A 67,651-nucleotide genomic window follows, 5' to 3' on the forward strand; every position below is an offset into this window, starting at 1 on the left:
GGTGGGCTTAAAAGTGAGTGACAGGCTGCAAGTTGATGGCATCTAGTCAACCTTAGGAGTGGGTGGGGTGGGGGCGGGGGTTAACACTGACACACACTTGTCATGCAACCTTCTGTCAAGGGCATTCTTTTCATTTGCATTGCATGACTGTCGTCTCTGCAGGGAAGTACGTCTTTACGTCTTTTATCGACAGAAAGTACGCTATGAGTTTAGAAGAGTGGATTAAATCCCAAACTGTACGACCAGGCCTCCCAACGCTTCTTCTGGGGAAAGAACACACTTTTCCTGATCCAAATAAAGATGCTAGCAAAGCTTGATTATGCAGCCGGGCCTTTCTATTACACGGTAACCCAAGCCGTAGGCACGGCACATGGGCAGGACTTTCTCAGCAGATTATTTTGGGCTCACTACTGTGTCATTAGACGGGCTGCCTCTGTGTTTAGGCCCGCTGATTGCAGGGCGAGGACGGGGCCGGGTTGAGGTGTGCCACGCTGATTCAATGGGTCGAGGGCTTTGGCGTTGGTGCGGTTGGTTAATGCGCTCCATATAGTGAAGGTGTGCCATTTGGGCAGTAACCCCCCCCCATCCTTCCTCTTTTCTTTCAATCATTCCCCTGACTCTATGCAAACTGCCCTGGGAGATGTTGACGTTATAGGACAATGTGTTTTAGGAGGTCTTATCAGTGGGGGCGTGGAGGGGTTCCTATCTGCGCTGTGATCATGAGAGAGGGATGCGTCTCTATATGTGAGAGGGGAGGTGCACTGTCTCCCCCCGCCCCCTCTTCCCCTTTCTCTCTCTTTCTCTCCTCCCTAAATTGAGCGATGGCGTGGAGGGGGCGGGGCTAAGACGCAGCGACTGTAACGCGATAGCTGCTCGGCTCAAAGCGGGATGAGTCGCTCGACCACATGCACACACACGCCAGTTACGCACCCAGGACGCACGCTGGCGGCACGGCAGAGACCGGACGGAGCTGAAAACAGAAAGACGCACGCGTTATTTTCCACGCGCCGCTTTCAAGTGTGACACTGTGGGCTTGTCTGTTTTCAAGAGCGGAGATCCCCAGTGTGCGCACTTTTACGCGGGGACCAGAGAGGCGCACCAAGACATTGGACTCCACACTCCGCTTAGACTCTTGACTCCCACACGCCGGGAGTCTGCTCGCTTTTTTTGGATGGTTTTAACCTTTGTTTTGCGCAACAGGCTGCACCAAAAAGTCATTTGTATTGGTGTTGTGACATGTGGTTGTCACGTATAGCCTTATCTATGGTGACTGAACACGCGCCGTGGGATTATTGAACTCGTTTACATTGAATCTTAAAGCGCCGAGGAGGACATTTTTTGGCCTCTCTAAAAAGTAAAAAGTCTACAGTTCTCATACGAGATGGATGTTGTGAGCTGGCTACTTGGATTGCTAGTGGCAGTGTGTCATGTCGGGCTTCGGGTCAGGGGAGAAGAAGGTGAGTTCTACTGGTTTTACACTCTTGAAGTTGTCTATAAGTGTGTGTGTGTGGGGAGGGGGGGTCGCTGGTCAAGGAAAATACACATCAAAACTTTAATTTGGAGAACAGAAGGGCTGCCACTAGTTTTTCAAAACAACACAAAGCACTTCATGCTGTCCAAAAGCGTGCGTAACAGCTCATGTAGCAGTAGTCACTTATAGGCTTGCACTCAATGGAACACCAATACAGTATTTATAGTGTATTATTTTCATTTTTTTGCAGCATTAGTTATCACTGCTTTTTTCTGTGGCGCCCCAAATCAACACCATCACAAAGCAATGGATCATGGGCACACCGTGCCCTCTTGTTCAGCCATTCTTGTCAAACTTTTATTCAAGTTGCCTTTTCCTGAGTGTGTGTGTGTTTCTAAATTCACTGAAACCATTCAAATTGAGGCTCCTTGTAAGGAATGCAGCTGTTAGTCACCAGAAGAAGTGGGAAGTACATGATCTCATTGACTTCGACTGTTGCGTCTTTATGGCACCACTTCTTCCTCTTTTTTGGCTACCTGTTCCATCAACAGTCCCTTTGGGTGCTTGATGTGTATGTGTGTGTGATTACTGGCTGCCTGCGCACCCGTTGATGGTAGACAGATGTGGACCTCTTGGCAGTAATGGGCCAAAGAAGCTCCATCTCCTCCTCCGTGTGTCTCCGTGCCAAGAGACTGCCTCCAAAGCCACATTACACGTAGACGCCACAGGAAGGAGAGGCGGGAAGGGGTCAGCCTGGAGACCGAGTGGAGTGGAGAGATATTTGTGCGTGTGGAGATTGGATGCGCAGTGTCCACCACACCATAACATGAAGGACTGAGACGTGACGGAGAAGCTCGGGGCTGTTCATGCCAGAGGGCAACATCAAAGCATGCTGGGTCGCCGCGTTAAAACGGACAGAGACAGAGCAGATCAGGGTTCAGGAATTCACAGACAGACTGCCCCCTTGTGAATTCATGCACATCAGAGTCTCTTGAAAGGCCGATTTCAGCAGGAGGCCTGCCGTAAAATGTGGAAAGTGTCTGATGCCCTCTCAAGCTTGAACTGTCATTGGGAAGCTTCTTGCCAGTGTGGAAACGACTGTACTGATAAACCTTCTCAGATAGAAACATGGCTGGACACTTCCTCCCCGAGATTGTGCTGTAATCACAATAGTTTGACTCGCTGACATGTACATTAATTGCCAGAACCACCAGGATTAATATTCACACCATTAAGCAGCTCATTTGCATGTTTATTGAGTGGGCGGGTGTGCGGCGCCTCCACCTATGGTATCGTTTTCTCCCAGCGTTGGCTCTCTGCTCATTTAATCATTTGTTTTTTTAAATGCTAGCTTCAGGGTGATTTTTTTTTGCTCTGTTTGTTGTTTACCTCACGTCTTCCCCCCAGCCGCACTTTGAATCTTTAAAATCCACCTCAGCCTCAGAGGTATCAGCTGTGAAAACAAGGTCAGGTCTCAGCATTACGTGGTGTGTTCAATACCAGGCGGCTATGCAATGCATGCATGCATGCATGCAAACAGCCTGCCACATTCGGGCTGAAATGAAAAAGATCTCCATAAATAAACCAGAGTTAGCTCCTTCACACGGGTTTATTTGAATGGCCTCTCAGGGAGCGTCTGAGATGAGAGCACAGAGGTTTTGGATTGATTGTAATTCAAAAGTGGGGTTAAAGAGTTAGCCTTGTGAGGAAATAAAAGCTGGAAGCTCCTCAAGAACAAGAGTGGAAACAAATCACCAGAGTCACGCAGCAAAATTGTCATTCTTCACGCTTGTCCCTCGCCGCTGTCGACTCGGGGAAGTCTGTCTTCTGAAAAGCGCTTCGGTGTTGCCGCTCGGACGCTGCCACGCTGAGAAAAGAGGACACGGGGGAAAGAAGGAGATATGACACCGCAGTCAGGTAGTGTTTAGGATTAGTCCACACCCTGCAGGCACCCCAACCATCTGTTTACCCGATTGATCCATTGAACCATCGATCACAATGGGCAGCACTGTGCATTTAGCTGATTAGCATGAGGTCCTTATCCTCTTAGGGAGGGAAGACGAGAAAGGAAGAAGAATGGACACCGAGGCCGGGGGTTGAGGATTTTCTTTTTTTAAAGACATGATCTCTTCTTAATGTGGCTTTTGTTAGTCACTAAAGGGAGCAAAATCCCCTCAAACATTTCAAATGACTGAACAAGCTGCAATACTATTTGCTGTGTGGAAAAGGGAAATAAAGCTTCCGTGGAGATGTGGACTTCCCTTCATCAGCCTCCTCATCCTCACCCTCAATCCAGACTGGTACAGGATGGCTGAGATTAAACTCAACTCTGGACTGAATGGATGAGCGCTGCTCACTCGCCCTTCTCATTCCGTCACTCCGGGTGATAGCACTTTTTAATTAAGGTGGGGTGTGGGAGGGTGGTTACATTGGGAATGATGGAGGGATTTATCAGCCTTCCCCTCACCACTCGCCGCTTATCCCAGCGCCTTACACCACCCTTCCCAGATAAGGCGGCTAATAGAAACGCACACACAACCACCAGAGCTGCTCGTCATATATGCAGATATATGCACACTTCTGCAGATAATGAAGATAAAGGTGGAGGCTACTCTACAGAGATGTCTGGCTTTTATCGGATATGCACACACACACACTTCACTGGTTCCCAAAAAATTTTTTGCTTTGCACATAACAGACTGTATCTTTCCATGAAATCACATGCCCAAATAAAGCCCTGCTAAATAACCCACCACGGGGCCACAGAAAGATGTGAATGACAACATTGACATTGTCCATTCATATTCAAGGGGAAAATTGTCGCAGAAAATGACTTACATGTCCTAAATGCGTAGTTAGCCGACAAAAGAAACTACAGAATAAAAAATGGACATGTATAAAAATGTTGAACGCATAAATATACATCGAACCAGCAACCACCAGGTTGACCAAACCAGCATCCGAGTAAGCGGAATGTCCACCACCGGAGGGAACCATGCTTCTCAGCAGTCACACAATGACACTTCTATGAGTATGAATTCATGCAACAAGTTAAATACACAATCCCTCTTATGCCGCGTAAACAGAAACGTCAGTTAATGGAGGACAGATTGTGCAACTGGTCACATGGCTCAGTCTTTGCCAAAGAGTGTTCTTAATTATGGTTCATCTTCAGGAAATAACTGTGAGTCAATCTAATGAGTCCACAACAGACATAACTAAACGTGGAAGTCATTTTTAACACACACACACACACAGAGACAATACTTCTGAGACTGAAGCAGATTTAAACTAGCGGGTTTCCCGAGGGGCACAGTGTGTACAGGAGCTGCTGGTTAGCAACACGTCGTAATGAGCAGCACTCACTCTCCTATCGTTTGTGTTCTTTCTCTCACTGTCCTGCATCACCCCCCCCCCCCACCATCACCACCCCCGATCAATCTACCCCCCTCGCTTTCTGCCTCAATCCATCTTTTATCCGTAGTGCACTGCCTCCTCATCTTCCCCCGGTGAGGGGAAAGTGTCGAGGCTGCAGGACGCTCCCAGCATGGTTTAATCTGCACACGGTTTCGTACATTTATAGTCCTCTGCTTCCCAACAATGCGTATGTGTGTGGAGACTGATTGACGTAGGTACACTCGTCTGTATGTGTTTTTCTTTACATTACCCACCATCTTTTGGAATCTTTCAACTTCCCCGATCCCTTTGGACTGAGGTCCTCAGCGGTTTTCCGAGTATGCATGGTTGTAGCGAAGTGCACCGTGCCTAGCGTTTACCCCAAACACTGGTCGACAAATGTTTGGACTCGATCTGCGGCTAAATCTGATAACTCTGCTAGTTAGCTAATGTATTCAAGATATTTCATTAATTTACATCAAAATTGAATCTGATTAAGCAATAGATTTAGGGATTTTTGCTTAAAAATACCTATATTTTGAAAATATTTAAGTCACAAAATAAACAAAAATTATCATCAAGGCATCAGGTGAGTGAATATCTTATGAATAACAAGCTAAGCTATCCCAGGATTTAGTATCTTAGTCTCTTCTACTCAGCAGCAGGCTCATGCCTGACCACATTCCAACAGTAGTCAGCAAGCATAGATGGATTCCACGTTCCCTGATATCTTTTCTCCATAGCTGCAATGTCCTGCTGGAATCCTTCCCTGTGCTCATCACTTACTTCTCCACAGTTCAATAGAAAGTAATCTAGAGAAAAAGTGTATCTTCAGTGACATATTGCAGCCAAGGGCTTTGTCGGACTTTAGGCTGGTTTTCCACCAGCTGCTTATAATTATCTGCTCTGCCGTTTTTCCAAGAAAATCTCATGCAAAAGTTCATTTTTGTGACCGTTCATGAAATTTCCCTACAAGATGCATTTGTCTACTTCCAAGAGAGAGATTTCTGCAAATAAAAACAAAATATTTTATGTCCAAACTGCTTAAAACACACTGTACGTTCTGATAAACTACAGTTTTTGCATTATTTTGCATACATTTCCTTTTTTATCCAATACTGTATCTTGGAAACTATAGCCAATCTGCACTTCTGACATAAACCAAGAAAAATGTCACTACTTTTGTTCTGGAAGTATTTTTGTGCCAGGCAGGCATGTACATTCGTACATGTGGGCTTCGCTCCTCAAAGAAAGCCATCTCGGCTCTTTCAAATGTCAAAGAATCTTAAGTGTGGCTTTTAAGCACAATAGGCGGCGGAAATGTCAACGCTTGAAGGGTCTATTACACTTCAAGCCTGTGGTGCTCCTTTTTTTCCCCACTTCCTTTATTGTTGTTTTCATAAACTTTTTTTTTATGAGACAGGCAAGAATATCAACCCATTTATGTCAAGAAGCGATCTAGCTGAGTGGTTGGACCAGCTATTTGGCTATTTGTATCGTTTATGGAGCTGTTTCTCTTCTTTAGCCAATAAACATCATTCACGGTATCACTTTACATTCAAGACCATACATTTCATTACTATAGAACCTCGGCAGCGACACCCCCCCCCCCGACCCCCATCGTTGTCATGGAGAATGCCTATCGGCCGGGAGCCTGTAAAAAACTAATAATGTCTGCAAATCCATTGAAATGCATCAATAATAAAAGCGCTATTGTCCACGAAGATGCACACGGGACGGCTATATACATGTTCCTCTTTGTATGTGCACGTGTGTTTGCCGTGTTTCTGGGTGATAACGCCAAGCGCAAGAGCAGAGAAAGGCGACTTTGTTGTTGCGTTAGTTTCTCATTACAGACTCGGGGTGACCCCCAGAGCCCTGGTAGACAGGCCGTCTGTGTGTCACTTCCTGTCTCAGCCTGCCGAGCGATGCCATTGGCAGGCTATTGTTCCTGGGAGAGCGCGATAGGATCGGAGAATGTGTTCTAATGTTTGCAGATTGGCTTGCTGGAGCGACAATTACACTTGGAGAATGCTCCCCACGGGGGTGTGTGAAGATAAGAGCCTGGGTGTGGAAGGGGCTGAGTTAGGCTCTGTGTGTGTGTGTGTGTGTGTTTGCGAACACCGAATGTGGCTGTGATGATATTGTATTGTTTTATTAGCTGCTTGCATTGAGAATCCACAATGGACAAGTTTTTCCAATTTCCTCCAAATTGGCGGCCCAAATTGCTTTCTTTGTTTTACAGTTCAGTTGTTGCTTCACATCTTTATGGAGAAGAAACAAGATAATGAGTGTAGCGTTTATAAAGGCACACAGGGAATGGCTTCATTTAATCATACCTTACTAATAACAAGTCACTCATTTGTTGTGTTGTTGTCCCCCCCCCCCTTTCCATGGCAGCCTCCGAGTGCAGGGGTATCTTCGATGCCAGCGAAGCGGGATACATCACCTCCCCGGGATACCCTCTAGAGTACCCGCCTCACCAGAACTGCCAGTGGGTCATCACAGCGCCAGAGCCCTCACAGCGCATCGTCCTCAACTTCAACCCCCACTTTGAGATCGAGAGGCTGGACTGCAAGTAAGACGGCGAATGTGGGGGGGCTGTTAACTATACACACATTTTTACAGACTATTGTCATTCACGGTCTTGTAAGTACAACTTTCATTGTACTGACAAGTTTTATGCAGGCTGTTAAGTGGACTGTGGTTTTTGTTATGGAGGGAATGGTTCACAACAAACAGCATCACACACATATAAAGCGGCGGACGCAACCACAAACATCTCGGCCCCTTCTGCACTTCTCCGGGGGCAATTACCAGCTAGAGTTCCCGGCTCGGGGGCATGTCAGCTGCTCGAGCCGCCTTAGTTCAGCAGTTGAAACACACAAGGAATGCGTGTCACAATAGGAAAAGGCTGAATGGAAAGAATTATTCCAAATGGAGACGGAGCTGATGGAGGAAAAGATTAAGGTTAGCTGAGGGGTGTCAATGAGACAATAAGGTCCAGCTGTTGGACGTTGGATGTTCCTGGTGTTCACTTTGCTTTCCCATCGATGTGAGTAATACAAGTCATCTGGTTAGTCCTCTGACAGACGAGGAAAGACTTTGGGTTGGATTGTATAAACACATACAAAGTTTATCAGATGATGAACTTGGAACTACTACCAGCACACGCATGACTACGATGAGGAATAATAACATCCCTTAATAGTCACAAGATCTCGTGTCACAAGGTTCCGTGGGATTCAAATGCGGCACGATTTCTCATTCGGAAAAAGGTCATTTTGACTGATGAAGGCAAGTGGAATAGTTTGTTCTTTGCCTATTACCAAAATATCAACCAGTTCTCAACCCAAAGAAGGGAGAAAAGGCTTTTTGTGAAGACACATTTCAATCATAAAATCTACTTAATTTTCCTAGTCAAAACCAATCCTCCGAAAATCCCATATTTACTGTAATGTCATATTTTCTGTGACAGTTTTCCCATTGAAAATGAATGGGCAGTTTATTTGGTGCCCCCCACTGGTGGAAAATCATTTTCCATTATTGCATCATTTTTACACACTGACACGGGTCAGGAGGTAAAAAGGTTGTTTCCCAACTTGGTGGTTGCTGAGCTTCCTATTTATACGTTTCATTTTTACACTCGTCACTCTTAGATTGCAAAATGTATTTCATCATTTTTCTTCATTGTACTTTTCTAAAAAGTAATGTTAAAATCCTCTCGTCTCGTTCTCTGAGACACATTCTCGTCTATAATGTCGTCTTGTGAACTGAGCGTCAGGTAGTAGAAAGGTTGTTTCCCAACCTGGTGGTTGCTGGTTCTATCCTTGAGCCCCCTATTTATATGTTTCAGCATTTTTACTGATTGTCAGGTAGTAGAAAGGTTGTTTCCCATCCCGGTGGTTGCTGGTTCTATCCTTGAGCCCGCTATTTATATGTTTCAGCATTTTTATACTCCCAACGTTTCAAATTTAGTAACTTCATTTCTCAACTGCATCATCTATCAGGAGATTTATATGAATTCCCACGGTTCCATAATTGGATTTTCCAAAGAGTCCCATTAATAATGAATGAACAACTTCAGTGTCACTCCCTACTGGTGGAAATTATTTTTACATTTAACATTACATGTAACGTTCTATGCACCGTATTATGGGTCCCCGGAACTGAGGGTTGCTGGTTCAATCCTCAATAGGTGTATTGAGTTCAACACATTTCTAGGATATTTCATATTTTGCTTTCGCACTGAAATAATTGCGAAACAGCGTGAGAGTTAATGATCTGATAAAGTTCTGACTTACACTAAAAGTTGACTTGCATCGTAGTTTCGGAATGGAACTTGTTTGTAACCCGATGACCACCTGCAAACTCAAATAGAAGTTTTGGTGTTACTACCAACCAGAGGCTATGTTTTGTAATTATTACCATCCATCCATTTTTATGATGTCGGAGCTTCCTGTGTTGCGAGTGCAGCACTCTAGCGTGGCAACTTAGCAACTCCATTGTTGATGAACTCGGTGTCAGGATGTTTCTTCCCGCCCAAGGCGTGAAGGCAGAGAGCGAAATGGAGGAACATGAAATGCCCTCACTTCTTCACTTTCCGCTGAGAATTTTATGAGCATTTGGAGGGGAGGGAAGTTTTTTTCTGTTATACTCGCCTGGGGGGTGTAGGGCTCGGTCTGCCCTCTACTCTCGCCCCCGCTCAGCCTCCCTTCTCTCTGGATGTGTCTGCATGTGAGCGTGGGTGGCAAAGGGTATGAGTAACTGTGAAGGCATGAGTTTTAGCAGGAGTAGCTCCCTCCATCCATCCCATTAGAGATACCGCATCACGCCAGCATCTATTTTTATGGAAAATGTGCTGCTCTTCTTTGACACCCGTTGCTCTCTCCCCTCAGGTGCATGTACGCCCCCGTTAGCGCCGTCATGGGTAGCGTCCTCTTTCTGCGATTTACGATTAGACACAGCAGCGCATGTGAGCAGGGGAGTAGATTTGTGCATGTTTTCATGCTTCTCCTTGAGGTTAAGGGTGGGGGGCTGAAGGCTCCCCGTCTCACTGGGGCCCAAGAAAGAGAAACCCGCGTGACAGCTGGGATTACAGAGAGAAGCGCAACTGTAATTTACCTGAAATTCACACAGCTACGCTGTCGACACGTGTTTGCAGCGGATGTACTCGGGAATACACGCACGCACACACCGAAGCCTCCGACCTCCAACACCCCTAGAAGTGCTTGGTCAGCCCCGGTAAGAGTTCTGTGCTCAGGCTAATATCCAGCTGGCAAGATTCCCTCAGCGGGTTCAAAGTGTCGGCGCTGGCCCGCCCCGTGCCGCCAAAGCGTTGCACTGCTGCAGCAATCAAATCTCTAAAGTCGTATGGAGGCGTTCCATGTCTGAGGTGGCACTTTAATTCAGGATTTCATTTCAGGGGGAGTCCTGCTGCGTGCCAAAAAGCTCCCGCTCCTCACTCCTCCTCCTCCCTTTCCTCTCAGCTTGAGGAAGCCCTGTTTTATTTTTACTCACCTGAATTAAACATCGGAGCTTCCGGAATCACAATCCTCACCCAGCGATAGTCATTCCCTTTGTCCCACCTTGGGAAGAATGGAATTGGCTCTTTTGGTCCCACATTTGGCCTGAGGGATGAACAATTAAAGATGTATTCCAATCAACGTGTGTTTGTGTACGCATGATAACAGCTTCCCAAGGGAGGGGGGGGTGGCGAATCAATGTCTGTATTTGGCTTGTAATGGCCGATCGATAGATGATGGAGGGAGAAACGGCATGCAAAGACGAGGAGAACGGTCACAGGAGAGAGAGAAGAGCCACCAAAGGTCACATGTTCAGGTTGGGCTCCGTCAATATATGACAGGAGACTGACATTAGGGACAAGATCATGGTCATTGTTGTCTTATTGTGTTGATTCCCGTCTGAGACATTGAAGAGTGGAATCAATGAATTGAAGCGAAGATGCCATCAAACGTACACTACGCTTATGGAGTAGGTTCCTACTTTATATGGTCTAAAATCCATATTCCCATACACAGTTTGGTCTCACTTTATGGCAAGGTACACAAAAAGTTACTGAGACACTAATGAGGAACTAATGACTAAGAAACACTCATTTAGAGTAGTTATTGAGGAACTAATGAGGAACTAATGAGAAGTGGCTAAGGTTAGGTCGGTTCGTTCCTCATTAACTAATGTAATCTCGTGTTTCTTATGTGAAAGTGTTACCTTCAGGAGTACATGCACCACGACACTACGCTATAACATATCTTATCACATACTACAGTATTAATTGGCCCTGTACCCTAGAAACCGCCCATGAATGATACGGGAAAAGGCCCAAATGATACTGTGTCAAAGCCCAGGGCAGTGATACTGATAAAATATAGAGTTTAACCATGTCCAGTATCAGCCCCCGTAGCTGTCCACTCAGAGCGCGCTGCTCTGGTATCGTGTCCGTGAAACAACCAATCAGAGAACAGCGCACAAGTGTGAACACACAGTGTTTGTCTGGAAACAAAATGGTCTTTTGATTAAATAGTATGTGATAATAAGCTCATGATTAAATAAATAAGATCATCACATGGTCTGTCTGGTATCAGGCCCAGTATCATGCCCCCGCGTGCCAGTATCAGCCCTCGACACAAACCATGTGATAACCTATAAAGCACAAACCGCCAGCAGTAGATATCCATGATGGACGGCGGAATCTGGATCAGAGCGCGAAGAGATGAGTAGGAAGTGAGCTATTTGTTTTTGGGCTAGATTGAGGATGGCAGGCCCTCCGGTTCTGCTGGGATTTCTCTCCCAGCATCTTGTTAATATTTCAGAGGCACTTATGGTTTATTAGAGGGGCGGAGGGAAAGTGTGAGTGTGTGTGTGTTTCTACTTTACACCCCCACCCCCCACCGCACCCCTGACTTAATTTTTGCTTCTGTACGTCACCGGAAGGCGAAAAGACGACAGTTCCCAAATTGTTGGCAGATTGTGTTGCTGTTTGTTTGAGAGCAAGATGACTCGGGAAAGCATACAATGGAGCAGAGGCGATACTCAACTAACTCCAAAAGTTATATTTCCTGCAGCTGGAGCTCTTCTAGCAGGCTGAATAAACAACAGAAACCACAGCAAATGATGTCTTAGAAGGAATGTGATTAAATCAATCTGGACTGCTTGTGTTTTTCAACTGTTGCCTTGGAGAAAATGACAAGTAGCTGCTCATTGTGCCCATAAAGCCACAGCTTATGACACCAGAATATGCTCACACTACACATAAGGTCACACACACACACACACACACACACACACAGTGGGAGAGTGCTGCATCCTGCAGAAAAATTCCCTGGGCCCCAACAAACAACCAAAGGTGTGAAAGGCAATTAGTTGTTATGGCGGCATGGTGGAGTGATATATGAGAGGAAGAGCAGACAAGTCAGGACTAGTGGGCCTCTACTGGCCCTCAGTGGACATGATAGTTTCTCTCCACACAGATTGTGCCCTACGGTGGCTTCCTGAACGCCGAGCAGACTCACACATATTCTGCATGGCAGACAGAAAGCTGCGGACGGGGAGTTGATGGAGTGAGACAGAGGCGGCGCTTGGAAACCCTGAGTGAGTCTCGGTGTACGGGCGGAGGATTAATGTACCGCCATGGGTCCTGGAATGTGGTCAAGTGTGTGCTGTAGACGCGTCAGACGCTCATGCATGTATTCATCAGAGGCTGAGCGCACACAGGTCAATAATCACATCTGAGGAACACTCACTCTCTCACGCTAATCCACGACAGGAGAGCGTGAGACGAAGGGGGAGGGGGGTAACATAGAGACCCACTTCAAAATCAATTAAAACCTAATTAGGCTCCCAGCTTCCTCACAGGCCTTTTATCCTCAGTGTTAGCAAAATGCTGCTGAGAACGTGCACGCGTCTTTGTCTCAGTGTGACTGTGCCTTTTCCCCAAGTGTGTGTTTTGCACCCACATACGACTGCAGACGTTCGGTATCAGTGCTCACAGATGGTATTTACCTTTTCATCTCGGTGTAGGGCCGAAAACTGACCTTTGCCCCGAGCATTGGTGTCATCAGTCACACACGGTTGAATTTTCAGGTCAAGCACGACGTTGACACTGCAGCTGCAATATTCTGCAAGCAATGGGAATTAACATTAACATTATTATTTGACTCCTCCTTGTCTTCTTCTGCCATTCACTCACTTCTTAGTACATTCATGAGCGTAATAAAGTCAAGAGTCAGGCTACCGGTGGTGTGATCCATCAGCGGGGGAAACCAGGGCGGTAGATCCAATTCACCCTGGCCCGTAACGCTCATTGAAGGAAGTGTCCACCACCATGCTAGTAGTTTGGGTCAATCGCGTAGTGCTAACCGGATGTAGTACAGGAGCTAATAGCTCATTTGACGGACATACATACATACATTCATTCATTTTCTACCACTTTTGAGTGGGTGCTGGAGCCTATCCCAGCTGTCTTTGGGCGAGAGGCGGGGTACACCCTGGACTGGTCGCCAGCCAATCACAGGGCACATATAGACAAACAACCATTCACACTCACATTCATACCTATGGACAATTTGGAGTCGCCAATTAACCTAGCATGTTTTTGGAATGTGGGAGGAAACCGGAGTACCCGGAGAAAATCCACGCATGCACGGGGAGAGATGGCCACACAGAGATGGCCAAGGGTGGAATTGAACCCTGGTCTCCTAGCTGTGAGGTCTGCGCGCTAACCACTAGACCGCCGTGCCGCCATACATACACACATATATATATTATATATATATTATTAAATATTATCAGGTTCTCAACTGTATTTCAAATTGGGGAGGGGTATGAAAAAAAATGTGATCCAAGTGGGGCCATGACGGGAACTGATTGAAAACCACTTTGATGACTTCCTTGTATACTTTTTTTGGGCGTGGCCCAAAAAGAGACCTGGTTCCTAGAGGTAAATGGCATGCAAGTGTAAATCAAGATCATAATGTTTTTTATGTGCAGCCTTAATTGACACCGTTTCCAGATAGGAGTCGGCGACCCATTAAAAGTAGGGCAAGACTAGGAAGACCAGAAGCCATTCTAGTGAGAAGTGGAAGAACAGCGGCCCTGTTGTTTTGGTCAATGTCCTCACATGGGCCCGTTTAGTGACGTGGTTTTGTGTAAAAGCTTACAAGGTTATTACTCACAGTTGCACAGCTTCAATTATAGCAGCATGTGTTTAGCGTGGCGATGGAGAGAATTTCCCTTTTTGTGTGCTTGTTGTTCAGCTCGGCTTACGCAGCAGCATCCATTGAGCAATCAAGGTAGAGTGACTGTGTGGTCTTGACGTCGTTTCAGTGCAACAACCAAATGAATGTGCAAAGCTGACTCATCAACATGGTGAAACGTGAACTCATGTGACCGCGTCTGGTTGTCCAAAAGGGGTAACATCACCCCCAGTGTGTGTGTGTGTCTAATTATGTTAGTGCAATGACATACACGGGCCAACAAGAGCAAGCTAATTTGGGATCGGCCAGGTGGATTTAGTCTTTAGTCTCCCACACACTCAAGTTGACCTGATGGTTAAGAATTAGCTTTTATTGTTCAGGGTCAGTTGGCGGGTCAGAGGTCAGAATGAGCTGTGAGCTCAAGCATGTGAAGTGTCTTTACATTTATTTATACTAATTTTCCCTTTACTTAATCCTCCTGTGCTAATAATGACCTTGCCTCCGCCCACCAAACCGCCAGCCACCCTTTTTATGAGTCAGCCAACATGAATTGCTCTCCTCAGGCAATGTCCATGCATAAAGTAGTATTTTTAAACATCCCGGGCAATAAAAATATATAGGTCTACAGAAAAAACACATTTGTCGACTGTCATGCCAAAGCAAAAGGTAGCGATATAAACCAAAAACAAGCCTGAAGGGAAAAATGTACTACAAATAAAAATAGCGTATGTAGGCGCAGGAGAAAACGTGCCAAAACGGGAACAAAATACACGATTACATATACAGTACTCCCAGAAATTAGCGCCTAGCACTCAAAATTACGCCTCAAAGTGCGAGGAAAACGGCAATGGCTACCAGGGAATATTTGTTCAGGTTTGAGGGAAAGGCAAACATCGGGCAGAAGTGGTTGGAGTTGAAGAATCCCGACCAGCAAGAGGAAAATATGCTTTGTGAAAATGGGAAAAGCTGGACTAGCAGCCAAATTGTTGCTGTGTCCGATGCCTTTCCAACGTTACTTTGACTTTTCCGCATGCGTCCCTCACTGGAATTTTTGATGACTCTTTTGTTTGCCTCTGCAGTCCATCATGTGGTTTGGTCCAACGTGTCGATTTAATGAAGGCAGCTGACTTGTTGATCAAGAGCCAAGTTCGTGGCTAAAATATTAATTTGTAACTTGGCATAGATGTTGTTTTCCTAAATGCTTTGTCTCTGCATTGCAAACTGTGTCCGAGGGCTGAACCCAGGATGGGGAATGAGTCCACACCTGTCTGGTTTTTATTAGCACCGCTCATCTCATAACCGCCTGAACGTCTTTGTTTGTTCTCCTTCACATCCTTAATGCCTTCCTGCTGTGTCCCTGATGTCAGGAATACCTTTTAACCTCATCGCCTTTTCTTTTCTTCAAATAAGGTACGACTTCATTGAGATCCGAGATGGCACTTCGGAAAATGCAGATGTATTGGGTCGTCACTGCAGCAACATCGCTCCAGCGCCAATCATCTCATCAGGTCCCTCCCTCCAGATCCGATTTGTGTCGGACTACGCCCACCAAGGAGCCGGCTTCTCTCTGCGCTACGAAATCTTTAAAACAGGTGAGGAGTCAGCTGGAACGAGTATGCATGTGATGGATGCCGTCCGAAATCCATTTTATGTGGCGCTGGGACTGGCTACCGTGAGTGGTCCTTTTTGAATTAGACTGACTGAGTCTTCCTGTTAAAGAAATATGTGTTCATGTTTCACATAAGGATTGGGAATGATGGGCAAAATTCCCCAAAAAGTGCAGTCGCCCCTTTAATTTTTCAGGTCATCTGAAGCTCTACAAACACATACAAATACACTATATATAATTCTGTCATATGTGTCTTTTAATTAAATACAGTAAGAAATTGGCATATTTCAGACATAGTTGAAAGTAGTGATTAACCATGATTAATTAATTAGAAAACTGGTTAATCTGATTAAAAATGTTAATCATTTGACAGCTCTGGTTTTTATTTACTGGCTGTAATCTGGCTCAAGCTATGAAAGGAATGCTTGCTTAATTGGAGTCAAATGCATTTACTCTCGATTGATGAGAGGGGTAGGGCAGGGTGGGGGCGGGGGGAGGTTTGGTCGACGGTCAGACCTCGGGTCAAAGGTTTATGGGTAAAGGCCGAGGCAAGGAGATTGATGGGGATGAGCGTGAGCCCGATTGGAATTTTCCGGAGGCTGCTGAAGTGCACAAGGTGAAGTGCAATTTAAAGGCGGGGTTGTTTTGTGTGTGTGTGTGTGTGTGTGTGTTTATGCGCTAGGGGAAGTGAAATGGTCACACGGCCTTGAGGCAGCTGAAGGATTTACGCTCATGTGGGTTGAATGTGTTTCCATAGAAGAAACTTCAATAGAGCAAATTTGGAGCGTCTGAGAAGACCGGTATCTATTTCCTGTGGCCACCTAAAGGTCTTTACGGACGGATGCATGGCAGGCTGCTACACAGTTCATACAGTCTCCATGGTTGAAATAAGATTGTGGCATAAATTTGCAGGGTTTTGGAGATGAGTGTCACTCGCCAGCACACGTAGGCGTACGCGTGCTGCTTGTGTGGGTGGTTCCACTCAGCGTGATACATTTCAGTCTACCTCGATGTGCACGTGTGGGCGGGGTGATAAATGCACGTGTGTTTATTCACGGGACCGGCAGAGGTGGTGGGAAAATAATTAAGGTGACAGGAGACAAACTAACAATAGGATGGCTGGCGATGAAGGTTATGATGATGGTGATGATGATGATCGAGGGCGTGTGTTAATTGGGACCACTGCGGCGCTGGCTCATCATTATAGGTGTTTGTCTTCCAGCAGCAGGATGAGGCAGCAAACACACACACACACACACACACACACAGATCCCAAATGGCGTGTTTATTCCAGAGAGTGAAAGTAGCGTTTCAATTATTCGGTTATTACAGTTGTTTTTGTGTCGCTTTAAGGCGACGGTTTCCATCTTTTGGTCACCCCATGTTATGCAAAGTGTGCCAGTTTCATCATTTAGGGGCTGTCCTCAGGTCAAAGGACAAAGTATTTTATTGTTTCAGCCTTTCATCCACACGGAAATGGCGTTCCGGGTTGCCTGCATGACATCATTTTCACCCAGTGATCCATTCCCACAAGCAACGATTTACTAATCTGCCACACAAATCCCAGGAAGGTTTTGTGTGGACAAGGCTTTAGCGTTGACTTTTACATGAAGGGGTCCTAGTGTGACAACAAAGGATATTGGATCTTATTGGGGGGGCACTATAGTAAAGCTGCTTTCTTCTGCTTTTCTTCTCCTCCCAAAAGTCTTGGATTCAGAAGACATCTCCGCGACGATACCTGCCTGCTCCGTTAGAATTGGTCACCTCAACAATAGCCACGTATACATGGACCCAAATATTCTAATTGCATTTGGTTTATTTGCTCAAACAGAAAGAATGTAACCTTTGTACACACCTCCTTCCCGAAAGAAATGTGCCAATCCGAATGAATATATAATCGGATTCACAGGAGTGGAATATTCCTTTCCCCAATCCGATTGAGGTATCTTGTACCCGCTCAAATGGAAAGTTGTCAGGGTGCGTTCTTCTTCGTCGGGTTTTTCTTCTTCTGTTGTTTATTGGCGGTTGGCAAGCAGTTTTTGTGTGCATTACCACCATCTGTGGAACCCTTCTATACGCCATTCACAAGTCCAGTTTTATTAAAAAAGAAAATATATATCTATATAAAACATGTCCTGAGTTTAATTATAAAATATTAGCAAGATTGAATTTGATCTTTTCCTGTTTAAATTCATCCCGGGTGCGTTCTTTCAGCACATGCTCAGATATGACGTAACACGCAACTGGAGACGTTCTTCAGTTTTAACAATGGAGGCGAGCAATCGGCACTGGACTGCTGCAGAAAGTTTGGTTTTGATTCAAACTAAATTTCAAGACCGGACGAACGAAAAACTGGCAATACGGAGTTATTCCAACATGTGAAAGAAAAACTCGGGGAAGTCCGTAACACGACCTTGATGTTTACGTTTTACTGCGCATGCTCCATTGACGATTCTCGTTGATTATAGCAGCGCATGTAGACAAGAGATTGACAAGAGATTATTCCTTTCCATGTATACCATTGTTTTCGGAAAGGTTCCATTCGTAAAAAGAAAAACTCCTCATGTAAACGTGGCTACTGATTGGATATTGGATATAATTGGATGAATACAAAAGGATGCATTGCCAGACCACAGTTTGTTTGCGAAAAAGCTTTTTAAATCACTCCCGTTGAGATAAACAATCCTTACATCTGAAAAAAATAACTTTCTAAACTTTCTATTTTGAAGACAAAGCAAGGGAACCGGAGATTTCTAACCCAGTTCTTCCCATTCTCTTGTCTGTGTGGCCAACATGGTAAACACTAGACCACCATGCGGCCCCTACAGGGAACTAATAATGGGAAAAAAAGTCTTTTGATAGTTAGAAACATGTTTTCTACGCTTTAACTACCAAAATATTCCATTTATTAAAGGGGGACACACACCAAAACATGTAATGATCACATTTCCACCACCAATGTTTTGCCAAGATTGTCTGCAGTTAGTAAATGCAGCGTCCTCACATTCGGCTTCTGAGCTCCAAGGCACCAGAGGTGCCTCTGACAAAGTGTGTCCGACAATGAGTGCTGCTCCTTGGGCAAGCGAGGTTGGAGGAACTGCGGAGGTGTCGACTCTTCGGGTTCATACTCTGTAAGTCATTGGTCTCCAGCCAGTAGTCACGAGCTAAATTACGGAGAAAGTGTTGTTCGCAGGAAGACTCTTTGATGTGTGTACGTGTAATTGTGTGTTGTTAAAGGGCGTGTGTTGGGAAAGATGAAGATCTGGTGAGGTGTGTGCGTTTGTGTGTGTTGACATCCCTTTCCACCCTAAACAGACAGCACAGTTCAGAGCTCCGTCCGACTCCCGGCACATTCCCTCAAAGGCGTCCGACACTGCGAATGTTTATGTGTTTAGGGGGTCCTGTGTGGGTGTGTGCCAAAAAGGCATATCTTGGCCTGCTTTAGTTTCAGTGGAGTGACCACTTCCTTGTTTTTGTTGGGTTCTCCTTGTTACATAAGCGATGAGTGCCATGACTCCAGGGAGCGTTGGATTGTTTGTGTCAACACGCACACTTACGTGTGCGTCTGTGTGTGTGCAGCTCCCCCACAACTCCTGAAAATTTGCCCCAAAAAACACACACATGCATTTTTAGATGTATGCCTTCATGCTTCTATGATGAAAGTGCACGAACTCCCTCCCCTCCCCCATATTGTTGTGGCCTACTTTTATTCCCACTCATGCGTGCTTAACCCTTTATTCATCCCGGACTACCCCACGCCCCCCTTCCATTTGTCATACATCCTCACACAGTCACGTGCCACTGATGCTGTTACCACGGCTACAGGGGGAAGACTTACCACTAAAGCCCCCTTTTCCTGGTTCTCCCCCCAAGCCAATCTACGAGAGTGGCGGGGGCCACGTCGCAGCCAATCCTGAGTTGATGCAAGGCGGGGAGCACTTAAGGGCACTGGGTCTCCTCTGTGACCATCGGTGACCGCTGCTGTGGCATGCGTAGGGTCTCGGCGGTAGCGCAGCCTGAGGCCCCCTACCCCCCCATTCCCCGTCTGGGCACCAGTCACAACATTGGCCCTGTCTGTAGTTGTAATGCCATCACGTTGATTGGACGCTGACCCCCTCTACATCAGCGCTGTGCTTTACTGTACGCCTGAATGGCTCACCTTGTTGTGCCTTCATCACATCCAGTTATCCTCATGCTGACAAGAACAATTCAAGTCATAAATAAACAAGTGTGGTGTGATCAGCATTCGTATGAGGAGCTGCTGATTGTGAAAAAAAAATTGATGATGGCGTTCAATTCCACGGCCCACATCAGAGGCATGACTGAGATGTCTGACTTTGACATGTTGGACCGTGGCATGGCAAGAATGTTTTGTTTCTTTGTTGTGGTTCCTCTTCTAGTTTGCGATGCTTTTGCTGTGTGTGGTTTGTTGTTATTGTGGGTTTTACACTCATTCACAAACCCACCATTCAGAACGCCCCTTGTGTACACATTCTGACACAAATGCCTTGGGAGAGGGTTTTTTTTCAATGGAATGGTGTAGCTCAGGCTGGGTTACATGAGGGATGCGTGTGCCTGAGAGGTTGATGCGTGTCAGACAGGCAGGTTTGATGCACAGGAGGTGAACCCTCCCAATTGCATGTGAGGAGCAGAGACGCCAGACAGCAGCAGGCGAGACGGAGTGAGAGAGTGCAGACTCTGCACATCGCAGGGGAGAAAAGACAAGATGGGACGGGAGGTGGATGCATGGAGGGCATGGAGGCGGGAGCGACAAACCGCAAGCACTCATGAAAGAGCCGGGTGTTTTCTACCCAGCAACTCACCCTCTCGCCTCCTGCTTCATGCCGACACTGACCCCTCCCTTTTTGTCAGTCTCCAGCTTCCGTATTGGTCAGACACGTGTGTGCGAGGTGACTTGTTTTTGGCGTGCTCACACACCGTGAACTAATGAGCGCTAACGAAAGTAGAAGGCACTCATGCATATGCAACTTCTGCAAAAGACGTACACGCACCCCGTGGCGTGTGCACGGCGACCAGTTGGTGCTCACCGTCTGTGCAATGCGAACGCAGCGGTGTGTTTGGAGGCGATGGAGTCAAGCTGTGCTCATACTGAACTTTTCCAATGTGCGACTCCAGACTGCTGATTTGTGACCCAGTAAGAAAGAAGGCCAGTGTGTTAGGAGGTCTGACACACATGGAGATGCTGTCACACGCACCTCACATGCTACATGCAGAGAGACAAAAACGCCTGCAGCAAAAATCATAATGTGAGGATATTAATAAAAGAGAAAAACACTCACATGACATAGGTCATTTTAGTGCCATCACATGCATTTACTATGAGAGTGTTGTGTGCACAAATACACGCAGTTACACACACTGAGCAAAGAGGTGTGGCTGAGGGATTCAGATATCGTGAAAATGACCATCATATCTCAACATGCTCAGCTGTAGCTGTGTGTAGGGGTGGGCTGGGAGGGGGGCAGCCTGGACCGGCATGAAGCTAGATGACCTACGGGGTGTTTAGATACCGCGGCGTGTGACTCACAAGGTCAGGGACTGCTTGGAACAAGCGGAGGAGAAAATAGCACATTTGTGTTTACATCTTTAGGCCACCCATTGCTCATGGATGGAAACAGCACATTAGGTATAGAGTGCATTTTTCAGCAAGTGGAAAGAGTCAGGAGTGGAAGACTTTATGAGAGTCTTTGGCTCCTGAAGTTGTACCCTTGTGCTCTGAGCTGTCTGGGGTCTGTTTTCTAGCATTATCAAGTGCAGACGGGAGCAGGGGGGAATAGCCAACCCACCCCTTTGCTTTTATAGGGCTGACTGATAATAAAGACTGGTGCCTTGGAGGAATGCTGTAGACGGAATGTGCTATTAACATGTCTGTGCTCCTGACGCTGCTTTTATACATTAAGACTCGCTTCAGGTTTAAAACCACAAGAAATTCATGCCAATTGTCCTAACTCCCCCCCACCCTTATACAGCATCGTTGGTCAATAGCACTCATCATCGGTGTTGGGCACGTTACTTTAAAAAAGGCATTATAGTTACTAGTTACTTCTCAAACAAAGTAACTAGTTACCAGTAACTATTGCGCCCCCCCCCCCCCCACACACACACACAGCAAAGACGGGTACCATTACAGAGGTTTGCATTTATTGCAGTCGACGGGTGTTTCTGTGGGTTTGAGTTGTTCACACAAGACGTGGACAAAGTTTTTTTTCAGGAACATAATGTACATTAAAGTAAAAGTAGTGTCTGTACTTTCATTTGGCAAACGCTGTCTTCTCACTAGAGTCATCCTCACTCGCCATCTCCCGCTATTCTGTATCGCACTTTGGACGTGCTCTAACCACCCGCACACCCAAGTTCTCTGATTGGCTGAAAACGCAATCTTGCTAAACCTTAGCCAATCCTCGTTGCTTATGTGCTCTAAACACCCGCCCACCCAAGTTCTCTGATTGCCCGAAGATGCAATTTTACTAAACCTTAGCCAATCCTCAATGCTTATGTGGTTTTCTCACCCCCTCCCTTGTCACTCTGCAACACTCTCACTGCGTTGCGGATTAGTTATGAAGTCAGTGATATATTTTTAGGCAGCTTCAGTAACGTGCAGTAACGGGGTGTCGAAAATGGTAACGGAATTATGCTGACAGTAAAAGTAATTAGTTAGATTACCCGTTATTGAAAAAAGTCCCATCACTGCTCATCATTAATCTGTGATCAGTATTGGTATGTGGCAATTTCACTCATGGTAGTAGCGTGTTTGACTGCATGAAAAAAGGGAGAGTCACCTAGAGAGGAGAGGGAGCATTTTATAACATTTAATTTGAACATGTGCAAAAATAGAGCTTCTTTTAAGCCTGGCTTAAAAGTATGCAAAATGATGTGTTCAGTTACCTCATGTCAAACACATGCACGTGGATGCTTTGAAAGCCAGGAATGAGTAACAGATCTTTACTATCTCTGTCTCTTTACTATGTTTTAGTATACACATGTTTCTGAATCAGCACAGTGCGATGGCAACATGCTGCTGTTGTTTGGATGCTGAGGGGGGGAGGGGGCAGAACAGCCTCCTCCTGTCATGTAGTGTAGCATTGAACACGGTCAAATGACAGATCGCCTGTTCCTCTCATCCTCCTGTCCTCTTAGGGTCAGAATTCTGCTTCCGCAATTTCACCAGCAGCTCCGGGATGATTGAGTCGCCGGGCTTCCCTGATAAATACCCCCACAACCTGGAATGCTCCTACATGATCATCGCTCCGGCCCACATGGACATCGCCCTCACATTTTTGACGTTTGACCTGGAGAACGACCCCCTGCTGGTGGGAGAGGGTGACTGCAAATACGACTGGTTGGACGTGTGGGACGGCCTTCCGCAAGGTGAGCGCACATACAGATGCACACACACGACTTGAAGAGTCGGTTTTGGAGATAACACAAAAAGGTAAAGGTATCCGCGTTTTAAGCGTATGCAGACTCACGCAATTCCCAAATGGATGTTCCATCAGTTTCCAGAGGAAGGGCTCGCTTTGATGTGCGGAGCCTTGCCTTCCATTCCTCTGCATTACATACAGGAAACATTATTTCACACTGGGAGCTGAAGGCTCTTGGACACCCCAAAGGAGCAGCCCTTTCCCATGATCCTCTTCCCCCTCCATAATAACACCCTTCACCACCTTTTTGCTATCCCTCCTGTGCCCTCCCCTTCTCATCTTGTGTTTCCTTCCTCCCAAAAAGGTTGTTTTTGTGTAACACCAAGCAGCAGACCTCTTAAGAAGACAAAGCACTAGCAATTAGCATTAGCTACCAGTTGAACTAAATAAGCGGAAACTCAAATGAGCACCAGGTGTACGAAAGACAGAAAAGTGAAGGCAGCAGAAAGGAGGAGCAGGATGTCCAAGGAGAACTAACGCAAGAGCAGAGAGTGACAAATCCCTTGTTTATTGCGGTTAATTGGTTCTAGACCCGACAGTAATAAGTGAATTTCTGCAATTCCTTATTTTTTAATACAATATTTTCAAAGTTATACCATCATTTTTAACATTATTAGAACCCCCTCGACATGAAATAACACCGCTATGCATGCTTTACACAACATTACACTCTTATAAGCCAATATAGTAGACATGACACAAGAAAATAAGCCATTTGGACATAAATAAGGCTTGTAACGATGAGTTTAGAGATGGGTTTTTGTTTGGTGTTGGTTCTGGTAGCCCCTGTGAGGGATTTTTGTGCCGGTTTTGAGATAACTCAACCTGCAATAAAAGCCAATTGTTTCTGGAATCAAGTCTGGTGCTTGTGTGTCTCACCGAACACAAAGTAACATTATTGACCAGTGTAGAATACTTATCATCACAACGTCTTTGAATGCATCTTCTGAATAGCTTCTACAGTATTTGCATCTTAGTTCATTTAGCATTTTTATTCCTAGAAATGCTTAGAGAAAAATATGCAAAATTGGCTTAAATATGCAAATTTATGACTAATAATAGAGTGTATTCAACCAGGAAACAGCATTCATTAACTTAGTTTTTAAAAACTGTGTTATAGTGAAGATGCAGTAATCACATTACTTTTTCCAAAACCTTCAACCTTTACCTTTCCAACCTTTACATGAGTGGCATTGAAGAATTGAGTGGAATTCGTGGGAATAAATGGCAATTTTGCACCTCACCCTCCTTTGCAGTTCTCTTCTTTCCCCTTTATTTAGAGTAAAACTATGAGGTTAAGGACTGATGATTTGCTCTAATTATTCCCTTTTCACTTGCTAAAAAGGGATCCATGTGGATTTCAAATGCCAATTATAGCCTCAAATTTGGGGGCTCCGGTGGCCGCAGACATTCAAAGTCGAGAATTAGGAGGAAATTAAAGTGTAGCCCAGTTTGAGTGAGTCTAGTCCTAAGGCGTGAAAGAGTCTTGGCAGACAAGAGGAAAGGGTGGAAAGGGAGCACCTCTCGAGACTACTGTAATCCTCACTGGTGGATGTGTGTGTGTGTGTGTGTGTGTGTGTGCATGTAGATGATCTCAGTGCAGCTTGCATTAAGGCGGGGATTCCAGTTCCCCTGCTGGGGTCTGGCTAAGACACACAGAGCAGATGGATGGAGGGATGGACAGGGGAGAGGGGAATTATGGGACGAAGAAAGATGGTGGGTGTTGGGATAGAGGGCATGTGGTGACTCACTGCCACCACTTATCAGCGTTGTTAGCAGACTAAATGTTGCTTTATTCTATGGTACATCCACAATCAATTGTGTTTTTAGAAAATCTATCCAGCTCTGACTGACTAAGTGTATTTATGTCTGCAGTGTCACCTCTGATTGGGCGGTACTGCGGTACCAAGATCCCTCCAGAGATCCAGTCATCCTCCGGCCTGCTGTCCCTTTCCTTCCACACGGACATGGCGGTGGCCAAAGACGGCTTCTCTGCTCGATACAACATGACACGCAAAGAAGTCAGCGACTGTGAGTGCGAGATAACTCCACATCACCCCAATTTCTGTGTGTGTGTGTGTGTGTGTGTGTGTGTTTGTGCTTCACAGGTTTGTTTACCCTCTCTTATTACATATCTACGCCTGCCCCAGAATCTTTCCAACATCTACAGACACTCATGTTTCTTTCTTCATCAAACCTTCTGTGTTCAATCCCGATGTTCACCTCTTTGAGAAGCCAGACCGCTCTATTATTCTTCAAATTTAAATTAAGTTCACCTCAATTTACCTTTTCTGCCCTTTTGTCTCTGTGGATTTACACTCACGTCTTCCAGCTTTATAACCTGCCATGTTTTTGCCCCTGTCATCCAATATATGCAACCTTCGCTTACAGCTCAATTCCCGTCTCCTTACCTTCAACAGCATTTCACTGCAGCATGGCGCTGGGCATGGAATCAGGGAGGATCAGCGACGACCAGATCACAGCCTCCACAACCTTCTACGACAACCGCTGGTTGCCGCGACAGGCTCGCCTCAACAACCATGACAATGCCTGGACGCCCTCCGAAGATAGCAACAAGGAGTACATCCAGGTCTGGGCATTCTTTTCTGAATGTTATTGTCTAGAACAGTGGTTCCCAAACTTTTTACAGTCACATACCCAGTCATTTGTACCTCCTAGTCCTGCACACTTAAAAACGTAAACCTTATTATGTTAATTCACGTGAAATATCCAAGATGATTTATTGGTTCATTCGTTTTGTAGTAATTCCGGGTGAAAAATGTGTATTTTGCATGCTGATATTTTATGTGTGTGTTTGCTTGGGTCCCAGGAGTTATGTGATGCACCTGAATGCACCATTTTTGAAAAAGCTTGACAACAGTTTGCTAGTTTTGATCCTGTTTGTTGTATGAAGTGTCCATTATCTGGTGTCAAAACTCTGTCGACGTGATGCACACAGAGTAAGGAACAACTTCTCTGCCATCAGGCGCCCGTAATTTTGAGTGTTTGGTGCTAATTGTACCCCCTAAGGCAGGGGTCGGCTACCCAAAATGTTGAAAGAGCCACATTGGACCAAAAAAAAAAACAAATGTGTCTGGAGCCGCAAAAATTCAAAGCCTTATATAAGCCTTATAACAAAGGCAACACATGCTGTATCTATCTATATTAGCTATATTAGCTATATTAGCTATATTACCTATATTACCTATATTACCTATATTACCTATATTAGCTATATTAGCTGTAGCCCCAACCAACTTTATTTTAACATTCCAGCCCAGAGGCATTTCACACCGGACGAACGTCCTGGTTCAAAGGTCAGGCAAGTCCACCCTACATAGCTGTCCAAGGCAAATGCCTGTAATACTCGGGCCCGAGCAACAAAACACAATAATATCCCTAAGTGTCATTCCAAATATATACTGACGAAAATCAGAAATGACAGCCACTTTGTTACTAAATATGTGTCTATGACAGGATTATGTTCTTACCCGTTTAATGTGACTTCTGTTTTCGGACATGACTGGTCAGCTTCTCAACATCGGGCATGTAAGATGAATGCAATGCATGCAAATGATTCGGTCCAAGAAACGTTTAATTCTCTGTTCTCCGCAGTTATTTTTCATTTTTCCCTTGGGATCCATGGCCCATCACACAGCCCCGGTTTGTTTACAACAGCCAGGGGGCATCCCACCCTGCTGATAGAAACGTGTGTCGCAGGCTATGACGCAAATCTTCGTTAACAGAAATGTTGAAATTTAATATTTACGCTACACATTTTTACAGCATTGGAAAACGTTAAGAATGTTTGTGTCATGTTTGTCCTCCTACAGAAATAAAAAAATATATTTCTCTCAAACATTTTTCAAAAAGCTCCAGGGAGCCACTAGGGCGGCGCTAAACAGCCGCGGGTTGCCAACCCCCGCCCTAAGGTAATTGACATACTTTGGGAACCACTGGTCTAGAATAATAGATTTTACAGTCCTTGAGACTTCCACCAAGGCCAAAGATTACTTTGTAAACCTTCATGGACACCCACTACTGCATTAGCAATAAGAATCATAAGGCGAAAAGGGGAGGGGGGCATCATACACATATAGACACACATAGGAACATAAATATAGAAACCTTATTGATAAGAATAAACGGGCAGAGGTAATGGCAAAGAAACACTCACTCGAGGAACTGCAAACGGATGATAAGGAAATGCTCCCCACTCTCACACACTCGTATATATTTCTGTTTATATGCATTCATACATGCAGCGGTGCAGGCAGGAGCGCTATGATGGATGAAGGTGCTTCTTAGGAACACATCCAGATTCTGTGTCATTGATCTTTGCATCTAACGTTCTTCTTCATTTGCGCGTGACAATGCTCAGACACATGCGCCACCTCGTCTTCCTGTGCAGGAAGCCACCCCCCATCCTGGGATGTCTGCGTGACAAATAGACGCAGCGGCTTCTTGTCTTGGTTGTCTACGTCAAACCTGCGCATCATAAATTCCCGAAGGGCGCCGTGCATTGCAGTTGCTTCTCTCCCATCTATCATTCTCTATCAGAAAACATGTTTCATATTTAATTTCCCATTTGCTTTATCCTCAAGGTTGACCTCCAGTTTCTGAAGGTCTTGACGGGCATCGCCACCCAGGGGGCCATTTCCAAAGAGACGCAGAAATCTTACTATGTTACCACATTCAAACTGGAGGTCAGCACCAACGGGGAGGACTGGATGATCTATCGGCATGGCAAGAACCACAAGGTACATTTACACTTTCACAGAGCTGGCCTGGGTTCAATTCCCAATCAGGGGGCTCAAACCCGTATTTTGTGGGCTACTTGACAACCAAGTCACAGTGCTAACACAAAAATGATGTAAAGCCTGGAAAGCCAGAAGCACTTGTGTCCGTACCTTCATATCTCCCGTTTTGGTTGATACGTCAACAGATTAAAACGGTAAAAGTATACTTCTCTGAACTGAACTGGTGGAAACGCTCCTGGGCCTTCTACACCCAGGTCGTGACCTTGATCATGAGGCAGAGGAGGAAAAGATGGGACAGAGAGAGGAGGGGAAGCTGACATGCAAGAACAATGCAGTCCTCTGTTTGCCCTTTTTTGGCCGCAGTATCTGTTATCTTTCTCACACACACAGAAAATGCAAGTTTATTTATGAATATACAATATATGCAGTGCGAGGTTGTTGTCATGGCGTGTCTCCCTCGTATCTGGCCGGACGTCGCCATGGATTTTAAGAGGGAAATTCACTGTTGAGGGAGGATGGGAGCTCTGGGGAAGGGTTAATCCACACACACATTTAACCATGTGGACCCCTTCTGCGCTGGCCGCTGATTGGTTTGGGTGGGGCCAGTAGGGGGTATCGGATGTGGAGATTACCGAATGAAACGTGGATCTGACTTAAAATGAAGCAACAACATCTGTGCAGTGTGTTAGAACCCGCCAGCACACGCGCTTTGCCTTGAAATAACCTCTGGCTGATGGCTGCGTCTGGAGATGCGTGCGTGCAAGTAGATATGTTGTCTGTCTGGTCGACATGCAATCAGACTCTGCTCATCTGCCTCAGCTTTGAAAAATATGATGTCAGTATTTTACCGCATGTGACTTTTTGCCAACCACATTACGATGAACTCACTTATGACGTTGACTACATTTAACTTGGAGTTAAGCATCCATCTGTTTTTGATGACCATAAAGGCAAGGTGACAGCATATACTGTATGCGTGACGGAACTCTCAAATCATGCATGCTCTCTCATTTATGTTGTTTCTTTGTGTCGGAGCCAGTCGGAGACAGTCGCACGCAGCAAAGGATGCAGTGCAGGCAGTTTTGACTTGACTGAAGCTCCACTTTTCGCTCCCTTTGCCAGCCAGGTTCCTCCGCGGTCCCCGCGGGCCTCAGTGGAATCTTCTGTGACTGCTAATCCACCGGCCACGCAATGCAAACTCCCGGTTAGCCGTTCTAAGCCCCCCAAAGAGCCCTTAAGTGGTTGAAGCTCATTTCTCGTCAGGGGGTCCTGTAATGACAAGGATTTTGCTCCTGTAATTGTCATTTAACACGGCACTCAAAACCATAGTGTGGCTTTGGAGGCTTCCACGTGGGTTTGTTTGGCTTTTGTAGTGTGTGTGCGTGTCGATGAAGACCTCATAGATGAAGTTTTGATTGCAGAAGTTGCACTTATTGTTGAACAGCCTGTAATTAGCCATCTTCGATATTGGCTTTCTTACCGATATCCGATGTTGTCCAGCACATCATTGCTGATACCGATATCCATCGTCCTTTAGATGATTTAGAAGGTCATAAGCAGGTTTTCTATGCTCTAACTACATTTTGAATCCTACTCCAATCCTACATTTAGCAGTTCTGGAACCAATTACCCCCCCCCCCCCCCCAGACTGCTTTATTTACAGTTAAAAGGCAAAAATTAATAATACAAAATAATATTTTCTGACCTGGGCTGCACGGCGGTCTAGTGGTTAGCACGCAGACCTCACAGCTAGGAGACCTGAGTTCAATTCCACCCTCGGCCATCTCTGTGTGGAGTTTGCATGTTCTCCCTGTGCATGCATGGGTTTTCTCCGGGTACTCCGGTTTCCTCCCACATTCCAAAAACATGCTAGGTTAATTGGTGACTCCAAATTGTCCATAGGTAGGAATGTGAGTGTGAATGGTTGTTTGTCTATATGTGCCCTGTGATTGGCTGGCGACCAGTCCAGGGTGTACCCCGCCTCTCGCCCGAAGACAGCTGGGATAGGCTCCAGCACCCCCTGCGACCCTCGTGAGGGTAAGCGGTAGAAAATGAATGAATGAATGAATTTCAGACCTCAGACATACTGAACCTGATTTTGATGAGGTCCCATCAATCGTGCACATAAAACCATACCTATGTGGTCCGATATCTCATTTTTATGGCGTTATTGGCCAATAGCGTAGCAGAGCTACACTCAAGCTCTGCTTTGTGTCATCGCTGAGGTAGTGTGTTCGTGTATGCCTGTCAGTGTGTGGTTTTATGACTCTCTTTGTGCCAACATATTGTCCAACTGGCACCCATGTGACGTGTGCATTTAAAATCACACCATTCACAAACGTACCTCATTATTTGATGAGATGTTACATGTAGCTTTCGCTCTCACACACACACACACACACACACACACGCATCGTGCTTCTCAGGGCCCGTCACAGCGAGCGGCCAGCTGGAACCAGTTCCTGCTGTCAACATCTTCATAGCGGGAAGGAAGAGGAGAGGAGGTCACGGCTGGAGAAGCCGAGGGGGGGGTTGTGCGGAGTGGAATTGGCAGAGAAAAATGGAGGGAACAACACAAATGAAAGAAAAATCAGCCCAATAATAACTTGAGCAGACCTCTCCACATCCCCCAGCGGTGTAGTCAGCTCCGAGGAGAACACCGCAGAGGCTGCATGGACCAGACACCCTCACAAGTGAGCGTCAGGCTGCAATGGTAAATGAATTAAGCTGTGATGCATGGAAACTGGATTTTCCAGAAGAACAGTGGTTTGGAACCATCGCTGCTGTGTGATGACTTGATTGTTTGCGTTGCTGTTTGCCGTCCAGCTCCAAAGTGGCATACACACACCTTTCACTGTGACCTCAATTCCCCAAAAAGGTCATCAATAGTTAAATACCCACGGTGCCCTGTCCGTCACATGCTGCCTGTGTGTGTGTATAAGACTTCGTTATATTTTCATGACTCTCCACGCCAGGAGACACAACATGGCTGCTTTAATTATTCAGCGTACCTCGCCTGCTTGTGACGCGAGGGGCGGAGCCGCGGCCATCACACTACACGTACACAAGCAGGAACAGCACCACAGTCGTCGGGCAGATTAGAGAGTGCGCTGCAACGCTTTTTAAATGAAGCGACTTCATTCAAAAGTGACTTGGTCAATGAGCGACCATCTGCTTCCTGAAGCCGGTGACCTGTAACCCCTGAAGCAGCGGTGTCAGGTACCGAGACAATAGACAGGCGGAAATGGAGGAACTGACCTCACATTGTCTTTGTGTCTCCTCTGACTCTTCCTCCCAACTGATGCGATGGAGTCTACTTTGCTCCTCCTTGCTTTTAGATAGACTTTCCATTTCCGAAGTATATAACTTCCTCATTATCTCCCTGAATGCGGAAATGATAATGAATTTGCTACTTAATGCGATAAATGCTCAGATGGTTTATTTCTCATCCGAGTGACAAATCTACTCATTGTGCATTGCTTCCCAGTTTCAGCGCCTCCTCCTCCGCACCCCTCATCAAATTAGGGCCGCTGCCCTCCATTCAACCTCCTCTTGCTCTTCATGTGCCTTTAAGTATTTTTCGGAGGAGTTTCATCCCCGCTGTCGTTCCCGTCTTTCCGCCCTGCGGCCCTTTGTTCCAAATATCTAGGAGCAGCAAAGACGCTGCCTTTGTGTGAGCGTGTGTGGGTGTTTGCATAACCCCCATAAGAGCTCACATCCACTGTTTGGCCTCTTAGGTAAACATGACGGCTGCCGGCCGTCCATCCAGCAGCAGATACAGCATAGATAGCCCCCGTTATCTGTTCAAACACCCCCACTGGTTTGTATTACCACTGTCAGCTCCACTTGATTAAATCAGGCCATGCCCGAAATCAAATAAAACCCCCGGAGTAACATTTTGAAGTCCTATCATATATCGTGTCACTTTGAAAGGCATATGCCAGACATGGGATTTTGCAAATGGGTCACTTCCCATTAGTATGGAAGCATTTTTCTTAATTTTTTATGTACATGTAATATTTGAAATATCCTGTAAATATTTTTAAAATAAAAGAATAGATTCTTTCTTTAGTTTTTGTTGTTATCGTTCCATCTCGTCCGTTGTGATACTTGCCTGTGTGCCAAACACTGGGGAGTCAATTACACTTAAGACTTCCTCTACTTATCTGTGTGTGTGTGTGTGTGTGTGTGTTCCTGTGGTTCCCCGTCCTTGTGTGTGACTTCAATTAGTCGTGAGAAAGTCACAGGGCGCGAGAGAGGCGGTGCCATTGGAAAAAGGATGTGGTTGCCACCAAAGGAATGAAAGGAAGATACGTGTCTGTCAATGAACGCCCCCATCAAATGTCCCCTTGAGCATCGCGGGTTTCGTTTTGCCCCAAAACAGGAAGTAACTCGACCACCCAGGTTACATTTGACCTTTCACCCCTGCACGCCCTCCCTGCCGCTAAAAGGCCCGATGGAAGGAAAGGGAGTGTACCTCAAGGAACGGTGAATGTTGATGCTTTGGGATGGGACGGATGCCTCACATCCTCACTTCCTGCACACCTGGACATACTTCCTGTTCTTAATGGCCAATCGTGTCAGGTCATGTCCCTCCCACAGCCTCCACTGAGAGGTGTGTGGGAGCTTGAGAGAAGTATGTGTGTATGTAAGAGAGTGTTTGTGAGTGAGTGTCCCTAAGAGCTGAAACCCTCATCCATCCTCGAGCTTTCCCAGCCTCTCGGAGGAAAACCTTTGACCCCAAAACACATTGACAGCTGGCTGGGTGACATTGGATCCGTGTTTGGGTTGTCTCCACTGTGTCCGACCTGCCACTGTGTGTGTGTAACGAAGCAGATCACTGTACGTGGAAGTGTGTGAGAATATGAAGGATAAGACAAAGCACCCGCATGAGGGCATGCATGCTCATCCAACAACAACCCACGAGGTGATGATCACATTTTCTTCTTTTCTTCAGGTTTTCCATGCCAATACAGACCCTGCTGAGGTGGTGCTCAACCGCGTACCCCAGCCTGTTTTGGCACGGTTCGTGCGTATCAGACCACAGACGTGGAGGAACGGCATCGCCCTGCGCTTTGAGCTGTACGGATGCCAGATTACAGGTAGATTATTCGACGATAAGACACTTAATGTGGTCTTTGCAGAGGATTCCTACACAACCAAAGCGGCACACATCATGCAAATATAAGAGGTGTCATGGAATATTAAATGTCCGCCCCGAGGGGTGAGGGATGAGGGACCCAGCTAGTTGATTGAAAAGCAGTTAAATATGTAATATATAAACATGACTTCACCTAATTTACACAAACTATACAACAGCATTGCTTCAATGTTGTGAAACGTGAAATAGTAGGACACATACAGTTAGCTGGCACGCGTGGAGGAATCTGCTGTCGCTGTTTCACGTTACTATGGCAACAGTGAAAACGTCCACACTCCAGAATTATAATGACACCATTTGTCTGTCCTTCATCCTCCATGATCCGGGATGTAGCCTGCTAACGGTATTTATATGCAGTCATATGGTAAATATGTCAAAGAACTGGGATTTAGCGTTGTCGTGGCATCCACGGCTGTTCAATGAGATTAGTTACTCACAGAATCTTTTCATAAAAAAAACTTGCCTATTTTCTACTGCTGATTACTAAAAAACAGAAAATAAATTATGAAAGTCTAATCTTTCTCTTGGTACATACAATGTCTATATCAGGGGTCTTAAACACGTGGCCCTCGGGCCAAATGTGGCCCGCAGGACACTAGTTTGAGGCCCCCGCCTTGATATGAAAGTTTAATGTCAGTGCGGCCCGCGCAAGTTTGATATGGATGCTGTATGGTATCATGTACCCAGAAAAAATTATTATGTTTGATTAATGTTCATGTTAAAGGTTAAATAACTGTTAATAGTTATCCTCCCTATCCGTGTGGAAGTGGTAAGTTTTTGTCTATTTAAGTTTAAAGGAAATAACTTGAAGGCTACCGTTTAGGTCGCTAGCTCTCTAGTTTGCGAGTTAGCATGTGTCTCAACTTTTATTGTAGAAAATCAGAACCAAAGCACTGAAAAAGTTAGCATATTTTTCTGTTTTTAATAAATGCGTTTTTTTTGGGGGGGAACCTGATGCGGCCCAGCCTTGCCCAGACCCTAGCTCCAGTGGCCCCCAGGTAAATTGAGCTTGAGACCCCTGGTCTATATGGTCCAAGAACACAATATTCTGTGTGAAAATCATGAAAAATGGCAGGTAGCAAGAGAGGGTGGCTTTTGAGAAATGGCTGGGATTGAATGAGTTCACAAGCAGAAGCAGAACACATGCAGTGAACATTCAGACAGCCGCTCTCTAAACTGCTAACCTGCTGTTAGCAGTCATGCACAGTCAACCCTAGCGAGATGACCTCATACTTGTCACTTCCCCGACCATCATTCACAATCCTGGTATGAAACATCAACACATATTTTGTTCCCTTTTCTGTGCATTCTAGCGCAAGAAAACTAGTTAATATGAGCTAGCTAACAACAAACGTCATTGGGAAATACCTACAAAACCTACAAAAAAACGGACTTGTATATTATTGCTACAGTGATATTGTTATTGTAGCAGCTAACATGAAAAACTTTTTTATCGCGTGGACTAGCATGACGCCTCGCTAAGCCCTTGTGGATACCTAGCTCTCAATTTCACTAGCATTTTGCTAGCATTTTTAACCTGAAGTTAAGTAACCTGAATTACTAGTATAAATATGTGCATCAATGCGCCAAGAAAAGAAGTTTACTAATATTTGACTAATAATAGGTCACATTTAACCATTTATTCATTCATTTACTTGAAAAAAAAGTGCAAACCGCGATGTAGCGATGGACGGCTATGTAATGGTAACCTAAAAATGCTCGAAATAATTGTCATTTTTAATGGTATTTTCAGTATGAGCCCAAATGAGGATATGTTGCTGTGGTTGTGTCATCATTTCTGTAGATTTGAGATTTTAATTTAACTTATCTTGAAAAAAAGGTAACTAAATATAAGCTCAACTTAAACATCCAAAGAAAAGAATTCCCTGAACCACGAAAAGTAGAAACACTCGCACACATTTAGGTTGTCTCACACTCCCGTGCCATATTTTAAACATAGTGCGCCTCAGGCTAATGAAAGGGAAGTTGTTTTATTTTTTTATCCTTCCATCCAGAGACTTCACTTGTGTCATTTGCCTTTCTCACATTCTCTCTGAGCTCACGCGCTCTTTCTCCAGACGGCGCTGGTTTTCCCTCTCGCGGTTGTAGATACGTTTTTGATGTGTCCTCCATCCACCGTGAGCGCTACTCGATCTGGAAATGAGTAGCCATCAATCTTTCATGGCCGCCTCTGCGTCCGTACAAGGCAAACTGTGATCCACTTCAGCCTTAAGCGCTGCGAGTGAAATAACTATTAGCTCTCACAGCACAGGTACATCCACGCGCAGCAGGCTTTCCAAATATAGCAGGCAGCCTCAAACGTATGCTCACCCTTTGAAATGCACACAGACACCACCCACACACACACACACACACACGAATAAACTTCCTGTGCCTTTTATGCATTATTCATTTCTTCTTCTTTTGCAGTGACATAACGTCATGAAACTTTGATCTGTGCTCTCTTAAACCGTCAGCACCGCTAACATCTCACTTCCTTTTGCCCTTTCTGGCTTCCTGTGTTTTTCATCCTCTTCCTCCCATAGCCTTCCCTCTCTCCCGCCGCTTGTCGCTGCTGGAGTCTCATCCCCACATCCCGGCTTCCCCCACCACACACAGACACACTCAGACATACGCACACTCTCTGTGTTCTACTTCTTAACGCCCCAAATTATATCTTTCTTATCCCATTAATCCTTATTTCTCCCTCTTGTGGCACTTGCCTGCCAACAACTGAATGAGTTTTGTTCCCGTGTGTGTGTGTGTGTGTGTGGTTGTGCAAAAGAGATGATTGATGCCATCCTGAATAAGACATTTAAAATACCACGAGGTGTAAAATGCAAAGTAAGCCAATGCAGCAGAGTAAACATGCACTCATCCCACTAATAAACGCTAATTGCATTTTAAACATAAAGAGTAGACACAGAGCTTTCCCGCTCTTACTCCTGCTCCTCTTATCTCCTATTGCTTAGTGGCCAGTAGAGTCGTCCTGCGGGGAGCTTAACAGCTCCCAGGTGGGAATATGTGTAACAGCGTGAGAATATGTGTCAGGTCATGGCTCAAACATGTCCGGCCGCCCTCCTGACGTGAAGGTGAAAGTCATTTTTGGCCTTTTGCTCTCCCACCACAGATGCTCCGTGCTCCAACCTGCAGGGCCTGCTGTCTGGCCTGCTGCCTGACGCGCAGATCTCTGCCTCATCCAGCAGGGACATGGTGTGGAACCCCGCCGCGGCCCGCTTGGTGGCCAGTCGCTCCGGCTGGTTTCCCTCCCCTGCGCAGCCCCTCGCTGGAGAGGAGTGGCTTCAGGTACTGTAAGATATGAAATGAGATGAGTTTAGATGCTTGATCCGGCGGCTCCTGAGGTATTCCCAGGCCAGTTGAGACACATAGGCTCTCTAACGTGTCCTGGGTCTTACCCAAGACCTTCTACTGGTTGGACGTGCCTTGAACACCTCTCCAGACACATTCTTTTAAGACATGAAATAACACCCTTATAGTCACCTTTACAATCCTATTATTCTTTGTTTATACCACATTGCTCATGCTAAAGGCTACAGGATCACTGCATGGACAAAGAGGCGGCCACGGCTTAAGCTTAGCATACTAGCAAGCTAACTAGTTAGCTACCAATGTATTTATTATTTTAAACTTAAGAAACAGTTTCAAACTGATGTAAAAACCTACCACTTCCACACGGAATGGGAGGAGAGGTCAATCATGACGGACATGCAACGGCTGACCACATGCAGTGTTAAGGTAATGTGATGTTTCATCACTGTTTTGTGTCATTACTGATGCCTAGTGACCAGAATACTACATATTTCAATATTTTTTTTACTTTTGGACATTATGATGTTTGAACCGGGATGTAGCAAGGGACACCTGTATTTGCATTACTCCAATACATGCATCTAACTCAGTGGTTTCAATTATTTCCTGTCATGCCCTCACTGGGGGACAGAAATGTCTTAAAAATTCTGCACAGGGTCCCAGTTTGGCCAGGGGCAGCCGTGCCCCCAAATTGACAACTACCCCTACTCCCAAATAGAGTTGTTTTTTTTTCTTGCACGAGCCATCTCATGTGTCTGAATTCTGTTCCCAACGTTCATGCATTGTAATAAATATAAACTAATATAAAAATGCTGTGATATGTTACAACAAATCCACTCTGCACCCAAATTTAATGGGTTCTTCATTGGTCCATATCTAATCCCTCCATAAAGGAATTGGTTATGAAGTTTTTGCTCCTCATGCTTCCTCGCAAATAAACAAACTTTAAAGCATAATCTCCCCTGCAGAGGTAATTATACAAGATGCTAGAGGACCATGAAAGCAATTTTTTTTTCTTTCATCCTCAAATGCTTCCAGGTGGACCTGGGTGTGCCCAAAACAGTGCGTGGAGTCATCACCCAGGGAGCAAGAGGGGGAGATGCAGGAAGTGGAGGAACTACGGAGAACCGGGCTTTCGTCAGGAAGTACAAGGTTGCTTACAGCCTGAATGGAAAGGAGTGGAATTTCATCATGGACCGAAAGACCAGCCTGCCCAAGGTGGGTTAAGAGGACACCAGCAGGACCGATGCTCCTCTTTTTCAGATATATGTTCTTCCTCTACATTACATTGTGTGTTTGTGCAGATTTTTGAGGGGAACACACACTATGACACACCAGAGCTGCGGCACTTTGAGGAGACGGTGGCCCAGTACGTCAGATTGTACCCCGAACGCTGGTCTCCAGCAGGGATTGGGATGAGAGTGGAGATTCTTGGCTGTGATCTTCCAGGTAGGGGAATTATTGAACAGATCGGAATCAGCTTTGTTGACAAAATATGCTTACACAGTTCAATTTTACATTAGCTATCAATGTAAATGTCACACTTGGGATGTGGGACTTCAGCAGCGTTTCTTTTTCATTTGTTTCACCTGGAGAGCAAAACGGAGTTGCACGCTTCTAGAAACACGTGTTATCACCAGGAGGGGAGTGGACAGGGTTTGGTTTACAGGAATGCATTCCCAAGTAGAACTTTCAACGGGGTCTGTTTTCCAGATGTGTGTGGCACACACACAACGATACACACATGCACACCCAGATACATGCTCATACATCTCATAGCACAAGCACACATGTGGACTTTCACTGTTCACCACTCCCTTGGAGCCTGAGCAGGATGACTGATGCAGCATAACGCCGGCAACCATGTCATAAACGTTCAGGACTCACATCAAGCACAGCGCTGAGAGACATACGCTCATACATACGTTTTACACAAATGTGGTTTATTTTTTTGTATTTGGGGTTGATTACGCGACTCGTGGGGTTTTTAGCACAGATCACTTTCGCATTTTTGTGGAGAAATGTGTCACAGACATCTAATGTCAAGGGTTGCACGTTCCAAAATCAGCGGGAACACTGGATGGCTGCTGACAGCCTGTAAATCCTCCACTTCCCCTCGTCCATATCCTTCACCTATGTCCTCTGTTATGCCTTCTTAAGTTTCGCTTTGTTTCATATTTTTTGACCTGGAGCCTCTAACGCCTGGTGCATTGGGAAGGTGGATCCTGTGAGGCTGGAGTAGAATAAGATCCTTCTCACTATCCCAACACATGGTTTGCACTTCTTTCTCCCTCGAGGTCCCATGCGTGGGTTCATGAATGTTATTCTTCTTCTTCCCCTCTCATCGGCGATACATCTCACTCACGCACACACACGCGTCACTGCTTTTGCAATTGTGCTTAAAATGTATGAGGATGCTTGAGTCTGAGGAAAGGACGCACATACAGTACGGGCCTGTGAATTAACATCATGAGACACATTTTGGTCTTCTGTAATGGCAAGCTGTTCACTAATTACTAATGCAGAACACTCTGCAAGCATTAAAAACTGTTGTGCTTGTGGAGAAGACATCCTGGGCTTTGTACTGGTGTGTTTTATGATGGCGCTTGTCAAATGAAATGGACAATCTTTCCCCCACAAAACGTTTATGGGCACAGGAGAAGTGTTTAATCAGTACAGGTGTTCCTAGAGTTCCGTATGAGTTCCGTTCCTAGCGTGTGATGTAAGTTGACTTTTGGTATAAATCCGATCCGATACCTTATACCTGTTGTTCTTTTTGTACCACCTCTTGTCCCTGCACTCCTTTTTTCTTCTTGTCTATCCCCTCCTGCTCCGGAATCCGACTTATCGTGTTTGGGTCTGTGATTAACTGTGATGAACTAATTCCAGTCCTTCACTATTCTTATAAAACTGACAACAAATACATTAGTGTAGGTGTATACTGTATGTGCACCAATTTATTATTTGTGTGCACCAACGGTCTACCCACAGTCCGCCTCTAAGCCCGAGTGTCTCATCCCTTGCATGATAATGGCTCGCATCATCAGACACATTATGTAAGACAACACTCGACTGCAGAAAGTCTCGCTCTGCACTGCAGAAGCCCACGTACAGCTTGTGATGTGACATAGCCCTTGTTCGCATCAACGAGGAGGGCTCAGGGCAAGGTAGGCGGGTCACGTACCTTAATGCGTGTTCTGCGGGTTTGCACGTAAACATCCACATGCACACAATCACACGAGTCGGTCTCATTCCCATTGCCCATGACACTCCTGTCACACCCTGGAAAGGTCAACACATTTACACTGTGACCTTTGAAAGCACTGAGCTCTCAGGAGCTGGCGAGAATCTTAATAGACTGGATTGTGTGTTTAGACGCACACATGGGAATGTGTGTGTGTGTGTGTGTGTGTTTGTGCCAGAGAGCGGGTAATGATTTGATTTATTCCAATAGTTACACAGGATTAAAAACAGCAAACACTCAAAATGTGAGGCAGAACGACGCTGTTGCTTTTGAATGCTTCCTGCCTTACCTTCTCGGCATGCTAGCCGATAAGACTCTCGTTAGGTGGTTAATGACTGGCGTAAAGGACGGGACATTAATGCAGCGTTAATGTCAGGAACCCTCGCCAGCTGCGGCGATGCTTTCATGTCAGCCATTCCTGCAGCTGGGAAGCGGTCACGCTCCATTCCACGGGAAGTTCTTAGTTCTTAGTAGACCAATTGTGTGTCACGCGGCGTTTGTTACGCTCGGTGTCTGTAATGGTCATTAAAGGATGTCGGTAGGAGGCCACTAATTGGCAACAACATTAGGTACCAATGCATGTAACTGAGTACAACCACAGCAATAAACATATTGGTAAATCAATACTGGATCTACTGGATCACAAATGTGCAGTGATCCACTGATGCACAAGCATCTCTGACAGCGAGTGAGCAGTCCCAGAGTGCGATCATCCTGTCCAAGGTCAAGGGGAGTTTGTTTTACTCATTCATCCATCACACAGGCACCAGACATTGTGTGTGTGTCTTTCTGTTTGCACGTGTGGGCATGTGAGTCTGCAGTTAAACACAACACGGCGCCCTTAGGTGTTCCGGGGGTACCGATGCCTGCCTCTGACATAATGAGTTACATTTAAATTCAGCGCCATGGGATGAGAAGAGTCCCTCTAAACTTCAGTTTATAGTTTGAAACATCCTCTCAAAGGAGATGATCTGCAGGGGAAAGCATGTGGAAAATTGCTGCTCCCTGCTATACATTATAATGAAAACCACCACCCAAAAAAAGTGCATGTTATTTGTGCCACACGAGTGCTTTGCCAGGACTAGTTGCCAGGCAACCAACACAGAAACCAGGAAGGGACCGCTGACAGCCAAGAAATAATCTGACACATATCCCATTGTAATACCCTCAATTGTATTTCTCGCTTTGGTTTTGGGTGTGGGTTAAAGAAACTAGCCCTAAGACGTGAATGAGTACACTTTAGGCATGGTGGTTGGAGAGCTTTAGCTGGCTACAAGCCATTTGGCACTTGGCAAAAAAGATTAGATTAGATTAGATTCAACTTTATTGTTATTGCTCATGTCACTGGTACAGGGCAACAAAATGCAGTTAGCATCCAACCAGAAGTGCAATTTTATAAGTACCTTAGTAGTAAGTAAATGTAGAAAAAATGGACAGATCTATAACAGGCTATGACTATAATACAGTGAGGATATGTACAGGGACATAAATGACTATAATATGGCTATTGCAGATTATACAGATTATAAACAGTATGTACAGTATGGATGTGACAATACATAATAACAGTAATATGTACAGTATTGCAATGAAGTGACTAGAGTATGGCTATTGCAGATTATATAAATTATAAACAGTATGATCTATGAATGCAACAAGATATAACAGTAAAATGTACAATAGTGCAATGAAGTAGTGCAATGAAGTGATTGGGGGAGGCATAGGTCAGCGGGGGGATGTAAGTAGTGGAAGGGGCGGGCAATGGGGGGCAGAGTTCAACAAGGAGACAGCTGTTGGGAAAAAGCTGTTGGTTCTTGTCCGTAAGCTCCTAAGTACTGATTGTCCAAAATTGTCACTATGTGTGAGGATGCATCTGAGGATGGTTCGATACCAGCATTAGTGACCTGAGCTGTGCTTATCCTTGCAGAAATCACCACGCCGGCAGACACAGCCACGCCTACATATCCTGCAGGAGCCCAGACCACCACTTTCCCCGCATCCACAGGTAAGACCAGCAAACTGGGTTAAAAAAAAAAAAAGCTGCATGACTCACTGCTTGTTGCTCACCTCTCTGCTCCACAGTCGCCACCTCTCCGCCAGCTGACGGCGTGTGTGACTTTGAGCACGGTCTATGTGGGTGGACACACGACCCGAGCGCCCCCCTCCTCTGGTCCTTGCACAGCCACGGTGAGTGTCATCATAAATCAGCACCGATGCCCGCACGGGTGTCAAGGAGCTGATGTTTTTCACTGTCAGTCGAGAAGAACACGATGTGGTCCAGCAGCTCACAATGAGAGCCGACAACTGTTGGCCTGTCCTGTGTTTCTGTTTACTGCAGGGCTTATATACGTGCAACTGCAGGGAAAATCCTATTTGGCCACAGAAGATTGCACAAGCAGCAATGCATTAAAGTCTAGTTTATCACTCTCACTGAGTCTAGGCGTGATAGGGTTTCATACAATTAAATGGAGTCTCACTCCTGGATGCCTTGCACAACGTGCACAAGATAATTCCTTCATTTGCGGTCTCACTCGGACACACATACATATGTGGGGCTGCAGCCGTTACAAGGGGTTAAGCCCCCGCAGGAGAGAACATTCCAAAGGAGAGCGGTGCTACCTCGGGCAGAGTGATGCTGTGTACACTTCCAACCACTTAGACATGTATGAAGAAATGATTCCCTCTCTTTTCTACATATGAGAAGATCAAAAGTGCCGCTTTTGGCTTGATATTAAACACTGCGGAAGACGAGTCCTTCTGGGTGGAAGCTGTTTTTTTCTTCTTTCTCTAAAGCATTGCTTTTTATACGGAGCCTCGGGATGCTTGGACCAACCTTGTTTTAAAATTCATTCTCTTCATGAAAGATTCATCTTCTCTCCATCTGGGGAGAATTAAACATCTTTTCTCGTCAATGGTGTGATATCACCTGGATCGTGTTCACCTCATCTCAAAGCAGCGGAGTGACGTTTTCTTCCAGCGTGACCTATTGAGCACCGCACCTCTTTGACAAGGAACTTCAAAGGAGTGTCTTTCATTGCCGTCGCTTGCGAACGTTCTGTTCGGATTAGTCCGGTCGGGGCTGTCATGCAATCATTTCCAGCCCAAACACAAGAACCGTGGCCGCCTTTGATTTCCTGCAGGTGACAAAGGTCAGAAATTCGAGCCAGAGCGGGATCGTTATTTCACTGCTGTCAAATCATCTTCGGGATCGTGTTCCTCTCACCTCTCCTCACCTAAAAGAAGTTGGGGCAAGAAGATGCACACACACACACACAAGTCTGGGGGGGGGTTAGCTGTGATGGTGCCCCCCCCCCCCCAGATACTGCCTGGCTACTCTGCAGAAGAAGAAAAAAATGCGCACACAGTGAAAAGGTTATCAGTCCAGTTGCTCAAGACCCTGAGCTGAGTCTCGTTGAAAACATCCACTTTGGTTCTGGCGGTAATGCAAAACAGATGTTGCCTTTAGAGAGAAGACGTTGTTGCTGGGAAAACACACACACGTGTGCGTACTTGAATTGTCCTACTTCTTCTCGGGGATGAGAACGTGTTGTGCTATGCATTCTGTGCTATGACAAATGTAGTTTGGTTTTCATAGGATGACGTCACACTTTTGGATAGCCAGAAGACCCCTCTTATAAGACCTCTTTTATACTGTTATTGTTAAAGGGGAACTATTATGCTCATTTTTCCATGCTTTGCATTGAGTTGTGGCCTACAGAACAGCTACACACAATAAAAACTTTCTAGATCTTCCAGAATCTGCACCTATTCCAGCTGTATTTCCACTCACAGCCTGCCTCTGGGCACGCCCAATCCACTGTGAGTGGCCACTGACTACTAACGAACCCCACTTTCTAATCTAGTGGCTATATAAGTTGATAATAAACAAATAGATAAAGTCTAACTACACCATGTATGAACGCAAACAGTCGTATCGCTGCAGACAGGTTAGCGCCGTTAGCGCTCCCATCTCACGTTCCCCATGACCACACTTGTAACGTTAACTTTATATGTACTCTACTTCCTTGTGTTTCCTGCATGTAAAACTATAATTATTCTCTAAAAATGCGTTTTGTGTTAATATTTTGGGTGCCTGGAACAGATTAAACGGATTTGCATGATTTCTTATGGGAAAAATGTGTTCTGTCTGACCTTTTGGAACAGATTAATGACGAAAAAGGATCATCGTATAACTGCTGTGCTTGCTGTCTTGGCGATGATATCTTTACTCGTATGAAAACATCCATAGATGGATGCGCAAGATAAATGAAGTCTTTAAATGCAGACTTAATATCTGTACCCCCCCCACACACACACACACACATACTGCATACATCTTCACACTTTGATTCGTGATAACCGTGTATTCATTTACAGAATTACTCCCACAACCCCACTTAGCAAACTAGCCGTGTACAGCAGGCTCACTAATCTCCCTTTCAACGTGCCAGCGAAGAACCCTTGGAAGTGAGTGAAAAAATATGGGGCCTCACAATGTGCCGGACTTTTCCATAGTTGAAGTCATCAAACTGCTCGCCGATGAAGACTGATTGCCCCCGGGGGTTTTTGGATGGTTGTGCTGTGTGAGAATGGAGCTATTATTTACATGTCTATTGTTTGGAGGGTTCCTGTTCTTGTTCCTGTTTGTGACTAATGATTAGTGTCCTTTGTTGCGCTCGTCGGTGATCGTGTGAAAAGTATTGCCGGGCCTCTCTTTGATTATGATAATAATTTCATATCTCGGCAGTTTGTGCCACACACTTGTGCCTACTTTTCATGGCGCCCTGGGACTTGAATGAATAAAAATGAAAAGTCAGTTTCATTTCTGAGTAGCAACAAAAGTCACCTGTGGGAACACGGACTTAATTGAAACAGCTTTGTTACATTTTACGGCAGCCTTTCAGCTTGATTCCCTGTAATTGACTTTGTCGGGCGTTCGCCACCATGTCTTCCACTCATGCATTTTGCATACAGAGTTAATATTAGAATCATAAATCATCAAAATAATCTCCCTCTTCTGCAGAGCTCAACAGTCATCTATACATCGAGGCCAGCCCGAAGACGGAGCAGCAGCTAGCCCGCCTCCTCAGCCCCACGGTGGCGGCCGACACCGGGCCCGTCTGCCTCCTCTTTTCCTATCAAATGTGGGGGGAGGCTCAGGGTCACCTGAGGGTCCTGCTGCGGGACGCCCACAATGAGGAGACGCTTCTGTGGACCCTGAAAGATGACCAAGGCCCAGTGTGGAAGGAGGGCCGCACCATTCTACCTCGCTCGCCTAAAGAATACCAGGTAGAGATGAACCTCAGGAAAACCTCGCTAGATGGGACTTGAAACGATGTTGCATGATTGTTTAGAGATGCATTTTTTAGATGCCATCACACTGATGTTCTCATAAAATAGTAAGTCGCTTGCAAGCGAGGAGGAAGATGATTGCGAGGATGAGTTGTAGCTTTGAAATGGCAAGTACTCGATTAAGTTTTCATCTGGTCTGCCTCCCTCCCTCCTCCTCTGCTGCTTAGGTTGTGATGGAGGGCTTCTTCATGCATGGCACCAGAGGACACGTCTGGATCGACAACATCCACATGAGCCCCGGGACGCCGCTGGAGGAGTGTACACGTAAGTGGCACAAACCGCAGCCGTCATGCGCCGTTTGCTGTCACAACCGTCATCCTCTTCTTCGCTACTTAGACCTCTTAACGGCATCGGTAATGCACATCAAGTATAAACACCCCCACCGCACTTCGTTCCAAGACACCCACCCGGTACATAGATGAAAGCCACAAAGCCAGCGAAGGCGGGGCATTCTAAACTCCTCCACACAAAAAAGAAAGAAGAATAGGAAAAGTAGGCCATAAACGCCCTGTGGGCCCCCGCGATGCTAATCTATGTTTCATTAGATTTCTATTCTTCTTTCTCTCCTCCCTCCATCTCTTGTGCGCGCAAGCCGGTCGTATTTGTAAACAGAGCTTTTCCCGGGCTGTCAAAGGGAATTACTCGACAGGCTGTTTCCAAAGTAAATTTCGGAGCGGCTGGCGCGAGCCGAGAGCCGGCACAGCCTCCTTAATCTGGCCAGAGTCTGGCTTTTGAGAGGGTCTTAAGCAGATCAGAGACCAAGCTGGAGGTGCGGTGCTAGAAACCTGTAGTCATCGTTTCTGCCTTACGCCGGACCACAGCAGAGGAGGGGGAGGCGGGATCTTGTGTGTGTGTGTGTGTGTGTGTGTGTGTGTGTGTGTTGTACGTCTTGAGAGAGTCTAACAGCTCAGCAGTTACGAAGGCAAAGATGACAGCCAAGCTGAGCTCCCACAGCATGCTGGGGTTCTGCTTATCACCCAACACGGTGGAATTTTTCACAGTACGTTCCTGCCAAACGGCGCCAGTTCCCATGAATATCTCTGGTACATACACGTGCCGCATCTTTGTGTTTGCATTCCATGCAGTCAAAGTGAAGGTTCTGCCCAAACAACCCCTTCGCAGTTGAACTGGACTCGAATAAACAACATGACGTGCATGCAGACTCGCTGCTAATTCCCGCTTAGACAAATTGCTTTCTCACAACAGAGCCAAGTAAATGCCACAATACTGTCGAAGGAATTACGTGAAAATTTCCTCAGGAGAAGTTTGATAGTCTTGTGACATTTATGTGACATTTGGCTGACTTTTCTGTGGTGTGTAAAGTTATCTAACAATTCTCTCTCTTGCTCCTCCTCGTTGCTGCGGACTCTGAATGTCCTCGCAGAACCCATCAACGCCTTCTCTCCAGATATGACAGGTGAGTGTATGATGTCACTTCCTCACTGGTCTTGCTGCTCCTGCTTGTTGGTATGCACCAGGCTGTGGGGGTTTTTGCTTGGCGGCACCAAAACGTCTCGGCCACCTCAAACTATCCCGTGGCCGACTTGCCCTGCAGGAGTGTCCATATCACCCCAACAAATCCAAAACACAGCGCTAATGAATGGCAGATTATGTTAGCTAGATGGAAAATGGATTATTGTCGCTGTGCAAACAGAGGACTGTTTGCAAAAGAGCAAATGTTGCGTGAAAGGAGTGAAACCTCACACAGTCAGATATGAGAAAAGAGCTCCTTCATATTCTCACTTTCAGGCTCACTCACACAGCCTGAAGGCTTTTAAATAACTGTCTGCCTCATGAAAAATATTTAGAACATCCTGCGGGACTCTGTGAGATTGATGTTTGTGCTCTGGCATCTCATAATGTCCTCCAATAAGATAAGAGCTTGGCTGTTTTCCTGCAAATATGAAGGCTATTCTACGCCTTCTATTTCCTTCACGTACGCACACAGCAAGCACCGGTGTCCCTCCGCTCACCAACTCTCCTAATGAATGTGCACAGAAGCGGCATGCAACGTTTCCCGCTGTAATTAAAAATCAGCTCCGCTTCTCTCCTCCGAGTTCACCGTGATGCTCCGCAGGTCTTTTCATTTCTCACAGTCAGGTCTGGCTCATGCTTGTGAGCTTAATTTCTTCCCAAACGTCCCTGGATTGTAGATTTCTGCGGTAGTAGAGACTTCTTGGAAGGTGCTTAGTCGGTTCTTACCAAGAAGCGGGGACGGGAGTTGAATCTCGGGGCAGCTTTGTGGAGGAGAGGACTGGCCTGGAGGGGGATGCATGAGAAGAAAGGAGAAGCGACGTGGACGCTATGCTTGAAATCTGCCAAGACAAGCCAGTTCAATAGGAAATCCAGTCAAACTTGGGCTGCACTTGTGTGACGTATGTGTGAGTCTTGCATGGAGATGCTCACGAAGAAGAAGCTCCTTCAGTGTGAGTGTGCGTGTGTGTGTGTGTGTGTGTGTGTGCTTTTCCAACTAATTATTTCAACTTTCCTTTCACACCAAGTCATGTCATTGAGAGTCACGATTGGACCGTTTCCAAAGCTGTCATTGATCTTGGTGTGAAAACGTGTCCTCCAACCCAAAGATGCATTTGAGCACATGGATGCATTCGGATATTTTGTTGTTTCTTTCACTCAGCATGCTTGTGCATGCTCAAGTGCACGCCTCCTGTTTGTGTTTTGAAGACCAATAGGGATAGAAAATGAAATGTAGCGCCACTCCTCTTTTCCTGCTGGCCAATTATTCTGTATCTCTCCACCAGGGGGAGGTATTCCCGTTCCTCCCTTTCCCATCCACTGGTATTACATTATGGCCGCCGGGGGCGCCCTCCTCCTCCTGGCGGTGGCCATCTTGGTCAGAGCTCTCTGTTGCTGCAGACGACACCTGGCCACCAAGAAGAGCCAGCAGTCAGTGGCCTATCACAGCTCTTCGCAATGCTTCCAGTACTCAAACTGGTCCTCCAGTATGGCCGCCCCTGGGGTGGAGCCAGTCTTGACAGTGAGGTTGGACAGCCGGGACCGACACCGTACCCTCTGCTGAAAAGAGGGACTGAGGATGCCTACATGTGATGTCAGTGGTATCAAGCCACTCTACCGACTCAGCCAAAAAAATTGGATGTCGCTTTGGTTGCTTGTCTGCCACCTCTTTCCGTTGAGGAGTTTGATATTGACATGTCACACGATGACGCAAGGACTTAAGTTGGACTGGCTTATTTATGTCGACCTCATTGGCTGCTCTCCGGTCCCTCAGAACCCAGACAGTGCTCCTGGAACTTAACACCCCCCCACCACCACTACCACACACAGACACACACACACACACAGACAGGTGGTCCAGGTTTAGCCAGGAAGAGCTGCCAAAGCGCCAGCAAAAACAAGACCCCCGAGACAGGAGGATGAAATCTGGCTGTAGAAGTGAACACTGCTTTTGCTTGGACTGTGGCCTGTTGGGGTGTTGGGCGGGAAGGCGCACAATTATCCTTTCCAAGCGAGCATGTGCACATATAAGAAATGAAGAAATGCAAATCAATCACACTTGAAGTCTGGCATTACAAGTGGCGATAACCAGATTGCTTGATGGAGGGACTCGTCCTCTCCTCATAACGCGTCAGTCAGTGATGGATGCAGACGTCTTCAGCACTCACTTTTCCTGCTCGTATTCTCCGTCGTAATAAAGCATTTTGCCCCTCTCCCATTTACGCTTCGCACCACCCACTCGCGTTGTTCAGCTCCCATCTTCAGTCGCCCAGATGAAAGCCGCCGAACTCGGAGCCAAGTGGGTGTTTCCACCAGGAATGTGTGCTGGCTTGTAAATAGACGGAGCTGACTACTTTCATCTCTTTCGTGATGCTCGCACCTATGAATCCAACAGTACCATGTAAAACAGCTGCTCGCAAGTCTTAGACCAAAGTCATGTTGTAAAGTAGTACCTTGGTTATTAATCCTCTGCAAAGGATCCATCTAAAAATGAATCGTTCGAAAACTAAAACCATTTCCCCACAGGAAACGACATCCCAAAACACTGCATATATGTACATACAATGCATATACAGACGTCCCTCGCTACATTGAGGTTGGAAAATTGACTCCTCATTCAAATCATGTTCAAAAATGAATGAATAATTAATTTTGTGGTTCATTACGGCCTGTTAATTGTTAAAAATATTGAAAGACAAGGTACACAAAGTATTCTGGTCTCCATTCATCATTGTTACATTGATGAGACATTTCATTACTTTCACACTGCGTGGAGTCAGCCGAGGAATGTTTGACATGACAGAGTAGGAAAAAAAAAACTCTCCTCCCATTCCGTGCGGAAGTGGTACGATTTTACTTCCTACTTTGTCCTGCTTCTTTTTTTAAAGTTCAGAATAACTAAATTGGAGAGGTTAACTAGTTACCTTTGTTTGGTTACTGAAGTTGGTATAAAGATATGTGGGCAAACAAACTAATTTGTTGAATATTGTCATTTGAGTATGCCAAATGAATGTGCCTCACGGGATACCAGAGTATTGTGTATACTAAGTATTTCCAGATTTGATGTTGGGTGTGATATGTTAAGAGAGACCATTCTCAAGCCCAAAACAACATGGAGCATACTTAGGATAGGCAGGTTGGTAAACAAGGATGTTATACTCGTTATTACAAATCAGAGCAATTTTACCGGTAAATGCAGATGAAGCCGAAACTACGGCACGGCTAATAGCCATGGCTAAGTAAAGTAGCAAAAGAATCCAAAGTACACACTTCCCTCTCAGCATCCACCACCAACCACTCAGGCAACAAAACAAGACAAGGTTTCTATTGTGTGCAAAAATCTGGCATTGTCACCTTCTCGCTTGCCACTCAGCAGGATGCACGTTACCGCATTCGCTGGCGGGGCGCTTTGTTTTCCTTCCAGAGTGGTTTTGACTGATATTGTGCTTTTAAATCAACACGCGGAGGAAGGAGTGGACACCTGGGTTGACGCTGTTCTGCTGCAAGCCTCCAATATTTTTTAATTAGTTAATGGACAGATAACATTTATTAAGGCTGCGGTAAGCACTTTTTTTTTCCTCCCATCCACTGCACCTCCACCTTCCTGGAGCCTGCCAAGATGAGTTGCCCTGGAAACGGTGCTAAAAAGGCCATTGGCCATAGCAGCCCTTCGGATTGAGACGTGTGCCTTGCCAAGCAGTTACTCTCATTGCTGAACGCCTGCCAACCACAGCGAGCGCACGACACACACTTTCACAAAAAGTCTTCACTTACCTAATACACAGCTCTTAAACGTGATAGTTTGGATGGTTTTTAAAGGAGGCTTTATTATCTCATGACGCGTTTGCATCTTTAATCACTGAGAATGAAGTCTTATACATAAGGTCACTGTGCTACATGATGACTGTGTTTGACAGCAATGTACCATAATGATATTTCTCTAATTAATAAAGTCATATTTTTATACAATTCTATGTGCCGCTCGTGTTTGCACCTGTTTTGGGGGTGTGCGACAGTGTTTACACTATATGGACAAATGTATGGGGCCGCCATGACATTGCATCTGCCCTTCAGCTGGGAAGACTTTAAATATGATTTTGGGGCGGGGAGGATTTAAGAACTGGCGCTGTAAGATGACATGAAGATTTAGGAGCAACTAAGTGGTCAAATGGGGGTGCCAGACGTCGGGCACCACCATTTTGCATCCCTGCCAAGAGGCATAGTCAAAAACGATCAGTTCATGGTTATGTAATGGTACAGCTGCTGCCTTTTAGGGGTTGGACGCCAGCCCTGAAAAGTTGTAATTTTATTTAATTTTGTAAAATATTGAATTTTGCACTAAAAATAATGTATTGAACAATTAGTTTGCCGTGTATTTGCGTCAAACTAAATTCAGCTTCAAGTCAAATCAGATGAAAGTAGCTTTGAATGGGTCAGTTAGGTCTAGAGATGTGACCGTAGCTGCCCAGTGCCCCAGAATTCCAGGCGGTGCTCCAATTAGGGGCGGGGTGCTCCACATAAAATTCCGCTTCAGGCCCCAATTTGTCATCTGGGTGTAAGTCAGTACTCAGTACTCCATGCAGGGTGTGTTTACAGGAAAGTGGTGTCTGGATTGGTGTCAATGCAACATTTCCTGTGCTTCTCTTGAACAGTCAAAACACCTCATCAGTTTGGAGATGGACGACTTGTCAGTGGCAAAGAACCCCTTGGTGGAGGTAAGCAACAACAACAACAAACATCGCCATTTTTGTTTTACGATTGTTTCAATTCACACACTCATCTTGGCCCAGGTTTACAGTTTCCGGAGTGGAACACAGCGTCGCCATCATTAGAGCCTCCAGTGACGCTGGTATCAGACAAGGACAACTCCTGGTTATACGCCTTGGACCCCATTCTGGTCACCATCATCGTCATGAGTTCCCTGGGTGTCCTGCTGGGGGCGGTGTGCGCCGGCCTCCTCCTCTACTGCACCTGCTCCTACGGCGGCCTGTCCTCGCGCTCGTCCACCACGCTGGAGAACTACAACTTTGAACTGTACGACGGCCTCAAGCACAAAGTCAAACTGAACCAGCAGCGGTGCTGCACCGAGGCGTGAAGCCGGGGTGGAGTGAGGGTGAATGACGGCGTCCATTTTGTGAAAACCTCTCACTATCTTCTTCATTTCTGCCTGGTTCATCTTAGCGTCAGCTGACTTCCTCAAGGAGACAGATGGACACATGCATCGGTTGGCTCAAGTGAGCACTGCCTTCCTGTTGGGGCGGGGGGAAATGCCACAGTCAAATACGTATGTGGCGAAAGCACCAATGTGAGAAAAACCGATGAACTGCTCCACTGCAAGGCCTCAGACATATAAATATCTACACATATCAACTTGAAATCCCTGCCCCGCCATAAGAGAACTGTTTTTCGAGTGGGTTATGGATTTGTAAGAGGTCTTGTTTTCAAAGTGCACATATTTGTGTTGGAAAGGTGGTAGGTTAGGGACATGCTTCTTAGCGAGCATCTTTTTTGGATCACACGTGTTGGCCTAGAACTTAGCTCCTCTGTCTGGCCCGTTTTTGTTCCGTTGTGGACTCGGCTTCTTATCGGGCTCGCCCTTCCTCTTCATTGGTGTCTGTGGTATTTTTAGTCACTGACGTCCCTCAACTTTGTCTTTCTGCACTCTCTTTCTTTTTAATGTTTCTCTTCTGGCCTGTGGCCAGCGTGTGACTGCAAATAGTAGAGAAAGTGGATGTGGGAGGGGGGGCATTTTAAGTCGTTCTTTTAATAACAGGGAGATTTATGGTGGTTGGAAATTGTTCTTTGGAGAGAAGGTCATGTTTACATTGTACTTAATGTAGAAAGGTCAAGTAGCTTTGGCGGGTGCAACCTATGGATTGCTGCTGTGGGCAGGGATTGGCGACTGCAGAGGAAAGGAAAACAAAGAGAACCAGAGAGAGGCCCGTAAGTGACGGAACACGCCGCCTCTCTCTGGAGCGACATTGTCCCTCTGTGCCAAAGACGAGACACCAGAAAGAGCTCGTCTCAGCGGAACGACTGCACGCCACAGGACACACGTCAAGCCTTAAACTGAAAACATTGAAGCAGCGTTGAGGAGGAGACACCCAGAAGATAGAGCATCTCACTTTGGAGCAGAGAAGCCATGATTAGAAGGACCTATTCTGCACGCATAAACACGCATTGCACCGACCTCAAACACATGGCCGTTATGGCCTACTGTTTTTTTTTTTCAGCTCTCACTTTTTGCAGCAGACGAAGAGACGGCGAGAAATGATTGAATTCTTTTTGAAGTTAATTCTAAAGCAACACCGCCGTGATTGGCATGTATATGTGTGCAGACCACCGAGAGACACTTAACACTTGAAACCAAGGCTGCTACTGAGATCCCTGAGGTTTAAAGTTGATTAAGTCCGCAATTTACACAAACACACTCAACGTTTCATCCCCCATCAAACACACACACACGCCCTTTCAGAGGCCCACATTTCTGGACCCCACTGACTCTCTTCCAAGTGCCTTGGAGCCTCGGTGAGCCAGCTTGCCTTTGGGCCAGTTTCAGGCAGTCATGTGACAATGAGAGTGACCGGAATAGCGCCCCCTTTGGCTTGGGAGGACCAAACAACACGAAAGAACAAGACCCCTCTTGCACTGCTCGGACTGCTGCTGCTGTTGTTGTTGTTGTTGTTTCAAAGGGGTCTTTGTACAGAAATGCTCTTTTTATGATTGTTCTAATTATTGTTATGATTATTTAATAAAGGATTTATACCAAAATGTAGGGCAAACATATTTGCATTACAAAAAGCCCAGCAACTAGATAATTCGGGCCTGTGATTTCCGCGTTAACGGAATCTACTAGCTAGTTGTCGGGAAACTCACCTCTTATGGATGTGAATGTAAGCTAGCGGGGTTAGCTTAGTTTAGCAGTGCATGTTAGCGTGGCTGCGTGTGTTTACATTACACCGTGTCATGTTTTACCGCTTCTTATTGTTATTGCATCTTAACCATCAACAGATATTCTCAAGTAAGCGATAATTGTGAAGATTCTGGAAGTACTAGAAAGCTTTCTGTTGTGTGTAGCTGCTCTATAGGAGTCCACAATTCTATAGGAGACCATAATAGGTCCCCTTTAAACTCAAAAACCAAGAAGATTAACTTCTTGGTTATTTTTGGCTCAATTTTTGGTCAATTTAATGGTCAGTCGGGATAGGACGTGCTGAGAAAACAAGACGGTCACCCAATGAATATAATATAATATAACCAATATTTCCACATCTCTCATTTCGCTGCAGACTTCTAAAACAAAACTTTAATCGCACCAAAACTTATGTTGTTGCTCTATCACATACAGGACGCTAACAGCCAGTCTTGGCTTTTAATCTCCCCATGAAGTCCTATTAGTCTGGACCTCTGGTGGCCCTCATTTAGGAGCTCCTACATCAAAGTGCCGGGCATCTCTGCACCCCCACCCCCAACGACCAACACACACACATACACACACACACACAGTATACACCGTACCATGCAATTACTCTGCTTTTCTTTTCTCCAGTGTGCAAAGTCTCCCACACACGCTTCCATTTATCCACACAGGCTTTGCTCACCTAAAAGCAAAGCTTGTTAGCAAACACAGCACAGACTGTCAGATCCTCCGTGTGATTTTCTTTTGTGGACGCCTGGAAGGCAGCAGATTTTGTGCGCCGAGCTCATGGGAGGAGATTTGCAGTCATGACGAACGATTAATGAGCATGCCGAAATTAGAAATGCTTTTTTTCTGCTTATCTGCAGACTAAAAATGTCTTTTTTGTGTGTGTAAAACAGGCATTCCATAGTTTATTAACTTGTAAGAGTTGTGATGAAACAGGGGTTTGACTTTCACAGCAGAAGGTGCACACGTCTTGATGCCGCGCTGCGGTGGTGGCAGTTCGTGGGCTTCAGTCCGTGACGCAGCAGGCCAATTACCGCTTCGGAATAAAACTCAGACACTCACCGGTCCACTGGAGGAGTACAACGCCATCTGCTCATGAGTTTGATTGATCCCGGCAGAACAGTCACGACCACATCACACTAATAAACGCCGACAGGAAATTACCAGAGGGGCCAGATTGTCATTGTTCCGTGCCACCTCTTTGTTTTCACAAGCAAATTTAACTTTATGTTCCCATGAGTGTGTGCGTAAACTTTTATTTTTAATAGTAGATTTCTCTTGTAATCGCCAAGTGCATTCGTTGTCAGATCAGAGTGGGTTTTTTTTTTTTTGCTTCAGAAGCCTTCAAAGAAAAAACCTCGGCGCCCTTTAAGTTGATAGGCCAGATTTCAGTGGGAGAATATTTGAGGGTCTCACAGCAGGAAGTAACTGGAACACACAGCTAATTATTCTAGGGGGGTTAAATAATCAAGATGGAGGCGAGGGCACACAGGTCACTACAGTTGGAAGACTGACTTAACATGGATACGACCTAAGCACACTATCTCCATCTTGATCCCACGGACTTTAACTGTATTTAACCCCTGCACATTGCAGAGATAGTCACGCAGAATATTAATGGAACAGAACGGTGCTTTGCTGGAGGAATTTCAGAGAGCATAACTTCACAGTTTTCTCCTTCATGCGCCCTCAAACGCCGTCTGAAGTCAGAAGAACAGAACCACCTGGAGACGAAACCTTGCGTCTCTTTCAACAGCATCCAACGCGCTGTCACACGCTGCAGCAGCGACGCATAAACACACACAGAGATTGACTGAAATATGTTTTGTGCATGCGCACACACACACACACACATATCAGAGCACGCCCACGTCTCAGTGGTCTTCCTGGGAAGGGGGCCCAGATAATCTTGTTGGGGCTGCCAGCGGTTCAAAGCACCTATGTGGGTCAGAGTGGATAGTGTTTGAACGTGTGTGTGTGTGTGTGTATTGATGGCAACCTGCCCGCCAATAACAACAATCACCAGGGTCTTGTATAAGCACAGGGCAGCCCATCGCTTTCCTTCATCTGTTCCGTTATCGTCCCTGCGCCACCAGAGGATCCTGCCTGTGAAAACAAATACTTGGAGGAAATGACCAAACTGAGAGGAGTTCTACTCCTCCAGATCCAAACTAGGCCAAACCAGTGGAAAATGGAAAATGAATGTGAGGCATAATTATCAGGAATCACACGCCTGATAGCTTGTTTTTTTTTTCTTGGATGATGCTCCCTGAAGACTGCAAGAAATGGGTTGTGTTGCTCATCCTCATGCATCAGCCAGTGTTGTTTTTGTCAACAATGAATTCGTCATGTGGCGTCATCTTGACTGAAATATCCCCCTTTGGTGCTCAGTATAGAATGTTTATGCTCTCGAGGTGCTATCGAACGTGTATGTGTTAGGGCAGTGATTTTCAACCACTGTGCCGCGGCACACTAGTGTACCTTGAGAAACCGTGAGGAATTATCCAATATCACTTTTTATAGTTAACATTGATTAATCATCATTTGCAAATCTTGTGTCAATAGCCACGAATACATGGACCCAAATATTCCAATTGCATTTGGTATATTTGCTCAAACGGAAAGAATTGAACCGGGATGGAATATTCCTTTCCCCAATCCGATTGAGGTATCTTGTACCCGCTCAAACGGAAATTTGTTAGGGTGCGTTCTACTTCGTGGTGTTTTTCTTCTTCTGTCATTTATTGGCGGTTGGCAAGCAGCTTTTGTGTACATTAGCGCCATCTGTGGAACAGAATCTAAACCCTTCTATAGGCCATTCACAAGTCCAGTTTTATTAAAAAAGGAAATATATATCTATATAAAACATGTCCCAAACTTAAGTATAAAATATTAGCAAGATTGAATGTGATCTTTTCCTGTTTAAATTTATCCCGGGTGCGTTCTTTCAGCGCATGTTCAGATATGACGTAACACGCAGCTCCAGACGTTCTTCAGTTGGCACTGGACTAAGCAAAGTTTGTTTTTGATTCAAATTAAATTTGAAGACTGGACGAAGGAAAAACTGGCAATACGGAGTTATTCCAACAAGTGAAAGAAAAACTCGGGGAAGTCGGAATCACATGATGTTGGTGTTTACGTTTTACTGGGCATGACCCATTGACTATTCTGGTTGATTATAACGGCGCATGTAGACAAGAGATTGGAATATTCCTTTCCATGGATACCATTGTTTCCCGAAAGGTCATTTGGAAAGAGAAAACTGGTCATGTAATAAACGTGGCTACTGTGGAGTGTCTGTGGTGTAAAGACGGGCAGAGCAACGTAATATTGGTCCGTGTGGCAACACCTACCTTGTTCCTCCCATAGACTTATTGATGCACGTGTGAGGTCATGGTGACATTTTGTAACATTTTTGGTTAGTGGTGTGCCACAAGATTTTTCAAAAAAGGCTCAAAAAAGTTTGAAAAACACTGTGTTAGGGTACATACTATATGTGTGCATTGAATGAGGTTAAATGTATGCCGACATTGCACTCACGGCACTGCCGACTGAGCTAAAGCGAAAGTTAAGGGCACCTTCACCATCTATGGTATAAATCTTTGAAAAGAAATCTCACATACGGCATTGTAGTTAGCGACGGAGCTGTCAACCAATGGTGGTGAGGGTGGATGCCGATCAGACTTGGCAGGCCCAAATGCATTGTGAGGGTCTGCTGGGAACGCCTGTCAGAGTCTTCTGTCAGAAGGGGTCTCAGCTCTCCACGTTCCGAGGGAGATGGCGGACGTTGAGTCTGAGGGGGCCATGATCTGTACCTCCATTGTCGAGGGGGCGGCTGATCAGAGCCGTGGACCTAAGGTGGCCGACATTCTTCTTCAGGATTTTTTTGGCAGAATTCATGGTTCCATTTATCACTGCAAGTCTTCCAGGTCCTGAAGCAGCAAAACAGCCCAAGACCATCACACTACCACCACCATATTTTACTGCTGGTTTTCTGAAATGAAAGTGCAACTTTTGTCCCGTCAGACCACAGAGTATTTTCCCTTGGGGATTCTGGCAAAATTGTGACAAGCGTTCATTTGGTTCAGCTGTGGTTTCAGTCTTGGAACTCTGGCCAGTTTCATTTAAAAATGGCATTTTTGTTCAGTGTGTTGTCATTGAGTAATATTTAGATTCACACCATTGTACCTATACATCTGTGTCCCAAACTGACATGCACTTACACACGTAAAGGGTCTGGGGAAAGCTGGAGTCTACCCAAGGTGTCTTATTCATACTCACAGTTTCGCTTGCATTGCATTGTCGAGGCGGCTGATCAGAGCCGTGGACCTAAGGTGGTCGGTGCCTGTCGTGGCGGTAATCCCAGAACCTGTTGGTGGAGGATGGTATCCAGCTGAAGAAGGAGTCCCGTCAGGCCTACTTGGCCCATGGGACTCCGGAGGCAGCTGACAGATACCAGCAGGCCAAGCAGTATGCGTCTGTGGCTGTCGCTGAGGCAAGAACTCTGACATAGGAGGAGTTGGAGAAGCCAAGTGGCCAGTGTTATCCACAAACCTTATGTGAGACTTGAACATATGTCTTTGCTTTTTCTGTTCTTTCTAAAGAAAAACACAGCTAGCACCAGGCAGCTAACATAACATGCATGTTATGCCTATAAAGCCCTCTGAAAAAACAGCTTAGTGTTTCACTATAGCTGGATCTGCCAGCACCCAGCAACATTATTCCCTGCTTGGGGGTATTAAGGAGAATCCCATGACTATGTCATACAGAAATTTGGCATCCAAAAGACTAAAACTAAGAAAGATGCCCAAAACAGCATTAGTTCTTGAAAGTATGTTGCCCATTCTGGTTATTCCTTGCATACGTGCCGAGAGACCAGGGGTCCCACCTGGTCGCACCACTGGAGGTTGAGGCGTTTCCACTCACTGGGGTTCTGTTCAGGCCAGGAAAGCGGTTGTCTGGCTTTGTGGGATGCCTCTCCAACCATCTGTAGTGAAGCATTCCAAGTGTGAGAAGGCCAGAAGAAGCTTTTTTTTGTGACTATGTGAATATTGCAGCTAGAAGACCAGGGTTCAATTCCACCCTTGGCCATCTCTGTGTGGAGTTTGCATGTTCTCCTCGTACATGCATGGGTTTTCTCCGGGTACTCCGGTTTCCTCCCACATTCCAAAAACATGCTAGGTTAATTGGCGACTCCAAATTGTCCATAGGTATGAATGTGAGTGTGAATGGTTGTTTGTCTATATGTGTCCTGTGATTGGCTGGCGACCAGTCCAGGGTGTACCCCGCCTCTCGCCCAAAGACAGCTGGGATGAATGAATGAATGTGAATATTGATGGCTTCTATTTTTCTTGTCATGTCTGAAAACTCATAGAAAAAATAAGTATGTCAAACCCGTTGCTGCTGTTCTAAATATATCATATATACATGGAAAATGAAAGCGATAAATAAACATTTAAGGTTACTTCTCCAGCTCCGGATGATGTTGTGTTGAGGTTTGGGCTTGTTTAGAGATGATGTATTGAAGGATGAAGGGTGGATGCTTTGCATCATTGTGACGTGATAGCGGTGGTGTTAAGAAGTGGATGAAGTCCCCACTGAAGGCTGAGTTCCAGTCATTGTCTTCAAGAATGACTGATGGTTTCTAAAAACAGTGCAAGTTAAAATATGAACTCCCGAGCTTGGAGAAGTTGGCTAAAATTATATATGTCAATCACATTGACAGGGCTGCTGTTGGTGCAGTGATAGTGTTTGAAACTCTGTCACCACAAGTCTTTTACTCTCACTTTGAAAGCGCCGCATCGTCACGTCTGTTATTATCTCAACTAGCGTGTCAACAAAAAGAGGTAATGAGTTCACCCTGACAAAGGGGCTGTCAAGAATGCATCTCTGGCATATTTGTGTAAACAAGCGACTGTGCTCATCATGAAACCTTCACTTTGCAGATGAATGCAGCATCCTTAACTTTTCTTATTTAAAAAAAAATCCATTTCAGCAGAAATTGTGTGTGAATGCTTAGATATGCTTTCACCAAAGTTACATTGGTGGAGTGAACCATGGATCGATATTGACATTTGTGTTGTTTTTGTTCTGTTGTTTATATTCAAATATTATTATTTAAACTTTGCAAAGAAGACAGGACGGCTGACAAGTATGCACAACAGCAATCCTGAGGTATTATCAATCTGCTCTATCGGTGCGGTTATACATAGGGAACATACAAAGGACATTTTATCTTACCAGGCTTCTGCGCTATTATACAGTGATGCCCCCTTCCTGCTTTTGTTTTGTTTTTTGCCTGTTTGTCACAATTAAATATTAGTCAATGACGACACAACTGAACACAAAAGTGACACTTTTATGGGTAAAATAAATGTAAACCTACATGGCGTGACGTCCCAATCCACATTTTTTGGCTTCCGATCTGATTTTATTTTGTAGTCTTGCCAATTCAAAAATACAATTAGGAAAAATAGGCATGCAAAATACTTTTACTGTAGTACTAATTATTTCGCACAAATATTTCAAGCGCCACTTCCTGTGCGAGACGCGCCATGACACAGCAGTCCGGACACAGTGAGTGGGAACTACTGCTGTTGCTAGGAAGCCTAATATCAAGTGTCCAAAGCGAAACTAACAACATTACCGCACCGAGTGTTGCTGGTGTGTTTTGGATCATTGTCCTGCTGCAGAACCCAAGTTAGTTTCAGCTTGAGGTCACCAATAGATGGCCGACATTCTCCTTCAGGATTTTTTGGCAGAATTCATGGTTCCATTTATCACAGCAAGTCTTCCAGGTCCTGAAGCAGCAAAACAGCCCAAGACCATCACACTACCACCACCATATTTTACTGCTGGTTTTCTGAAATGTTTTTTACTTGATATGTAGTGGGACGCACACCTTCCAGATAGTACAACTTTTGTCCCGTGAGACCACAGAGTATTTTCCCTTGGGGATTCTGGCAAAATTGCGACAAGCGTTCATTTTGTTCAGCTGTGGTTTTAGTCTTGGAACTCAGCCATGCAGGCCGTTTCTGCCCAGTGTCTTTCTTAAGGTGGGGTCATGAACACTGACCTAACTGAGGCAGGTGAGGCCTGCAGGTCTTTGGATGTTGTTGTGGGGTCTTTTGTGACCTCTTGAATGAGTTGTGGATGCGCTCTTGGGGTCATTTCGGTTGGCTGGCCAGTTTCATTTAAAAATGTCATTTTTGTTCAGTGTGTTGTCATTGAGTAATATTTAGATCAGGGGTCTCAAACACGCGGCCCGCGGGCCAAATGTGGCCCGCAGGACACTAGTTTGAGGCCCCCGCCTTGATATGAAAGTTTAATGTTAGTGCAGCCCGCGCAAGTTTGATATAGATGCTGTATGGTATCATGTACCCAGAAAAAATGATTACGTTTGATTAATGTTCATGTTAAAGGTTAAATAACTGTTAATAGTTATCCTCCCTATCCGTGTGGAAGTGGTAAGTTTTTGGCTATTTAAGTTTAAAGGAAATAACTTGAAGGCTACCGTTTAGGTCGCTAGCTCTCTAGTTTGCGAGTTAGCATGTGTCTCAAGACCCTGCAGTTGCGCAATATGTTGTAAATAAAAAGAGTATAAATGTAACTATAGTCGTGTTTTGTCATGTCTACAGGGCTCTAATAATGCTTTGTTCATTTTAATCTGAAAAAAATAATTTGTCTACGCACCAACTATATGTGGTTTCTTAAGTTTTTATTATTTGCCGTTTTATTATTATTATTATATTTATTTATTACTGATTGATTGATTTTCTTTATTCTTGATTTGTTTATTTATTTTTCATCTTATTTTGTGCAGAAAAATAAAAATTAAGATATTTGAGAACAGTGGAATGTTTTATCAGCGCTTTTATTGTAGAAAATCGGAACCAAAGCACTGAAAAAGTTTGTATATTTTTTCTGTTTTTAATAAATGCATTTTTTTGGGGGGGGAAACCTGATGCGGCCCAGCCTTGCCCAGACCCTAGCTCCAGTGGCCCCCAGGTAAATTGAGTTTGAGACCCCTGATTTAGATTGTTTACACCACTGTACCTATACATCTGTGTCCCAAACTGACGTGCACTGACACACGTGAAGGGTCTGGGGAAAGCTGGAGTCTACCCAAGGTGTCTTATTCATACTCATAGTTTTGCTTGCATTGCATTTTGAGAGTGCTGTCCTGAAAAAAGGAATGGTTTAACAGCCAAGTGTCCTCATCTGCATGACATTAGCTGTTCTAGTAGCATGTGTTAGCACAATGGAACTGCGTGGAATGCGACACAGACTTCCAGCTCAGCTCGGTTTGATGCAATTCACTGTGGTAAATTGAAGTCATGCGCGTGAATGCTCAAATGTGTGCAGGGTGACCCCGTGGCCGCCATTGTGATTTTCTGCTATGTAATGATGTCATCCTTGTTTTGTTGATTCTCTTTGAGCTCTGTGTTCTGGATGTGATCATAAACGGGGTGTAAGCCACGAGTGCGGTGCCGTTAATGGCACAAGTAATATTTTATGCTTGTGTGTTTGTGTTGCACCCTTCCGTCCCTCGGCGATGGTCCCATCCAGGGGAAATAGCACACAGGAGAAAGCGGATTTACAGCCTCATTCCACTGTGCTGAGCTCCAGTTAAACATCATTCAACTGCCAACTTAAACATCTCACCTCACACACCATCATCATCATCCCACTCTTTCTTTTCCATTCACTGGGAGGGAAGATTTATCCCTGCATGATACCCCCAGTTTTCCCAGTGGAGTGCTACTCCAAATCCACAATGTTCCCACAAGCTAACGCTCTCAGAAATACATATAAAGAAAGCAATTCAAAGCGGAAACGGAGTCCGGAAATGAGAAAACAAATTGCATGGCAGTGAAACAATCATTCTGCTTATTAGCGAGCAGTGAAAGGAGGAAAGGGGCCTGCACGTTTTGCTTATCAGTCCCTCTCAAGCTACAGTTTGCACCCCCTGAGACATAACACTACCGGGCCACTGGGGCGCACGTAGGGAGTCAAGTAAACACATGGCGCTAGAGTAAGCAAGCCACACAAAAGGCCTTTTTTCCCATGAACAAGGCCACACACAAAGACACAGTGCTGTAGTTTCTATTTATAGCACAGCAACAACATCCCTTCACAAATATCATATCAATATCCTCCCTTTAACTTTGCAACTGTTTGGACCTGGCATCATTGTGGGATTATTTGTAACTGTATAAACCCCCTGAGGATGTACGCAGGGGACTGTGCGACACCTGCCCCCCCTTCAAAACACACCTGGTGCAGCAAAATAACAAGAGTGGATGGATGGATGCTGTGTAGTTGTAAATTAGGCTGGATATGTGAGTTGTGTACCTGTATGAACCTGCTTGTGTGCTTTACAGTTAATGTGTGACTACCCCCCCCCACCAGAGTCTGTGTACAGCAGGGGTCTCAAACACACGGCCCACGGGCCAAATGTGGCCCGCAGAACGCTAGTTTAGGCCCCCGCCTTGATATGAAAGTTTAATGTTAGTGCGGCCCACAAGTTTGATATGGATGCTGTATGGTATCATGTACCCAGAAAAAAATATTACGTTTGATTAATGTTCATGTTAAAGGTTAAATAACTGTTAATAGTTATCCTCCCTATCCGTGTGGAAGTTGTAAGTTTTGGCCTTTTTAAGTTTAAAGGAAATAACTTGGAGGCTACCGTTTAGGTCGCTAGCTCTCTAGTTTGCGAGTTAGCATGTGTCTCAAGACCCTGCAGTTGCGCAATATGTTGTAAATAAAAAGAGTATAAATGTGGCTATTGTCGTGTTTTGTCATGTCTACAGGGCTCTAATTATGCTTTGTTAATTTTAATTTGAAAAAAATAATTTGTCTACCCACCAACTATATGTGGTTTCTTAAGTTTTTATTATTTGCAGTTTTATTTTTATTTTTATTTTTATTTTTATTTTTATTTTTATTTTTATTTTTATTTTTATTTTTATTTTTATTTTTATTTTTATTTTTATTTTTATTTTTATTTTTATTTTTATTTTTATTTTTATTTATACTGATTGATTGATTTTCTTTATTCTTGATTTGTTTATTTATTTTTCATCTTATTTTGTGTAGAAAAATAAAAATTAAGATATTTGAGAACAGTGGAATGTTTTATCAGAGCTTTTCTTGTAGAAAATCGGAACCAAAGCAAAGTTTATTCATTTTTCTGTTTTTAATAAATGCATTTTGGGTTTTTTTGGAAAACCCAGTCTCACCCAGACCCTAGCTCCAGTGGCCCCCAGGTAAATTGAGTTTGAGACCCCTGGTGTACAGTATGTCGACTTTTAGAAGCATGGTGGTTGCGTGTGTCACGCCCTGTGCGGGTTTGTGCGTGACAGTTTGTTTGGTTTCTGTATTGGACTTCCTCTTTTGCCTCGTTTGCCTTTGTTGCCATGGATACCCACACCTGTCCCTAATTTGTCCTTGTATTTAGTTCAGGTGTGTGCATCTCCCCTTTGTGGGATCATTATCATTTGTCCGTCAGCAAGTTGCTTTGCCTTATCTTCTGCTGCTAGTATTGCCAGAATAAATATTATTTTACCTGCATTTGGTCCTGCTCTCTGCATCCTGGGGTCGCACCCCAACATAGACATGCCGAAACGTGACAGCGTGTGTGCTAAAGATAGTTGTACTATATACTGTTATACTGTTAAACATTTACCTTTTCATACAATGTTTCCTATGTTCCTTTCTGAATGCATAATTAGCAGGCGTGTTTGTGTGTTAGAAATATGTGTGCCTGTGTGTTAAAATGAACAGATGGATGACCTCCCACTCAGTTATAATAATCATCATGTTGCTGTGTATAAGAAATGTGCGAGTCATGAACAAGTTTTACTGTTTTACTGACTCAAGAATAGTCGGTGAAGACTCTAGTTTCACTCACTCAAGGGTACTTGACGAAGGTGAGTTGGACTGACTCATAAATACTCAAGGAAGATTTGAGTTTTACTGACTTGCAGATGCTCGACCAACACTCAAGTTTCAGTGACTCACGGGTTGACGAACACTCATATTGCACTGACTCACGGGTTGACGAATGCTCATGTTTCACTGACTCACGGGTTGACGAACACTCATATTTCACTGACTCACGGGTTGACGAACACTCATGTTTCACTGACTCACAGGTTGACGAACACTCATATTGCACTGACTCACGGGTTGACAAACCCTCATGTTTCACTGACTCATGGGTTGACGAACACTCATATTGCACTGCCTCACGGGTTGACAAACACTCATGTTTCACTGACTCATGGGTTGACGAACACTCATATTTCACTGACTCACGGGTTGACAAACACTCATGTTTCACTGACTCATGGGTTGACGAACACTCATATTTCACTTACTCACGGGTTGACGAATACTTGAGTTTAATTCACTCAAGGGTACGAAGACGAGTTTGACTGACTCACAAATACTCGAGGAAGATTTGACTCGCAGATGCTCGACCAACACTCATGTTTTGCTTATTTACGGGTTGACGAACACTCATGTTTGACTGACTCACGGGTTGACGAACACTCATGTTTTGCTTACTCCCGGGTTGACGAACACTTATGTTTCACTTACTCACAAGTTGACAAACACTCGAATTTCACTGACTCACGGGTTGACAAACACTCGAATTTCTCTGACTCACAGGTTGACGAACACTCATGTTTCACTGACTCACGGGTAGATGAACATTCATGTTTTGCTTACTCCCAGGTTGACGAACACTCGGGTTTCACTGACTCACGGGTTGGTGAAGACCCAAGTTTTTCTGACTCACAGGTTGACGAACACTCGTGTTTCGCTGACTCACGAGTTGACGAACACTCGTGTTTCACTGACTCACAGGTTGACGAACACTCATGTTTCACTGACTCACAGGTTGACAAACACTCGTGTTTCACTGACTCACGGGTTGACGAACACTCATGTTTCACTGACTCACAGGTTGACAAACACTCAAGTCTCACTGACTTTACTGCCGGTTAAGGAACACTCCAGTTTCATTATTAAGGTAGCCCCTTATATAACACACACACAGCAGCACCGATATCGCAACATCACCAGTATCAGTTCCTCATCCTCAAGAAGATACTTCATAAATTCCCAGGACCCCAAATCAAATAAATAACCCACCTGCGTTTGACACCAGTGAGAGTCCACATCTTCATGTGCCTTGTCTGCCTTGCTTCTATCCTAAAGGGCCCCTCTTCTTTCTCCACAACCCCTCCATAGCCTTGATCAACGCTACTGGCTTGCAATCAGCACATGCATACACACACATACACACACACACAAGGCTGTGATGGATGGCCTTCTCAGCCATGGAATGCACATAAGCATTATCCATCACACACCGGCCCTGAGCAAAGAGAGAGACGCTGTTTTTCAAGTGACACCCGTCCACCTCTCATCCTCCCAACCGGGAGCAGAAAGGAGGCTCTGCTTCTGCTTCTTCTTGGGTGCTGAGATATTGGCAACAACACGTTGACTTCACATGTGCAATGTTTTGGGATGGATGCATGGATGGGCGGATGGATGGATGGATGTATGGATGGAGCCATCCGTCCATCCATCGATCCATCGATCAAGAAGACTTGGGAGAGGTCCTGAAGTCCTGGTAAATGCTTTTCAGATAATGAATTTATTGATGAAGCCTATGAACTGCCCTGTGGGTGCAATGACAGATTGGCGTCCCTGACCCCTGCTCTAAGACACACACACACATTTTTGTCTTTATAGACCAGCCGGTCCACACCGAAGCCTGTGGTGAGGTTGCAGGTCAGTCCCAGCAGACGGAGACTTATGTGTTTGTCAGGAACAGATCTTATCATCACAGTCTGTCCCTGCACAGCACGGCAAAAACACAGCTAAAAGTACTCCAGTTCAGACCCACACTCAAAAATACATCCACGGTTTTCCAAGTGGAAAGCAAACATCTGCTGAGTGGAAGTGGTTGACCCCATGTGCTGAGTTAAAGGCCCCAAGTCTCCAAAAATAAAAGGGTGTGTGCGCTGACCTGTAGGTGGTCCATGAATCAAGTAAGCATGCATGTACCTTTATAATCACACTTTATGAGCTGGTATTTTCTCCCTTTAAACGCTTCCTACTTTCATTTCCCAAGGAAAACACACTTTGTTCATCTCTAAACTCTAACATTTGCATGTATCTTGATCCAATGAGATAACTGGTGAGAATTTGAGGTTACAGAGATCACCCGCTACTAAGCTGAAGGCAAGAAGCGACATAAAAAGCTTCCATGAATACGCCAAATCAACACAACTAAGAGCTTTATCGATCTGCCCTGCAGCTAATGAGATTGGACGCAGCATTCCCAACACCGCTAACATTCTTTCTGGCTAAACCACGGGATTAGATCATCTTATCCCAGCCGGTTGTGATCCATACGCACCAGTCAGCCACAAGGGAACAAAAAGGGTATGAGAGAGAAAGTGTGAATGAGCCCACCTAACAGATTTATACCGTCCAGCTGAGTGTGGATCCCGCAGTCAGAGAGATCCACAAAAGAAGCCAGAGATGAGGGTTGTGATGGGCAGGCTGTCACAGCCACAGGGGGACAAAAGAGAGGGATGACAACCAGCCGGTGGACAGAAGGACCATTTCCACTGACACAAAAGAAGCGTGGCGATGAGGAAGATTAACAGCTCTTTATATCTATTGTAAAGACTCTAAGTGATAAGATTTTACCCCTTTCCACATTCTGGCCGGTGTCCTTCATGTGTGTGTGTGTGTCTGTGTGGAAGCAGACACAATACACCAGCAGGTCCATCCTTTCTCAAGTCCTACACGCTACCATCAGGAAAATATCATGCAATTTTTCTCTTCCTTTCATACACAGGTATATATATACACATACTTGCTTCTCAGGCTTTTATTAATCCCTGTTCAAAGGATGGATGAGCTCTCCAGGCCCTTATCTTTAAAAAAAAAAATCTGAATTTAAAATACCTGCAAATCCTCTTTTCATTAGGAAACTTTGACATGAAGATCCATTTTCAGTGAAAGAAGGCACATTGATGCTAATTCTGTCACATATGTTACATCAGTGTGTTATCAGCTACCTGTATGCTTTTATGACCACTCGCCATACCTTTGTGTTTACCGCCATCTAGTGGCCAGTATGCTACATTGCAGTCAGTGACATATTTTGGGGGGACACAAAACGTTATCACGGCTCACTTCAGTGCAATTTGTGTTTTATAGCGTAAATTCAGAGAAAATTT

The 67,651-nt window shown here is 45.3% G+C and overlaps 1 protein-coding gene across 2 annotated transcripts; it reads left to right on the forward strand.

The window, feature by feature from the left end:
• The first annotated feature begins 888 nt into the window (after positions 1 to 888).
• On the forward strand, positions 889 to 53,224 carry nrp2a (neuropilin 2a). Of its 2 annotated transcripts, XM_058051073.2 has the most exons (18): positions 889 to 1,457; positions 7,268 to 7,445; positions 15,493 to 15,674; positions 22,850 to 23,080; positions 25,009 to 25,164; positions 25,554 to 25,723; positions 27,738 to 27,893; positions 32,851 to 32,995; positions 36,185 to 36,360; positions 37,423 to 37,602; positions 37,689 to 37,833; positions 41,556 to 41,633; positions 41,711 to 41,815; positions 44,652 to 44,917; positions 45,148 to 45,244; positions 46,365 to 46,397; positions 51,106 to 51,168; positions 51,244 to 53,224. In XM_058051073.2, the coding sequence occupies exons 1-18, from the start codon at positions 1,382 to 1,384 to the stop codon at positions 51,546 to 51,548; spliced, it is 2,742 nt and encodes a 913-aa protein (XP_057907056.2). In that variant the 5' UTR covers positions 889 to 1,381; the 3' UTR covers positions 51,549 to 53,224. The 2 variants fall into 2 exon arrangements, with proteins under 2 accessions (XP_057907056.2, XP_057907057.2); XM_058051074.2 differs by lacking the exons at positions 51,106 to 51,168; positions 51,244 to 53,224 and adding an exon at positions 47,740 to 50,422.
• The last annotated feature ends 14,427 nt before the right edge of the window (positions 53,225 to 67,651 follow it).

The sequence above is a fragment of the Doryrhamphus excisus genome, linkage group LG15, assembly GCF_037039965.1.
Source record: "Doryrhamphus excisus strain RoL-2023G ecotype Guam linkage group LG15, RoL_Dexc_Guam_v1.1, whole genome shotgun sequence".
NCBI classification, from domain to species: domain Eukaryota; kingdom Metazoa; phylum Chordata; class Actinopteri; order Syngnathiformes; family Syngnathidae; genus Doryrhamphus; species Doryrhamphus excisus.

What these genes read in the sequence shown, in the direction of transcription:
- nrp2a (XM_058051073.2), top strand. Translation starts at nt 1,382, where the DNA reads ATGGATGTTGTGAGCTGGCTACTTGGATTGCTAGTGGCAGTGTGTCAT. An exon ending in CTACGAAATCTTTAAAACAG is followed by an intron (nt 15,675 to 22,849) that starts GTGAGGAGTCAG and finishes CTGTCCTCTTAG; the next exon opens with GGTCAGAATTCTGCTTCCGC. An exon ending in GCTCGCCTAAAGAATACCAG is followed by an intron (nt 44,918 to 45,147) that starts GTAGAGATGAAC and finishes TCTGCTGCTTAG; the next exon opens with GTTGTGATGGAGGGCTTCTT.